The sequence below is a fragment of the Mirounga leonina genome, unplaced genomic scaffold (genome assembly GCF_011800145.1).
Source record: "Mirounga leonina isolate KUSES-001 unplaced genomic scaffold, KU_Mleo_1.0 Mir_172, whole genome shotgun sequence".
Classification (NCBI taxonomy): Eukaryota; Metazoa; Chordata; class Mammalia; order Carnivora; family Phocidae; genus Mirounga; species Mirounga leonina.
The window spans coordinates 13,733,566-13,805,275 of NW_023270442.1; the positions used below are offsets into that span (position 1 = coordinate 13,733,566).

Sequence of the window (71,710 nt, forward strand, 5' to 3'; positions counted from 1 at the left end):
AATTAACACCAGATGTTTCTCCCTCGGGATTTAATAGGCTGTTACTTCAGATTGTCTAAAAGTAGCCCCAAACTTTTATAAACTTTAAACAGAATCAAAATGAGAGTGTGAGGACAGGTGAGTGCAGGAAAAATTGGGATTAATTCATAAGACTGGCAGAGGTTATTTCATATGAGGTAATTAAATCTAAAATGGAACAGTGAGGGGCCCCTGGGTGGCTCAGGCATTAGCGTCTGCCTTCGGCTCAGGTTATGATCCCAGGGTCCTGGGATCGAGCCCCACATCGGGCTCCCTGCTCGGCGGGAAGCCTGCTTCTCCCTCTCCCACTCCCCCTGCTTGTGTTCCCTCTCTCACTGTGTCTCTCTCTGTCAAATAAATAAATCTTTAAAAAAATAAAATGTAACAATGAAGTTGACGTTATGATCGAAAAGCGTTATGATCGTGGAAAATGTTGAGAACCTGAGTTCAATGTCAAACATCTGGGTGGGGTTCTTGCTCAAGTAGCAAATGTTACATGGCTTGATAACATCAATCTCTCCCTCTTTAACCTTGCTACTCCACTATGCTGACACACATCAAAATTTATATAATGGAAAAATTTAGCCTCTGTTTTTTCACACTGGCACCACCACAAGGAATACAAGAATCTCAGAAACTGTGTAATGAAACAGGATGCTCTGGTAATACTGGTCTATATACAAACACCAAAAGACAGATTCAACAGCTATTGAACCTGTGTAACAGGGAAAGCTTTCTATTAAGAGAATCCCACGTATTCTTTTTTTTTTTTTATTTGAGAGAGAGAGAATGAGAGACAGAGCATGAGAGGCAGGAGGGTCAGAGGGAGAAGCAGACTCCCTGCCGAGCAGGGAGCCCGATGCGGGACTCGATTCCGGGACTCCAGGATCATGACCTGAGCCGAAGGCAGTCGCTTAACCAACTGAGCCACCCAGGCGCCCTTTTTTAAAGATTTTATTTATTTTAGAGAGACAGAGAACGCACGAGCAGGGAGAAGCAGAGGGGGAAGGAGAGGGAGAAAGAATCTAAAGCCAATGCCACAGAGCATGAAGCCTGACGTGGGGCTCGATCCCAGGACCCTGAAATCATGACCTGAGCCAAAACCAAGAGTCAGATGTTTAACCGACTGCGCCACCCAGGCGACCCCCACAACGTATTTTTAAATGATAATGAAGGGCTCCATCTTTTCTTATAATGTCTGTAAGTGTGGATACAAACATTCCCCCCACCCCTTTTTAAGTGAGTAAACAGGAAAATTAAGTGATTTGCTCACAGGTACAAAATAAATTCATGGCAGAATCAAGAATGGAGAAAACAGCCACTACTTCAGTCGGTCTTCCGGCACGCCCTTCACTAGCCGTCATACCAGCATTTTACACGTCTGAGTAGAATGTATTTCTCTTTACGTCACAAAGATAAACTGTTTCTGTGACGGGGTCCACTTGAATAACTGAAAATGAACAACAAGCCAATTTTTATGGTTCATTTTCTCCAACTGATCTCACAATATTAGGATGTGTGAAAAACAGTATTTATTGCAACACGTGATGAGAGAGCGGCCACCAGTAATGAGCCTTACAAGTTGCTGGAAGCAAAACAAAGTTTACTGACATTTGGAGGGAAACACAACAACAGAGGAAGAAGTAATTAAACAAGAAGGTGTCTAGACAAAGGCACAGTGTTCCACAATCGCTTCATACCCTGTGCACGGTAAACCCGCTCAGAGAGCAGAGAGGGTAAAGCAAGATAAGGCTTGCATTAGAAGCTACATATTTATACCATTGCTATTATTCTGTCTTACAACAAAAGGTGCTATAAAATCCCTCTGGAGGAGAAAAGTGCAACACAAAGCCTGTATAACAAAGGAAAGCAAAAGTAGCAACAAGGACCCAACCATCCCTTTGACGTCTCCTCTCGCAGGAATACACATGGTGCACGGTGTTTCAAACTCAGCAAAAGAAGGTTTCGACTGGAATTATGGACTTTCGGGTTAAAGACATATTCTGCAGGAAGAGTCCACCCAAAGTTTGAGAGCTAGTGCAAAGAGACATTTGCGGTTGGTAACTAAGTGGAGATAACGCCTAATTTTTCACTAGGTCATAATAATTCCCTTTGGGAAGAAGTGCTTTATCTTGAAACTAATTATTCCAGTTTTTGCTATATGGTTCATGCTCTTACACTGCAGCTGTCTCACACTCGCTTGATGCTGAACTTTGTAGCGTCAGAGAAGAGCAGCCCGCCCAGAGAGCCCCACTGGACAGACCGTTGGGAGCTGTTTTTACCCGAAGCTGCTGAGCTGTCGCACAGCCTTTTCACACTGACCACATAAAACTGAGCGCACCTGATCACGCATTACCCCTTCTCAAAGTCACGTTAGAGAAACTGTTTTTAAAAGAGGCTTTCAAACTAGTCCTTCAGGCATTTAAAAAATCTTCATATAAAAGTCCATTTCTTTAATACATAAGAACAAACATTTTTCCTTTTAAAAAATCTCATTTTTAAGCCAAAATAAATTACAACTTGCTGAAATACCCTTGTTAATGGCTCAGTGCTTATTTCAGATGCATGGAGCTAAATTTTTTTTTTTTTTTTTGCACATCTTCAGAAATTAAAGATACTAAAACTAAAGATACTAAAAACAAAACTCTAAGATGACATGAAGATACAACCCTGGCTCAGGGAACAGATCAAGCTTTAAGTCTTTAGGAATAAAAAACTGATACTCATCATCCCATCTATATAGTTTTGTATATGTACATATTAACAATCTATTCAATGATTTTTAAAAAGGACAGAAACTTCATAAAACTATTTCAAAACTCAGAGCATAAAAGTGTCAAGAAACAAAACACTTAATGTACAATCTATCCCATTTGGCAATGTGTAAATTATGTTGAAAGAAAAACTTATCTACAAATATAACAAAACAAAAGGAAATGTGATCTAAGAAGTGCTTTCAGGTCCACAGCTCTTCAGTTCTTCCGAATTTGTAGATCAGAGTGCTAAAAGATATGAAAATAAATCATGAGGAAACAATGCATGGGAATAAGCAACAAAGAATTCATTTTCTAAATATGCTTTGACAGGTACCTCCCTGGTTCCTTTGTATCAATTTCTAAACAAAAAGACCGCAGTGGTGCTGGTCTGAATGTGCTTGTTTTGTACAGCAATTTGTTGACCTTGATGGCTAAACTTGATTAAACACGCTTTCTTAAAGCCTGGAAAGTTATTAGATAGGAAACTTGTAAGGAATAGGGGAATTTCTCATAGTGGCAGCATTAGGGCTCCTTTTAACTCTGGGTTTCTACAGCAACTGAAGAATCTTAAAAACAGACCATGCTGCAATTCTTCGTACATTTTCCATGTAATTACTGTACCAGGAGGCCTGGCAAGGCCGCAGGCTCTTAGCAAAGTGCTAGGAATGTAGGAGTCAAAACAAGGCCAATGGTGCTCACGAATAGAGCTGAGAGCCTGAGGGAGACAAATTCCAACAGCTAAAAAAAATGCTGTCAAGGCGATGCACCTGGTGCCGAGGGAGTGAAATAGAAGGATCCGCCGAGTTTAGAGAAGTCAAGAAGGTCTTCCAGAGAAAATGGCTGAACTGAGATCTAAAAGAAGAGTGGGAATGATCTCAGCGAAGTACGGCGGCGGGGAAAGTGGGAGAGGAGCAGAGAGGTGGGACACGCAAGGACCAGAAACTGAGCTGCAGGCATGTTGGATGTGCTGGATTTGAAATGTCAGCCACTCAAGATAAATAGGACACTGGACACACGGTTCAGACGTGGAGATAGACGTCTGTGACTCATCGGCATATATGCAATAATCGAAGTCCTGAGCATAAAGGAGCTCACTTAGAAGGAAAAGAGGCCCCGACTGGAGCCTTAAGAAACTGCAGAAGTGGAGGGCCAGTGGGTGGGAGGGCCAGCTGCAAAGGAAGCAGAGGCAGAGTGGCTGCACTCCGGTACTGAGAGGAGGCGCCCAGCTGGCTGCTTAACTTGCCAGGCTCTGAGCAGAGCGCACAGCTGATCACGCATTACCAGCCAGTGTAGCAGCCAGTCCCCATGAGCGCAGGCCTTTCTCCATGCAAGGTTTCTGTTCGTCCAACTGTCAATTACGTGGTCTCATCTACCCCCACCAAGGGCTGAATCTGAATCTCAATTTGATCTCTGAACAGTGCCTGTGGCTCCTGGGTGACTCAGTCAGGTAAGCATCTGCCTTCGGCCCAGGTCATGATCCCAGGGTCCTGGGATCAAGCCCCGCACTGGGCTCCCTGCTCGGCAGGAAATCTGCTTCTCCCTCTCCCTCTGCTGCTCCCCCTGTTTGTGCTCTCTCTCTGTGTCAAATAAATAAATAAATAAAAATCTTTTTAAAAAATAAACAGTGCCTAAGATGTCTTCAGGAAAACTTAACTGTATCCCCCAGAAGGTTGTTGGTCACATGCCAAGAAACACGATCACAAGACAGCAGAAACTGTCAAACATCTTTCAAAGCCACGAGTGTCCAGGCCATGGCGCAGTAAGAGGGCAGAGCACAGCGGTCTCCCTGAACTGGGGGAATGGAGCTGAGAGTTCAGAGAGGCCAAAGGGGCTGGAATTTGGGAGGGAGAGTACAGACAGCTAGAGAGGGAGCACAGGAGATGCGCAGGAGGCTCCCCTTGAGTCTTCTGCCGAGTACTGATCAGCAGATGAATGCGAAGAAACTACCCAAGGAAAGGGAAGGAGCCACTCCCAGAGCTGTCACAGGGCCGGGAAGACTTCACAGTCTCCTAAGCGGAGTTGGGACGCCTCAGAATACACGGCACATGAAGGGCACCGCCTTGGTAAGGGGGCGCATCAGTCCTAGCCTCGAGCTGCTCTAGTCCTGCCCTCCAAAGCTTACAAGCAAGACTCAAAAGGCTCGAACTGTTTCCAAGCGACCCAAGTGCACCCAGAACAAAGCTCAAAAATGTTTAAAGGAATGCCAAAAAATCCAGCCCCCCACCAGCTGCATGCAAAGAAGCAAATGGGAGGAAAAAGACCCAAAATGAAGACAAAGTAGCAATAACAGGAACAGACTCAGAACTGACACAATTCAAGGGACCCTGAAATGGTTATAAACATACATCATATGTTCAAGAAGGTGGAGGAGAGCGTGAGCATGCTAAGAAATATGGAAAATCAAGCAAACGGAGATGAAATGCACATGTCTGAACTGACAGGTACACTGGATGGGAATGACTGTGGACACCGCAGAAGAGACTAGTGACCTTAAAGATATAACAGTAGCAAGTATCCCAAATGAAACACAGACAGAAAACAAAAACAAAAACAGAACAAAGCACTCATGGGTGTGGGATGACTCAAGCAGCCCGGTATACATGTAACTGGACTCCGAGGACAGTGGGATGGACAGAAAAAAAATCTTTGAAGAAGTAATGGCAAAAAGATTCCAAATCTGATGAAAACTAAACATACAGATCCAAGAAACTCAATGAACCCCCAAAAGAATAAATATGCAGAAAATTACATCACAGCACATCATAATCAGATTGATCAATATATGTGCTGCCAAAGGGAACACCATAATCAGATTGCTTAAAAACAGTGACGAAAACAAAGTTCTTCAAGGCTTATATTCTAATGATTTTGTGAGGTTGGGGGGGTATAAATTTATAAATGGATGCCTAAAATACTTATCTTTACACTAAAAGACATTCATTCTGAAAAGCATAGGATATGAGCTTAAAATTTTTTTATTAGTAGGCTCCAATGTAGGGCTCAAAATCATGACCCTGAGATCGAGACTGGAGCTGAGATCAAGAGCCAAATGCTTAACTGACTAACCCACGCAGGCACCCCACGAGCTTCATTTTAGGGTTTTTTGGGTTTTTTTTCAGAAGACTACCCCTATAAAATACTTCTAATATTGTTTTATTTTTATTTTTACTTTTAGTTTTCTTAAAAACTTAACAAAAAAATCCAATTTCCTAACCAGGTTTTGTATACGGCATGCATAATATGTATTAATTCTGATTTCTTTCTGTTTTTCTTTTTTTAATAAAGGTACCTGATACGGTTTTTTTTTTTTTTTAAAGATTTTATTTATTCATTTGAGAGAGAATGAGATAGAGAGAGCATGAGGGGGGGAGCGTCAGAGGGAGAAGCAGACTCCCTGCCGAGCAGGGAGCCCGATGCGGGGACTCGATCCTGGCACTCCAGGATCATGACCTGAGCCGAAGGCAGTCGCTTAACCAACTGAGCCACCCAGGCGCCCCCTGATACGGTTTTTTAACAGGCTATGGAAGTAGTCTGAGTTCAAGTCCCAACTCTGCAATTACTTGTCATTAAGTAGGCTCTGAGCCTTATTTCCTCATCTATAAAACGGGAACACCACCTGGTTGGTAAGTAGTAAGTATTTAAGACAATTACATGGGAATTGAAAAGGTGACATATATAAATCATCCAGCTGAGCTCTCAGCTCATAGCAGGACCCCAGTTAAATAGTTTATGTATGCCCTTATACAATAGTGGAATTTTCACCTTTTCAAAGAAGTTCTAAACACTGTAACTAATTCAAGGGATTTATACATTCTGTATGCTGCTCTTATAATGAAGTAACATTTCTGTAAATGTTTCAGGTGTGGTTAAGAAATTAGGCAACTGGCAGCAGCTCTTTCTGCCCACGGGTCCTGTCCCCGTGCTTTAATAAAACCACCATTTTGCACCAAAAAAAAAAAAAAAAAAATTAGGCAACTTACCTAAAAAATATAAGTGCGTTTTGAAAAAACACAGCCAGTCCTGGATAAACATCGGTATCTGCACAAAGTGAAATGGATCAGAAGATTACACAAGGCAAATGGCAGTGACAAAGTATTTGTGCCACTCATAATGACATGCTCTAGATGTTATAAAATACGGCTATTATTCATTAACGCTAAGAAATCTATAATGAAATTGAAGGAAGAAAATGTCAATCTCGTTCTCCCAAAACAAAGGACTGTTCTCACTCTGGATAAAAGACGGTGAACTTCATAGGTTTTTTTGTCTACAGTAATCGCTATGCTTGTAGCTGAGCCAGAACTGCTGAGGAAGCAGCAGCTCCTCCCTTTACTTTCAATGGTCAATACAGCGCTCTCCCCTTTATCTGCGGTTTCGCCTCCCGAGGTTTCACTTATGCATGGTCAACCACCATGCAGAAGCAGACGATCGTCCTTCTGATTTCTCATCATCATCAGGTCAACAGTAACCTAAGCCTACGTCACATGCCTACGTCACTCACCTCCCTCCATTTCATCACCCAGACGTGTTACCATCTCACATCATCACCGGAACAAGAAGGGTGAGTACAGTACAAGATATTTTGAACTTATTATAGTACACTATTATAATTGTTCCATTTTATTATTAGTCATGTGGTTAATCTCGTCTTGTGCCTAATTTACAACTTAAACTTTATCATGGGTCCTTATGTATGGGGAAATCATAGTATAGTTAGGAATCAGTACCATCCACGGTTTCAGACGTCCATGGGGGTCTTGGTACATAACAGTCGCGGATAAGATGGGGGGGAAACTACTATATAGAAATATGAAATGTTAGAAAGGTACACATTAAATTCTTGATGATTTAATAGTCTGTACACTTATTTTCTTTCATGAATTCAGGAGTTTTATTGTGCAAATCTTACAGATACAGAAAGGATCATTTTAATTCTTCATCATGTTCTTTCACTGAATCTCCCCTGAAAGAAAGTTACTATCTTCAAAGGAAGAGAAAAAAAACTGGAAACTATTTAAATTTTTGTGGATTTTTAACTTTTATAAAACTATGAACTGTCAATTAAAAATACTAGACCTGATGAAAAAAACCTTCACTTTTTAGCTTTCGATACCATAGCAAACAATACAACAGCATGGTCAAGAGCTCCAAGTCTGAGACAGATCCCCGGATGTGAATCCTAACTCTACCAAGTGACTAAATGTATGACCATGGGCAAATTATTTAACCTTATTATGCCCTTAAGTTTCCTCACCTGTAAAGTGGGCACTATAACAGCACCTACCCCATAGACAGAGAGTGAGGAATGTATGACCACATAGAGTGCTTAGAACAGTACTTGGCCCATAAAGTGCTGTATAAATGTTAGCTGCTATTATGATTAGTAATAGGTCAAGAAAATCTGTACAGCAAAAGATCTGAACTATGTGTTAGAAATGCTCTCTGAAGTAAAAGCATATTCAGTTTATAAACAGAAAAGTATATATAATGAGTATTGCTGTAGGAATACAAAGATGAAATCCATAATTGAGAAATTTCTCAATGTGTACTAGTTCTTTAAAAATTAAAATACAACCAATGAGTGCACAACATTTACAAACGTTAATACTTCCCTACGCACCTTCCAGAAATGATAATTTATACCCATTTTCATAATAGAAACCAGAAAGTTTCACCTGTTGCTTGAAGTAACTAAGCAGACTTTCCAAGGAAATCAGTAATAGCACTTAAGAGTCAGGATAGAGTGAGATTAAGACACACTTCCCTATATGATTCCATTTATATGAAATAGGCAAATCTACAAAGACAGAAAGTAGCTTAGTGGTTGCCTAGGCCTGATGGAGAAAGGTAATGGGAAGTGACTGCTAATGGGTAAGGGGTTTCTTTTTAGGGTGATAAAATGTTCTAAAAATAGATTGTGTGAGGCGCCTCAGTGGCTCAGTTGGTTAAGCGTCTGACTTTGGCTCAGATCATGATCTCAAGGTCCTGGGATCAAGCCCCATATAGGGCTCCATGCTCAGCGGGGAGCCTGCTTGTCCCTCTGCCCCTTCCCCCACTCTTACTCTCTCTCTCTTAAATAAAATCTTTAAAAAAATAAAATTGGATTGTGTGATGGTAGCATAACTCTAAATATACTAAAAGCACTGAAATATATACTTTAAATGGAAATTACATCTCAGTAAAGCTGTTTTTAAAAAAGCACTTTCGGGCGCCTGGGTGGCTCAGTTGTTAAGCGTCTGCCTTCGGCTCAGGTCATGATCCCAGGGTCCTGGGATTGAGTCCCACATCGGGCTCCCTGCTCGGCGGGAAGCCTGCTTCTCCCTCTCCCACTCCCCCTGCTTGTGTTCCTGCTCTCACTATCTCTCTCTCTGTCAAATAAATAAATAAAATCTTTAAAAAAAAATTTTTTTTTTAAATTAAAATAAAAAAGCACTTTCAGGGACACCTGGGTGGCTCAGTCAGTTAAGCGTCTGCCTTCGGCTCAGGTTATGATCCTGGAGTCCTGGGATCGAGTCCCGCATTGGGCTCCCTGCTCAGCGGGGAGCTTGCTTCTCCCTCTCCCTCTGCCTGCCCCTCCCCCTGCTTGTGCTCTCTCTGTCTGTCAAATAAATAAATAAAATCTTTAAAAAAAAAAAAAGCACTTTCCTTCACATGAGCTTCATACTAGAACTGTGTACTCCGTTAGTATTTTTAATAATTAAAATAACACTTTATTTTTAAGTAATCTTTACACCCAATTGGGGTCTCAAACTCACAACCCTGAGGTCAACAGTTGCACACCCTCCCGACTGAGCCAGCCAAGCACCCCTAAAATAACACATTTTAGATACATTTGATGAGCAGTATTATTTAAACAGTAGCCAACCACTTGTACTAACTTATTTTGTGCCAAGTGAAAAACAAAGTTTCCAAAGATTGAACTAGGAACTGAAGGGGTCCTATAACAGTATTAAAAGGTCAGCTGTGGGTAAGAACAAGGAGATGTGACAGTTAAGCAGAGTGACAAAGATTCTGGGGGTAGAGGGGTCAGAAGATGAGTAAGTGGTGTTACGTGTTATCTGAAACAGACTCCTGTCTTCGGAGTGAAGAGAGAGAAAGGGGTTCTTCTGGGACTGGGTCCTGCCTCTCCACCCACCCTGGAGGAAAGCTATGGTGCCTGGAGCAGCTGCTCAGAACGGTGCACTGAGAGCTCACGCCACTGAGTGGAGTGAGCATCAAGTTTCTGCATGAAGGCTACACACACATATTCAGTCTTACCCCTAAAAGCCTCCCCTGCACCTATGCCTGAAAAATTCCAGGCTGGGTTGGAGAGAGGAGGTATCAGTGGAAAGATATCGGGGTTCACACCCGTGAGCAGAAATCCTTGAGGCAAGGTATGTTTTGGAATTCAAAAATTTGCACATTTAAGAATGGTTAACACAGGGCATAAATATTACAGAGCACCCCAGCTCTGTTTGGACCAGCATCCACAATCAAATACAACCACATTCTAGCAAGAAAATACATGAATACTTATTCAATGGAATAAAGACCATAAGGAGCCCCGTCAACTTAGGTCAGGTTTTGCTGCCAAGCTGATTATAAAAAACCTGACTTTCAGCACTTTGTGGATTTTAGAATTACGTATAAGGTACTGCAGATCTGTACAGGCTTCTCACTTTACCACTTACAACCCTCAGTAAAAGGACCTCTGGTATAGAGCCTGGCTGTCCAGGGTAAGGAAGGAAATCAGACACTCTAGAGATGTCCAGTTACCTGGTCTTGTCAGTGGCTTAGATTCCACAACCAGGCTATCCCACTGCAATCAAGGACCCCACTGAGAAGTTTTATTAAACAACTTATGTATCTTCAAGCTAAGTGAATAGTTAGACTAAATTTTACTCCAGGTGGGGTTGACGACTAAGCTAAATGTAAAAGACATATCTAAGTCTCTATGAAAAAAAACAGGAATAAATACTTACTTTGGGTAACATATGCACCAAAAAGAATCCACATGGAAGCAATAAGTGACCCAAACATCAACATGAAACCAATGAAGAGCCAAACTCGAGCACCTGCATGAAGAATAGGCTTTACGATTTCGCTCATTTCTACAGCTGTCTGAAGAATGCATTAACACTGGAAACACTACTATTCTAACACATGGTATGCATATCAAAGACAGTCACATATTTGCATACACCTGCTATAACAATGAACTGAATGAAGATTTAAAAGATGAACAATTAAAGGGGTTAAGCCATACTTGGGAAGAGAAAAAAGGAGAATCACCTTTCTGTGGGCTAGAGAAACCCTGGCAAACTAAGCTAGGGGAGCTTCTAAGTAATTCCATGACTAAATTGAGTAATTGATTAATTAAATCCTAAAGTCATCATTAGCTTTGCAGGAGGAGTAACCTGGAATCCAAGAGCCATTGATTTTAAATAGTAACATTTTACTTATAGACTATGAGCAGTAAAACATGACTAAAGTAGTACTTCTGGCGGTGACTTTAACTTCATTAAGGATTTAAATAACACCAAAACTTTTTTTCAAAGTTAATAAAAAAAATTTTACGTAATCCTAACTAGTCCTATATAAAGAGACTTTTTTCTCCTGCCTTCAAATCCCTGTCTGCCAGTGCACTTAAAACTCAAAAGTGCCTTTACCTGTTCTTCCCAAACAGCCGCTTTCATAGCTGTCCCCCCTCACTTGAGCGTTGGACACAGCATTTATCCTGGAACAACACAAGATCATCTCATAAGCTCGCATGCTGCTAAACCAATCGCAGATATTTACATAACATTTAAAGAGAAACATTTCCGAATTAAAGTCAGTCTGAAAAACAAACTGAGGGTTCTAGAGGGGAGGGGGGTGGGGGGATGGGTTAGCCTGGTGATGGGTATTAAAGAGGGCACGTTCTGCATGGAGCACTGGGTGTTACATGCAAATAATGAATCATGGATCACTACATCAAAAACTAATGATGTAATGTATGGTGATTAACATAACACAATAAAAAAAAGATTAAAAAAAAGTCAGTCTGAATAACTGAACATATCTTTTAACTTAACAGATATCCTAGTGGATAGAAATGTTACTCTCTACCTAAACTACACCCAGAAAACATAGTTAATTTTAAGAAATTACTATCACTTGTCTCCAGAGATTATGGAAGAGGGGTCAATTTTCTGATTTCTTTGCCTATTTTACATTTATACACAAATGACTCAGGGTGAGTCATATTTTAAGGTTCTCATTATAATCAAGAGTTAAGTTCCTCTCTGTGTTAAAAGTCAAGTGATTTTCTCTGATCCATTTCTCAAAGTCACACATTTGATCTCTATATAATAAACAGGCTCATTTTACTCAGCCTCTCTTGCCATTTTTGTTAGAGCAAGATGCATTTACAGTAGAAATGTAGCCTCTTCTCAGCATCCTTAATGGATGTAAGTAGTTCCATCTTCTACAATTTAACTTTTTTTGAAATATCTTGTTTTTAGAGAGAGAGAGAGAGAGAATGCACGAGCAGGGTGGGGAGGGATGGGGGGAAGGAGAGAGAACCTTAAGCAGGCTCCGCATTCACCGTGGAGCCCAACGGGGACTCAATTTCACGACCCTGAGATCATGACCCGAGCCAAAATCAAGAGTCAGACACTTAACAGACTAAGCCACCCAGGCACCTGCACAATTTAACTTTTATAACTCTTAACAGTATAAGGAGATTACATAATCTTAATATTTTAACATAGTCCTTAAAATTAATAAAAGATATCCACAGAAAGTTTCCAAACTCTTTTATGAAATGAAATTTAACAGATAAACCCAAAAATGATTTAATAAAAAAGAAGAGTCATAGACCAATCTCATTAGAGGCCAATCCTGCCCTCCCCCCAGCTACTAGCAAACACATTCAAACAACACATTAAAAAAAAAAATTATACTCCATGCTAAAAGTTCTATGTGTTACAATACTCAGGGAATGATTCACTACTAAAAAGGAATCTAGAAATGTAACATATTTCGTTAAATCTAAGATACCACTGATTTTTTAAGATGCATGAATATTTTTTTTACCAAGAAAGAAAAAAATATCAACTGGGGGGCACCTGGGTGGTTCAGTCGGTTGAGCATCAACTCTGTCTCAAGCAGTCTCCCGGCTGAGCACAGAGCCCAACACAGGGCCTGATCTCACGACTCTGAGATCATGACCTGAGCCGAAATCAAGAGTTGGATGCTTAACTGACTGAGCCACCCAGGCGTCCCTCTCTCAAATAAATCTTTAAAAAAAAAAAAAAAAAAAAGTTCTCTCTCTCCCTCTCCCTCCTCAAAAAAAAAATTACATATATATATAAAATCAATTGTAATTATAAGGTAATACTGGCTATAAGCAGCACCCACATTGGGGCGCCTGGGTGGCTCAGTTGGTTGAGCATCTGCCTTCAGCTCAGGTCATGATCCCAGGGTCCTGGGATCGAGCCCTGCGTCGGGCTCCCTGCTCAGTGGGGAGCCTGCTTCTCCCTTTCCCTCTCCCTCTGTTGCTCCCCCTGCTTGTGCTCTCTCTCTCTCTGTCAAATAAATAAAATCTTAAAAAAAAAAAAGAAGCACCCTCATATTCAGAGATATTCAAATACAAAAAATAATGTCAGGACTGATAAAATACAGTAACTGACCAGCTTAACAACAGTTTAAGAAGAAAAATCACGTGATAATCTTTACAGATGCTAAAAAGATATGTGACTAAATTCAACACTCATTCTTTTTTTTTTTTTTTTAAGATTTTATTTATTTATTCATGAGAGACAGAGAGAAACAGAGGGAGAAGCAGGCTCCCAAGGAGTGGGAAGCCCGATGTGGGACTCGATCCCAGGACCCTGGGATCATGACCTGAGCCAAAGGCAGACACTTAACCATCTGAGCCACCCAGGCGCCCAACACTCAGTCTTGATTTAAAAAACTTAATATAATGGGGAAAAAATATATATATTTATCATGTTAAAGAAGAACCCATCAATTAAATTAAAAGTTACTTGAAATAGCATTAAACTATAAGGAAAACATGTTTGTCGGAAAACGATCTTGAATTAAGAATCACCTTCATACTTACATGAAGAAAGCCAATGTGGAGAACACGCCACACGTGTGAAAGGCATGGTTCAACTGCTCTGGCTTAGGGTACACCACGGCAGCGTCAATCATTATCCACCAACCTGTAAAAAACTGGCACAAGAGCCCAAGTCATTAAAATAACACTAACAATGGGCTCAGCATGAAGTTACTTGCTCTTTAATATTCCTATATTTCTACAGACCATATAAATGAAACATATTTCTAGTCTGAGTTCTGGATGTGGAAATATAACAAAATAAGAATCCCTTGTTTACTTACTCTTGATAGCATTTGAGGTGAACTTACCTAATCAAATCTGTGTAACATTCTGAAGTTCTGCTCTCAATGCAAGATAAAAAATTTGTTATCTAGAACAAATTATCTGCTTCTTTTGCCCACCATAATTACATGCACTGAAGCTCTCTCTTTTTTAAAAGATTTTATTTATTTGAGAGAGAGAGAGAGAAGGCACGTGCCCAAGAGCGGGGGGAGGGGCAGAGGGAGAGAGAGAATCTCAAGCCGACTCCTGGCTGAGCACAGAGCCCAACACAGGGCCTGATCTCATGACCCTGAGATCATGACCTGAGCCGAAATCAAGAGTTGGATGCTTAACCGACTGAGCCAGTCAGGCGCCCCTGAAGCTCTCTTAACTAACCTCCAGCTAACCAGCTCCTGATTACCTGATGTGTTTCATTCTCTCCAGAGAACATTCCTTCTTAATACACCCAAGCTCTTCTGCATCCACAAATGAGTTGTATGCTTACCAAGGGTTAGCTGTCATGTCTCCAAAACTATTTAAGCCTGCCATAGTTTTGGTTTTTTTTTTTTTAAAGATTTTATTTATTCATTTGAGACACAGAGATACAGAGAGAGAGAGCATGAGCAGGGAGAGAGGCAGAGGGAGAAGGAGAAGCAGGCTCCCTGCTGAGCCAGGAGCCCGATGTGGGGCTCGATCCCAGGACCCTGGAATCATGACCTGAGCCGAAGGCAGATGCTTAACATCTGAGCCACCCAGGCGCCAAGCCTGCCATAGTTTTAATCGATTATGTAGTTTGATTAAATAATGTGTAACTGACTGAACATGAGTTTGTAAAATGTCATGTTTCTCTATAAACTAAACTGAAAAGATTTTGAGAAGCTGCTAAAGAATTTCAAGGACAAATTAAGTGCAGGTGAAATGACCACAAAGAATAAAAAAAAAAAGTAGAAGCTTCACAATTATCTTTAATTCCTGCTCTGGGTTATTTTTTTTTTCCTACTGGACTTCAAGTACAGAACTGTATACTGAAAGAGATACGTTTTTTTTAAATGTAATCGATACTGAAATTTGCTTCAGAAACAGGATGATGGACCGCTAACGCAAGACTGGTCGTGATTTGTTTTGAAGCTGGGTTATACGAACATGGGATGAGCAGGGCTCCTTACACTATTCTATTTTTGTTGACTGCATATGCTCCACATGTTTTATAATAAAAAGCTGAAAAAGAAAAAAATGTCCAGAAGAAGATGAAGCAAGAGTTTCCTCCACAGAGTTCTTGGTCTCACTCCCCCTCAGAGCTGCCTCTGGGGATAGGGGGCTGGCATCCCTTCCCTGGAGCACCGCAGGGTTTCAGTTCCAATGCAGCCTTGGGTCCCTACTGCTGTCTACACATCCTGAATCTCGCTGAGTCACAACACTATTGGTTTTCAAGTTCTGAGCCTCTGATGAGCTTACGGGACTTAGACATATTGTATCATTAGCTTAAAAATGCTACTGCTTATGATAATTGTATTATCACTTGAACTGAAGAAAAGATATTAAGCTCAACAAATTTACAAAGTCAAACGAACCCAGGGCCTACCATGTTTTGTTCAGTCATATCTAGAATTCTAATTGTTCATACAAGGTAACATTGAAATAAACAGTTCTGAAAGGGTATTCATGGTCCAAAGGAATCGACATTAATTTTCAGGGCAAAGCATGAGGCAGCAAGGTCACCGACCAGGCTTTTTCCCTTACCAATATGCCTGCCACCACAGAAGCCACGGCATTTCTTCTCTCACTCCAGTCAATACATTCGCATTCTGGCCAACGGAAATTATCGAGGAAGCCTGCCATTTTCACCCTGTAAGCATGGATTTTTCATTAAACTCTGTATTCTACAAATAAAAAGACAAAAAATAATCACTCTGAGGAAATGTTTTTAAGAAGTGAAATATCTCTTCCTTTCTTAAGGTCTTAAACAGAAATTTGCTTTGGGTCCAAACCTAGAGTTAAGGAGAAAAATTAAATACTTCGATGAATACCTATTGACAGGTACGTAGGACTGTGTTGGGACACAAGGGGGAGCTCATTTACCAAATGAGCCTGCTGCTTTTAAAACACGTCTGCAAATTCCTTGGCACTTCCACTTCACTGAGAAATCAATCTATATCCCTCCCCTTGAATTTAGGCCAACAATAAAAACTGGCTGAGCAATAGTAGAGGAAGGGATGCTATGTAACTTCGGCCATACAACTTCTAGGACTAGATAGTAAAACGCAATGCAGCTTGTAGCTGGTTCTCTGGAACACTGGTACCAGAGTTCTGAGTTGCCATGTAAGAAATCCAAGGTCACAATGCTGTGAGGAGACTGGCCCCCAGTTCCCAGCCAACAGCTAGCCTCCCGTGCCAGAGGTGTGAGTAGCCATTTCTAGGTGACTGGCGTGCCAGCTACCGCACCCTGTCTGGTACCCAGACTTCCGGCTTTACCCAACGAAGCCCCAGATATATGGAGCAGAGACACCATCCCAGCTGTCTGTGTCCTTTACCAATTCCTGACCCACAGTAAACCATAGGCATAATAAAATGGCTGTTTTAACTACTAAGTTTTGGAGTTATCAGGAATGCACCAATCGGTAACTAGAAGGAGAAAAATCATGTGCATAAAGAACTATAAGGGTACAACATGTGAGAATTTTCAAAAAAAGTACATTCAGATGAGGTGATCCAGGAACACCTTAAATTCCAAAAAAACTATTTGAAAGCACTGAAGAGTGCTGAAAAGCAGGCAGAAACTGGAGGGAATTTACCCTTGAAAGAAAACACAATGAGTAAGACCCACTTTTATACAGCTTTTTCCACTGAAGAACCCCCTAGCCTCCCACTCCCAGCCCAGTTGAGTCTCTGTGGTGCATCGTGGCTAAAACTTGAAAAAAATACCATAGTCTTTTTGGTTTGAGGTATAAGAGGATGGAGTTCAGGATTATTAGAGCAGCCGGGAACTGAGAGAGGAAATCTTGGAAAGGGGTGAGTTACAGGAAGGAGCCCCAAACACTTCAATATAAACTCTCTTTAAATTATCTGACTAACCCCCCAAACAGAACACCCATGGAGGAAACTCCAAGAAACTCAGCAGGGAAAAAAAAAGATAGCTGGAAGGCTAAAAGAACTAAGAGTTCCCCTGTGCCCACCGCAAGATATTTTAGAGCTTGAGTTCCACTAAGTCAGAGATCAGTAAACACCGTGGCATTATCCTAATAAGGTGTAAAACCAAGTGTCTATAATTTCAAGGTGATCAGCCAGCATTTCATCCACCTGTTAGAACAAAAACTGACACCCTTCAGATGAAGATAACTGAATTGAGAGTGTCTATAACGTATCATCCACAATGTCTAATATGTAGTAAAAAATTATTAGGCATTCACAGAAGCAGGAACAATGTGATCTATTTTCAAGGAATAAAGAAAAAGAAGTCAATAGAAATAGACCCCAAAATGACTCAGATATTGAAATTAGCAGACAAGGACTTTAAAGCTACCAATATAAACCATTCAAAGACTTAAAGGAATATGGTCCAAATAACTAAACTGATGGAGGATCTCAGTGGACAGATAATTTTTAATGTAAATTTTAAAACTGAAAATTATAATCTTTGAAATTTTAAATTAACTAAATGGCTTTAATAGGAGATTAGAGACAGGAGTAGAAAAGGGTAGTAAACTTGAAGAAAGATCAAAGGAAATTATCCAGTCTAAAGAACAGGGTTTTTTTTTTTTTTTAAGGGATATTTTTTTCTGAGGAATAAAAATGAACAGAGCCTTGGTGAACTAAGGATCACTAGTAACTGATCCAATATATGTTTAACTGGGTCCCAGAAAAAGACAGAATGAGGAAAAAAAAATATTTGAAGAAATAAGGGCCAATAATTTCCCAAGTTTGGTGATAAATATTAATTTACAAATCCAGGAAGCTCAGCAAATTCCAAAGAGGTTAAACAGAGAAAACATCATAATCAAATTGCTGAAAATCAGAAATAAAAGAAACACTTGACATAGTTTTAGGGGGAAAAAATCAACTTATCATAATGACTGACTTCTCAACAGAGGCCAGGATAGTGAGAAGAATTTCTTTAAGTGCCTTTTTTTTTTTTTTAAAGTAATCAATCCCAGTATCCAGTGAAAATATTCTTCGGAAGAGAGCATGATAGGGGCGCCTGGGTGGCTCAGTCAGTTAAGCATCCAACTCTTGATTTCAACTCAGGTCATGATCTCAGAGTCGTGAGATCAGGCCCCTGAGCTGAGCATGGAGCCTGCTTAAGATTCTCTCCCTCTGCTCCTCCCCCGACAGCTAGTGCACTCTCTCTTTCTCTCTCAAAATAAATATTTTTTAAAAGGGAACATGACAGTCATTCTACTACCTATCTACCCAAGAGAAATAAAAAGACACACGTACACAAAAACTTGAACACAGGTGTTGACAGCAACATTAGTCACACTAGCCAAGAAGTATAGCAATCCAACATATATCAACTGATGAACGGATACATAAAATGTGACATATCATACAATGGAATACAGATTCAGTGATAAAAGGGAATGAAGTACTGACACATGCCACAACAGAGAGGAATCTCAGACACATTATGCTAAGTGAAAGACATGAGACCACATCTTGTATGATTCCATTTATGTGAAATGTCCAGATGAGGCAAATTTATAGACAGAAAATAAATGTGTGGTTGCCTAGTGACAGTGGGGGAGAGTGGAATAGGGAGTCACTGCTAATGGGTACAAGGTTCTAAAATTAGACTGTGGTCAGACCATCATAGGGGAAGGGAAGAGAGAGAGAGATCAAGAAATAGACTCTTAACTACAGAGAACAAACTGATGGTCACCAGAGGAGAGGTGGGTGGGGGGAAAGGTGAACTAAGTGATGGGGATTACAGAGGGCACTTGTCTTGATGAGCACTGGATGTTGTATGGAAGTGCTGAATCACTAAATTGTACACCTGAAACTAATAGTACACTGTATGTTAAAGAAAGAATATAAATAAAAACTTAAAAAAAGAAAATAAGATTGTGGTGATGATTGCACAACCCTAAATATACTAAGAAAACATTGAATTGTACACTTAAAATAGGTGAATGTTATCATCTGTACATCTCAATAAAGTTTTTTTTATAAAAATGAGGATAAAATAAAAATATTTTCAGGTAAACAAAACTGAGATAATTCATCACTAGATCTGCACTAAAAATAATGCTAAAGGAAATTCTTCAGGCTGAAGGGAAATGACACCAGACGAATCTCAGATCTGCAGGGAGAAATGCAGAAAACCAGAAATGATCAATATGTGGGTAAACAGACAATCTTTTCTTCTTTTACTTAAAAGATAACTATGTAAAGCAAAAATTAGAACTGTATAGCATGTCCACAAAGATGAACTTATTTCTAAACAGTATATCTTCAAATAATATGCTTAAATATGGATTCAGGTGAAATACCTCTAAATTTAATGTGTCCAATTATTCTGAAAAATAAATACAATTTATTACAATAAATTATACATTATAATTTATTATAAATACAATATATTATAGAAGGTCCAAACACTGGAAACATAGGCTGGGAGACGATATTTGCAAAACAAATATCTGACAAAGGATTTGGATCTATAATATAGAAAGAACTAAACATTAGTAATAACAAGATAAAATATAGGCAATAAAAAGTACGTAAGACTTGGGCGCCTGGGTGGCTCAGTTGGTTAAGCGACTGCCTTCAGCTCAGGTCATGATCCCGGGGTCCTGGGATCGAGTTCCTCATCGGGCTCCCCTTGCTCTGCGGGGAGCCTGCTTCTCCCTCTGCCTCTGCCTGCCACTCCCCCTGCTGTGAGCTCGCTCTCTCTTTCCGTCAAATAAATAAAATCTTATAAAAAAAAGTACAGAAGACTTGAGCAAACTTGAAATAGGCAAAAGACCTAAAAAGACAATGACAAGAAGCACATAAAAAGGTATTCAACATTGTCAGGCATCAGGGAAGTGCAAATTAATGAAATATAACATCTCACATCCACTAGAACAGCTAAAATTTAAAAGATTGACAACTCTAAATGTGGGTGAGGTTGTAGAACAAGTGGAAATCTCATATATTCCTGGTGGCAGTTTCTTATAAAGTTAAAAATAAACCTCCCTATAACCCAGCAATTCTATTCCTAGGTATTTGCCAAGGGAAGTAAAAACACATATCCATGCACAAAAATGACTTAGAGAAGAAAGTTTTTAGCAGTTTTATTCATAATAGCCCCAAACTGAAACAATCTAAATGCTCATCAACAGATGGATGGATAAACAAGTTATGATCGAGGGGTGCCTGGGTGGCTCAGTTGGTTAAGCATCTGCCTTCAGCTCAGGTCATGATCTCGGGATCCTGGAATCAAGCCCTGCATCAGGCTCCCTATTCAGCGGGAAGCCTGCTTCTCCTCTCCCTCTGCTCCACCCCCACCCCTGCTTATGCTCTCTATCTCTTGCTCTCTCTCAAATAAATAAAATCTTTAAAAACAAAAAACAAGTTATGATTGATTCATACAATGGAATACTGTTCCGCAAGAGAAAAGGATGAACTGATATATACAACACAGAAAAAAAAAAGTAAGCCCTCAAAGACATGATTTAAGTGAAAGAAGGCGGACACAAAAGAGTACATGCTGGGGGCACCTGGGTGCTCAGTTAAGCATCTGCCTTCAGCTCAGGTCATGATCCCAGGATCCTGGGATCAAGCTCCGTATGGGGCTCCCTGCTCAGCAGAAGCCTGCTTCTCCCTCTCCCACTCCCCCTGTGTGCGTGCGTGTGTGTGTGTCACTCTCCCTGTCAAAAATAAATAAATAAAATCTTAAAAAAAAAAAGAGTGTATGCTGTATAATTCCATTTAAATGCAGCTTAAGAAGAAGTAAAATTAGTCGACAGTCTCAGAAATCAGAACAGTGCTTGCCTACAGGGGGTAAGGACTGACTACAAGGGAAGGGAACTTTTGGGGGGGGGCAGTGACGGAAATGTTCTATATCTTAATTGGGATAATGGTTATACAGGTACATACATTATCAAAAGTCACTGAAGTGTACACTTGAGACCTGTGTATTTTACAGTATGTAAATTTTACTTACAAAATGTTTTTAGAAGTTTATCATTCAGATATGCTTTAGCTACACTGAAGTCCTGCACATTTTATCACTATTCTGCAGATATAATAATGAATTATCATCAAAGATTAAATATTAACTAGTTAATAGGAAGGGAAGGTCACCATGAATTTAAGACAATGTCTGAAGTTAAGTCTTATTTCCAATTATAAAATTCATTTCCCATATATTAACCTAATTATAAATAGTTCTAAAGTAGAAAATATATAGCTATTTGCATACAATGATTTCTGAAATGTCATGATCTCCTCTCTTCTGGGGCTTAAACTGGAGGGTCAGGGATGGAGTGAGGCAGAGAAACATCGAAGTAATACAAATAATTACTATGGAGGAAACGTGCAGGATCCTAACAGGGAATAAAGGGGAGACCTGTTTTAGAAAGGGTGATTGGGGGGCGCCTGGGTGGCTCAGATGGTTAAGCGTCTGCCTTTGGTTTGGGTCGTGATCCCCACATCGGGCTCCTGGCTCTGCAGGGAGCCTGCTTCTCCCTCTGCCTCTCCCTCCTGCTCGTGCTCTCTCTATATCTCTGTGTCTCGAATGAATAAAAATCTTTAAAAAAAAAAAAAAGGTGATTGGGGAAAGCCTCTATGAAGAGGTAACTTACACTTGCTAAAATCTTAAAACATACTAAAATTTAAAAGCTGAGTAAAGTTAATTAGATTAAGAAGCAACAAAAGAGATTGAGGAGGGCAAGGGAAAATTATATACAAAGCCCCTAGGTCCCTTTGGTACCAGCAAGGAAGAATTAGCTGGTACCAAAGAGATTCAGGACACAGTAAGTTAGTGGAGCAGGTTGGCTTGGAATAAGTTTGGAGAGCGACAGATAAGGCTGGATCACAGATTAACCCTGACCTCGTGAAGGATTTGGGTTTCACAGCCCTAACAGGAAACCAGACGAAGAGCTTTAAGGTGAAAAGGAGCCAAGGCCACCAGGAGCCCAGTCGCTATGGTAAACATTTAGGAGAGGAAAGGGAGAGAGAAGGCTAGTCTATTAAGAACGAACCCTCTCAACTGGGAAGAATGCCTTTCACAGGAGTTTTATTGTTGATAGTCACCAAAAGATAAGCATATTTTATCATGACACCATGTTGATTTAACATAAACTGACAATACTCCGAACACTGGCTCCCTGGCTTAAAGTGGAAACAAGTACACAATACTTAATACAAGATAACAAGCCTTTGGAGACTCAATGAAGGCAAAGACTACTCGGAGAAAACCTAAATGTTCAATGATAGAATAAATAGTTCAGTAAAATAGTTTACTTAATGCAAACATTAAAAATCTATTTCTGAAAAACATTTAATGGCACAAGTAAATGGTAATGGTTAATACTACGTGAAAAAAGTAGGTTATTAAAACTGTATGTATAGCATTATTTCCTTTTTCGAAAAAAGAACTACCAATCTACATATAAAAACACATACATAAGTAGAAATACCAGAAGAACAAACACCAATACTTTTATAATATTATTATATATATGGGTGATAGGATCACGTGTTTGTTTTGTTTTTTGTCTATTTTCAAAGTTTGCAACTCTTAGCATGAATTACTTTTTAAATACCAAAATTTCGAAAGTTTCAAAAGTTATTATAATTAACATAATGAAGTGCTGATTCTTCTTGCCTGTTGAGAAACTTCTTTGTACAATGTAATAGGTCTGTAACTGCTTTTAATAAACTCAGGACTTTTTTGAGGTCAAGCAAATTATTGGTAGGTTCTCCCACAAAACTGACTCTCGTACCAAGTGAAAACAAAACAAAACATAATTAGTGAACTGAACTAATGGATTACTGGTCCAACCCACAAGTCTTGTAATATATTAGATAGCAATTATTCCCATTACTAAGAGAGGCAACTCTTTATAAAAGGGAATAGGAATCCTTTTCAGAGGGCATTTTAAATGATTCAACTGTCAAAATTTCATTTCCAAAAACTCAGTTTAGGAAACCCAAGGACACTTGCAAAAGCAAGAGGAGAAAACAACTACACACTTCAACATACAAACACAGTCTGAGAAATTTCTGTATGCATCAAAGTCCCAAATAACATCTAATTCAGAAATGTTCCCATTAATCAAATTTCTGCACTACCATCTATCTGTTCTGCCATCTCTCCACTAGTTGTTAAATGCTACTAGTGTGAGGCACTGAGTATATAAAAACGATTAAGGCAATCAATGTAGAGAATAGTCTAGTTAGGAACATTGTCAGAACATTGTAATTGCATTGCAATATGGGCCATAACACACATACATTATGAGCTATAGTGTAAAAGTGCTACAACAGAAATGTGAAATAAAGTGTCAAAGGACAGTATTTGCCAGGAAGAGCTGAGGGAAGTTTGACAGAGGAAGAGCAAACTTAGCTGGGTTTTGAAGCATGAATAAGAGTTTGGCAGATGAAAAAGAAGGAAGAAAATTCTGGGCTTGTAAGTAGGGAAATGACAAGATCATCTCTGTAATTTAGGAAGATAATGCTGGCAGCAACTGTGTGGAGGAGGGACTGAAGAGAAATGTTAGCCACCTGCACTCATTCCAGACAGGGGGGGAATAAGGATGCACACGGAAGCCACACCGGTACAAGCCAAAGAAAGGGTTTTTATTTGAGGACTACCAAGGGGCATTATCAATAGGAAGGGAGAAGCTAAGAATGACAATGGCTGGATGCCTGGTGCATGGTGAGACACCATTAGCCAAAACAGGAAAGGGAGAATGGAAGAGGAGAATCTGAGCATAAGGTATTTGAAAGGACTAAAGAATATTCAGGTAGAAAATACCCAAGACAGATGTACAGGAACCACTGAAAGAGTGGCTTAAGACAGAAATACAGATTAGAAGCTCACAGTAATTCAGTGGTAACTGAAGTCACAGGGCAGTTAAGGTATCTCAGGAGAAGATGTGGAGGAGGACTGAAGACTGATTCAGTGTTCGTCTCTGACTGCTGTCCTTTCTGCCTTGAATTACTGTATGCAGGCACTAGAGCAGACCTATGGATATGATGGCACTGAATCAGCCCAAAACTCTAGAGCATGTACTGAATATTTACAGAACACCTCCTACGAGCAAGGCAGGGTGGGGAAAATAAAGATGAATAAAACAGCCCTCATCATCAGATTTATAAACTAGCAATCAATTAACATTTTGTTACATTAAATTATAATTTGTATCATTAAAAAATCCATTACAGGGCGCCTGGGTGGCTCAGTTGGTTAAGCGACTGCCTTCGGCTCAAGTCATGATCCTGGAGTCCCTGGATCGAGTCCCGCATCGGGCTCCCTGCTCGGCAGGGAGTCTGCTTCTCCCTCTGACCCTCCCCCCTCTCATGTGCTCTCTCTCATTCTCTCTCAAATAAGTAAATAAAATCTTTAAAAAAAAAAAAATCCATTACAAAAAAAACAGATGAACAAAATAAAAAACAAAATATAAATACCATTCAAGATCCTATGTCTACATAGCCAGAGCAGAACAAGTTGACTTAAATGAAACAAAAATAAAAGCTCTGTCTTCCCCACTCTTAGCAGTACTACTATTAGTTACAGGATGTGTACGGGTGTTACGCGCTTTACAGACCACTCCAGTCCATCCTCAGAAAAACCCTGTTCACGGGACTATTGCCTTCAATCCTCACAAATGCTCTAAGGCAGTCCCTGATATTATCTCCTATTACTGAAAAGGTTTAGAGAATGGTTAACACCGCTAGCAAGGAGGAAAGCTGGGATCGCCAGTGAAGTTCCTTCAGATCTATTCCAAAAGTCTGTGCTTATGACCATTACAACACTATACTGCCACCCATCATCAGAGACGTTCACAGTATTTACCCCACTTCAGGTTTCATAAAGAGAAAATTATTGTTCTGCTGCCTGTGGTGAGGAGACCAAGAAGAACAAGATAGAAGAGGAACAGACTGAATTTAGAGGAACTCTGTGATCATCTGGAAATAGAAGAAAGCAGTCCGATGAGGTCTACAATGATTGTGGTGATAGCTGCTGATTCAAATCTTGCCAAAGGAGTATGAGGAATAGCTTCTCTTCTTGGTTTGCTATAAACCTGGTTTCTAGACACTCACAGTGTGAATATTTTATAGGCCTTAAAATCCAACAGCATGAATTATTCAGAGATGTAAGTACTTCTGGAAAAGACGTTTTACATACTTTATCTCAGGGAAGGCTTATTTGCCTTCTGACCTATAAATCACATATAACAAGAATAAAATGTAGTAAGTACAACCAACTGTGGTAAAAGACTTAAATCTAAAACCAAAGTAAAGGACAGGGAGCATAGATTTTTTTCAAGAGACTTTAATTTTGTAACTATATAATCTCCCCCAGTAATATCCTTGTTAACAACTTTTAATTATTCAAAATGTGGGTTATTGGCAAATCCTCCCCTCCACTACTTCTCTATACAGTTGATTCGCAGACTGAAATAGCAATCCCAGATCCATACATCCAATTACCTGCAACACATCCCCTGGCTGTCTCAAAGTCACCTCAAAAATCAACATATTGGGACCTGAGTTCATGATCTCCTCCTCCAAACCTAATCCCCTTCTGGGATTCCCTACAATGAATGAATCATCATTCATCCAGCTTTACAAGCCAGAAACCCAGGTGTCATCCCTGCTTTTTCTTTCTTCCCTCTCACATCCAATGCATCACCTGAATATGCCTCCTAACTTTGCTCCACCTCCACCACCACCTGACCCGAGTACTGTCCAACTACCACCACCTCCCAACTGATATAGCCACATCCACTCCTGCCCCCATCAATACGTCCTCCAAACTGCAGCTGGAATGACTTTTGTTAAAAAGGCACAAATTTGGTATTTCCCTCCTGCTTAAAACTTTAAAAATTTCCCTCCCATTTCTTTTAAGATAAAGACAAAAGTCTATAGTACAGCCCAGTCCTTACTGGCCCCAGCTTCCTCTTATAACACTCTGTCTCTTTCCTACAGGTATCCTGGTTTCTCTTTAGTACCTCATACCTGCTCATCACCTCATCTAGAACCTGCACACCTCTGTCTGATACCTCTCCATTCCCAGCTCACCTCGTTAACGTCTACTCACACTACAGAGGTCAGCTTAGCTATCACTTTTTCACTCAAATATCAGCTTTCCCTTCCTCAGTGAATGTTTATTTACAATGTCTATAACATACCAGGTACTGGACACATCAATGAACAGATAAAAAGTACTGTCTATATGGAGCTTGGTGGGGGAGGGAACAATAAACATAATTTTTTAAGTAAATGATATACCATGTTAGAAAGTAATTAAGTGTCATGGGGAAAAAAAACAAGCAGAGTAAGGAACATTAGGAGTACAGGCGACAGTGGGGCCAGCTGAAATGTCAAATTGGTGGTCAAGAGAGGCTCCACTGAGCAGGTACTAGCTGAGTGAAGACTTGAAGGTAGGGAGAGAGTTGGCCCTCTGGATATCTGTCAGAGAGAACAACAGCAGGGCGAAGCCCTGAAGGCAGTGTCTGGGTATTACCCAGTGTGGCTGACGCAGAGTGAGTGAGAAGGGAAAGTAGGAGAAAACAAGATCAGAGAGGTAACAGAGGCAAGGAAGGATACTTACAGAGCCTCGGAGGCCACTGTGAGAACTCTGGTTTTTACTGATTGAAATAGAGAGCCATAAGAGAGTGCTTCGCAGAGTGACGTACATTTAAAAGGATCCCTTAGGCTTCTATGGAAGAACAGACTCTAAGGGCTAAGAATGGAAAGAGAGAGACCAGTTCATAGGCTACCAGTTCACAGGCTACTGAAATATCCAAGTGAGAGATGATACTGACTTTCCTGACTTCCTAATTCCCCTAGTATTACATTATTATTCTCATTTTTTGATAAATATTTACCTCCCCTGTAGAGGGTAAGCTCCATGAAGGACAGTCTAAGTCCACTTTCACTCACTGTGGCATTCCCAGAGCCTAGAACAGTGCCTCATGCACACTAGGCTAGGCACTCAAATACTTGCTGAATGACTGACTCTACATAGCTTTCAAAATGTGAAATGCATACATGTTTCATTATCCTGTCATAAAATGAGAGTCAACTTTATACCTAGGTTTATTGAAACTGATAATCTGGGGGCACCTGGGTCGCTCAGGTGGTTAAGCGTCTGCCTTCAGCTCAGGTCATGATCCCAGGGTCCTGGAATCGAGCCTCGCATCAGGCTCCCTGCTCAGCGGGGAGCCTGCCTCTCCCTCTCCCTCTGCCTATCGCTCCCCCTGCTTGTGCTCTCTCTCTTCCCCGTCAAATAAATAAGTAAAATCTTAAGAGGAAAAAAAAAAAGAAATGAAACTGATAATCTGTAAAAGCTGGTAATAAAAAACGTCATTTGGGTGAGGAAAATAAGTTCTGCTGTGACAGTATATTCAAACATATTATTTCTTAAATCATCTTCCTTGCCTTCCCAAGTCCATATTCTGCCAGAATTTTCTCTCTAAAACTCAGACCATTCACTCGTGCCATTCACTCACAAACTTCCAACAGTTAGTGAGATAAATTCCGAAATGTACAGGCTACTTGAAATCTTTCCATAACACAGCCTTCTTATCTCCTGCTATCTTGACATTATACCTAAAGCCACACAGAGACGGAAGGGGGAAGGCAGCCAACACTTGTTAAATACCTCCTGTGGGGCAAGCTGCTAAACTGTATATAGCTGTATTTATATTTCATATGTTTATATTTATGTATCTAATTTAGACAAATATATTCAGATATTTCACATATCTAATATAGATGTGTATTACTATATTAGATACCTAATATATAATATGGTCATATATACTATATATCTGATATAATAAACATCTATATTAGATATATGAATTTAATATATATCTATAATATATTTTTTAAAGATTTTATTTTTATTTATTTGACAGAGAGAGACACAGCGAGAGAGGGAACACAAGCAGGGGGAGTGGGAGAGGGAGAAGCAGGCTTCCTGCCGAGCAGGGAGCCTAAAGCGGGGCTCGATCCCAGGACTCTGGGATCGTGACCTGAGCCGAAGGCAGACGCTTAACGACTGAGCCACCCAGGTGCCCCATATACCTATAATATTAAACACACACATACACACACACACACACACACCCTTGGAATGCCCCTTTCATCTACTGTCTACAGGCAAACTTCCAATTCAACCTTCAGGACACACATCAAACATTTCCCTCTCTAGGCGGAATTAGCATAAATGCTTTCATGAGTTTTTGTTTTGCTTTAATAATAGCACATCATGTTGCAGAGCAATTACTTTGTGTGTATGCTTAACAAATGGTATTCAAATAATGTCTAAAAAAAGGGGGAAAAAACCACGAGGAGCCCTGCTTCTAGTACTGGCTCTGACATTCTTTAAGTTGTGACACTGGCCCATGAGACAGGTGGACTAAATCAGCAGTTCCCAAACACAGGTCTGTGGAACAGTGCCAAGATAACCTCATAGTAACTTGGGAGTTAAAAAAAAAAAAGGTAATTGGGACCCCTCCCCCAAAGATCATAAAGTCAAGAGTAATGCCAAGTTACCTATTTTTTAAAAATTCCCAGGTTAAAAAAAAAAACAAAACACCAAACTTCCCACGTAAACCATAGGAATCACTACACCAAATTCACTCAAGGTTCCCTTCCACTGCTAAGATTCTAAGCAGCACCATCTAGACTGTAATGAAACAGTCTCCAAGAGCAATATGAGCCAGAAACTTCATAGGATTTCAACTATGTCAAATCCATTGATAATTAATTTCAACTATGTCAAAACATACAATTAACAAACCAAATGAAATGTACAAACCTTCGCTGATTCTAATTTCAAAAAAAAATTTTTTAAGGCAGTCTGGGCCACATGGGGAAATTTGAATACAGGTCAGACATTAAAAGACATTACAGAATTATTTTCTTGGGTATGATAATGGTAGAATTGTGGTTATGTAAGAGAATGATCTTGTTTTTAGAAGACAAATGCTTACATATTTAGGGGCTAAGTGTCAATGTCAGCAACATACTATCACATGATTAAGCAAAGAAAAAAAATAAAGCAAACAGGGCAAAATGTTGAATGCACTGTTTAACTTTGCTATATATTTACAATTTTCTGTAATAAAAAAGTTGAAAAAAAAACAGGAAGGCTTACTATCATGAATTGCAACCTAAACTCAGATAACAGCTACATAAAACAAGAGCTGCTCCAGCCATAGCAATATTCCACTCACTCTCTGAGACCATGTTTACCGAGGCTCTCCAGCAGAGCCCTACTGAGGCACCTTTACATCCTCTGGGATTGCTCAGTAAATGCCCTCCTCCCCAGTTCAGAGAAACTGGCTCCAGGGTCACAGCTCCCAACCCACACAGATGAAAGGGAACCCTCTTTGCAAGCATTGCTGGGAAAGCAAAGGTATTTCAATGAGTTCAGAAAAGATCTACAGTAAGAATATTCCTAAAAGGCTCAAAGGACGTGGACACCTTGAAGTACCAATTACCATCTTTCAGCATTAACCACACAGAGGCAGCAAAAAGGACGGGCTTTGAGGGCACTTGGCTAACTCAGGTGGTAAAGCGGGCAACTCTGGATCTCAGGGTTGTGAGTTCAAGCCCCACATTGGGCACAGAGCTTACTTTAAATAAATAAGTAAGAAGAAAAAAAGAAAAGTACAGGCTTTGGAAGTGAGCACTGGCTTGGGCCCATTCCCACATCCAGCCTCTTCCCAGCTGTGCCTACTTGGCCAGGTTCATGTATCCATTCTACTCTTCAGGGAACAGTTGCTGTGTACCAGCACTATGAGTTTTAAATTTCCCTAGGCTATGGTTTTCTCGTATGTAAACTGGAGTGATGACAGCACCCCTCTCAGAAAGTGAGAATTTTTTTAAAGAGTCTATTTCGTTATTTGATAGATAGCACAGGTGCGCATGAGCACAAGCAGGGGGAGTAGCGGAGGGAGAGGGAGAAGCAGGGAGTAGCAGAAGGAGAGGGAGAAGCAGGCTCCCCACTGAGCAGGGAGCCCGACGCAGGGCTCAATTCCAGGACTCTGGGATCATGACATGAGCCAAAGGCAGACGTTTAACTGAATGAGCCACCCAGGCACCCCAGAAAGTGAGAATTAATAATAATAGCTGTGTCCAGCATGTATGACCATTCTATACCACAAGCATTCCCTACCAAAAAGAAGGTGCACATACATATGACTGCTTTGTGGCGAACACTCTGTTCCTGGCAATACTGCTACGACTCATCCGTCCAGAAAAACTTATTGCTTGAGGTGGTGATAGCAGATTGCACATAAGCATCTCATTTTGCTCCGCCCTGAAGCTTCACTAAAACTACAATAAAGGGAGTTTTTTTTTTTTTTAAGATTTTATTTATTTATTTGAGAGAGAGAGAATGAGAGAGAGCACATGAGAGGGGGGAGGGTCAGAGGGAGAAGCAGACCCCCCACCGAGCAGGGAGCCCGATGCGGGACTCGATCCCGGGACTCCAGGATCATGACCTGAGCCGAAGGCAGTCGCTTAACCAACTGAGCCACCCAGGCGCCCCAAGGGAGTTTTTAAAAAGTCATAAAGTCCTAATGATATGGAGAACAGAAGAGGAGACAAGAGCGATGAAATTCTGAAAGCTGGAAAGCAGATGGGCAGTGGTGACTGAGTTAGCACAGCCAAGAAAGCTGAATTCCCAAGCCAGCAGTAGGGAGAGCTGAAAACCAACCCAGGAAAGACCTGGGGGAAGCAGTTATAAAGTTAAATCCCAGGGTGACTGGGTGGCGCAGTCGGTTAAGCGTCTGACTCTTGATTTCAGCTCAGGGACATGATCTCAGGGTTGTGAGATGGAGCAAAGAGTTGGGCTCCATGCTGGGCCTGGAGCCTGCTTAAGATTCTCTCTGCCCCTCCCCCTCCCTCTCTAAAAAAAAAAATACTGGAAGGAGATAACAATGGAGCACTAACTTCAAAATTCTGAAGGAAAATTATTTTCAACTGAAATTCTATTACCAGAAAAAGTATCAATGAAGTATGAGTATTAAGAGTCAAGACATATTCAGACAGGCAAGGTCTCCAAAAAATGTAACTCTTCTTGTCAAGAAGCTACTAGAGTTTGAGCACCACTCGAGAGAATAAATCAATAAAAGAGAATACAGGATACGAACTTCCAGTTATAAAATAAATAAGTTGGGAGATGACAAGTACAGCATAGGGAATAGAGTTGATAATATGTTGTATGGTGATGGATGGTTGCTACACTTATTGTGGCAAGCACTGAGTAATGTACAGAATTGTCAGACCACTCTATTGTGCACCTGAAACTAATGTAACCTTGTATGTCCTACACTTCAATAATAAAAATATTTCTTAAAAGGGAGAGAATCCAGGATACAGGAAAGATCGGACACAGGAGAACTAAAGAGAATCCAGCTGCGCCCCAGACAAGGAGGATAACCAGGCCAGACTGAAGTAGTTGGATTAACTCGAGACAGACATGTCCCAGCTGCTATGCCAGCTTTTTTTTTTTTTTTTAAGATTTTATTTATTTATTCAACAGAGAGAGACACAGCGAGAGAGGGAACACAAGCAGGGGGAGGGGGAGAGGGAGAAGCAGGCTTCCCGCGGAGCAGGCAGCCCGATGCAGGGCTCCATCGCTCCCAGAACCCTGGGATCATGACCTGAGCCGAAGGCAGACGCTTAACGACTGAGCCACCCAGGCGCCCCTGCTATACCAGCTTTTTAACCTGACGACTGAATGCCCCGAAACCTGGCCCAGATTCCTATCTGTACTCAGCTGGGCTTGGCTTGATCTTGATCATATGATGATACAGTTCTTGCTCCCCTTCCAAGCCCTGCAGCTGCATCAGCACAGGCCACTCGCTTCCTCCACAGAAAGGTTCTGCTTTGACTGACCCTGGTAACTGCAGGCAGGCCACGTGAGCTAAAAAAGCAGAAAATACAGAGTAGCTCACTCTCTCATTTCTGCTGTCCTTCCAGTACAGGCAGATCTCAGAGATATTATAGATTCGGTTACAGACCGCAGCAATCAAGTGAATATCCTCGTAAAATTAGTCGAATGAATTTTTTTTTGTTTCCCAAGTGCTTATGAAAGCTATGTTTACACGATATTGTGGCCTGTTAAGTATGCAAGAGCACTATGTCTAAGAAAACAATGCACATACTTTAATTTAAAAACACTTCACTGCTAAAAATTATGTGAAGCATCATATGAGTTTTCAGCAAGTCATGCAGATCACACCATAACAAATATAATAATAAACAAGTTTGAAATATTGCAAGAATTACCAAAATGTGACACAGAGACATGAAGTGAGCAAATGCTGTTGGAAAAAAGGTGCTGACAGGCTTGCTCCATGCAGGGCTGCCACACACCTTCATTTTATTAAATAAATAAATAAATAGATAGATAGATAGATAAATAAATAGATAAATAGATAGATAAATAAATAGATAAATAGATAGATAGATAAATAAATAAATAAATAAATAAATAAATAAATAAATAAGGCAGTATCTGCAAAGCACAATAAAACAAGGTGCCTGTATGTGATCCACACTCGAGCCTTCCAGAAGCCTTTACTGTGGTGAACCCCACTTCCTAGGACTCACTCATAACACTACCCACTAACTTCCTCAGAAAGGCCTCCTATAAACAGCCAAGGAAGGGGAAGCCATTCTGTTCTGTTCATCTTTTCCTGGAAATCTTCATCTAATAGTAACAATAACGTGCTTTCCTTACGTGGTCAGGTCTGGGCTTACAATTATGAAATAAAATTTTAATCTCAAATTTAGAAAGCTCTAGTATTTTCTAATAAGCCTGTTTGGAATTCATCTGCACTCTGGGGAAAATAATTAATAATAAAATTAATAATAACTGTGGCGCCTGGGTGGCTCAGTTGTTAGGCGTCTGCCTTCGGCTCGGGTCATGATCTCAGGGTCTTGGGATCGAGCCCCGCATCGGGCTCCCTGCTCCGCGGGAAGCCTGCTTCTCCCTCTCCCCCTCCCCCTGTTTGTGTTCCCTCTCTCGCTGTGTCTCTCTCTGTCAAATAAATAAATAAAATCTTAAAAAAATAATAATAACTGTAATTAATAATAATTATTTAATGAAAAACCCACTGTTAATAAAGACACAGTTTATAGTCCTGTAAGGTTTAGTTTAACTGGAGAAATTAATAAGGTGTTATGATTTTTCTAGCCTGGTAGAAAAGAATAATCCCAAAGGCATGATGATTTTGTTGCTGTGTGGAGTATTAACCAATTATATCTAACTCGGCAATTTTGTTCAGATATTCCTTTCCCTGGGGACTATATATATATATATTCCTTAAATTCTCTTAAAACCAGCTTTTCGTGGCACTCTCTATAACAGTTAAATAAAACTCTGAAACATGTTCATTACCTATTTGCGTCATCTTAACACTATTCATTCAAAACCAAATATATTGGTTAGGATGTGTGTCTGTTGTGTGTGTGCATTTATGTATATGTGTAAATATATATGTATATGTGTATATTTATGTATATATGTGTAAAGCTTATTTTAAAAAGCAAAAGAAAGATTAACAAATCAGAATAGAGGCTACCTCTGGAAGAAAGATGCAAATGTTTTATTTCTTAATCTGATGGTAGATACAATGATTATAGCAATCATATTCTTTAAATATATATATATCATATATGTATATATAAAATCACGTATTATCATATATATGCAAATATATATATACACACACACACACGTATGTTTGTATGTTCTACACACTTTTTTTTTGCACCTGGGATACATTTCACAATAAAAGAAACATTTAAAAAAGGGAACAAGAATTTGTTATGACTGGATATTCAAGGTGCTTACCACAGGACAAAGTACACAAAATACGTCTGTTCACAAATCTCTTTCTGAAGGCCTTCTCTATTTATTCCTGCCAAGCCAATCAAATGAATGAATATAACCTTAAAGTCCACACCACTAAGTGGAAACAAGGTTTAAAAATTCACCATTATTTAACCAGGTCCTCGAAATTTTCTTGATCCAATCTCTAAATATAAAAGGACACACAGATTCTAAGACATGCACTTAAACAAATTTGCTACTGCCTCTAAATTATAAAATCTTCTAAGTTATAAAAACGATTCCTGGTGAAAAGGGCACTCACATTATACTGAAGTACAATAATCTGTTTAAATTATCTACCTGAAACTTATCCTACAGTGGCAAAAGGATTTTCATGCAACAAGGCTTTTAACAGCTAAAATCCAGAAACATCCAAAATGTCCATCAGTACAGGACCAATAAAACATATTAAAGTACACCTAAATAAAGGCATACTATGCAGCATTTTAAAAATGAGGTAGGTCCACACATACACATATGGAAATGTGTCCTGATATTATTATAAGTCAACTGCCCAACAGTTATGGGATGATCTCTTCCTAGGGACTGGAACTGAAGATCTAGAGGATGAAAAGTGAACAAGGAATTCCCACTTTTTACTTGATACACTTTCGTGCTGTTTGAACTTTTCACTTGATACTCTTCTGTAACGTTAAATTTTTTTTTACAACCTAGATATATTATTGTTATCACTTAAAAGCAGCAAATAAGGATAAACTAATCAGATAAATGTTCTACCTTGGACTCCATAAGTGAATTCATTAAGACCGGCCAGTTAGAGCTGCGGTAATCCTAGTGGCAGAGGATGGGGTTGGGTGGGGACGGGAGGGCGTGTCTCCGGAGGAGGAAAACGACATCCTCAGGCTGCTCTCATTACACCTGCTTTTCCTGCAGCATCAGTATTCAAGATAACTTTTGGTTTTCATTTTAAGAGCGAAGACTCTTGCAACACTATAATCGGTAAAAATGTTTAACGTGTGTTCTGCGTTTGAAACCTAAGCGGATTTGAAACACGAGAGGACAAGTAAGGGACTGAAGATGATGGGGAAAGAAGAGTGACAAGCCCGGGAGTAAGAGCCTTGAGAACTGTTAAGAGAAGGGATTCACGGTACAGGTAGACGAAGAGTGTGAGGGGAGAAGAGAAACTGTCTTTGAGAGGCACCATGGTGATGACACATTTACTCCAATCGGAGGCGTGACTCCCGCCCCCACAGACAGACAGACATAGACACACACACACGCACACGCTCACCGGGCACTAACAGCAAGAAGGGAGCGAGCACAGTGATCTCACCGCTGCTTTGGCTTTAAAAAGGTCATATTTCCATCTGAGATTAAGCACCTTCAGTGATTAACTCGGAACCCAATTTATTGGTTAAAAACCAAAATGGTTTTCCCCAGCTCAACTACCACTGCCACAGTGGCAATTCTCTGCTGCTGCTTACCTAAAAGGACCCTCCACACTTTACGAGTAATTACCAAAAGAACGCTGCGCCTCGAACATTTCCTCCTCCCACCTCTGTAGCTGACTCTCCTAAGGGCAGGGTCGGCAAAGTCCACAGAACACTGACAGTATTCACAGGAATGGTCCGGAGCACACGAGAGGGGCGACGAAGTACCTGAGTCGCCCCAGACTCCCCGTGCGAGCCGTCCACCGCCTGTCCCCCCTGCCCGTCGCCCTGGGAAGCCGAGAGGCTCGAGATGGGAAGCTTCCAGACCTCCCCAGACCAGCAATGGACGGCCGGGTAACGCGGCGGTGCGGGCGGCCCGGGTCGAGCGCGGATCCCCGCGCGTCACGGCCACAGTCGGCCCGAGGGGACGCGGGCCGGGCCGGAGCGAGCGTCGGAGGTCTCCGGTCCGCAGGCTGGCCCGGCGCTCCGCGGGCCCGTTCCGCCGGGCGGCGCCGGGCGCGGGAGAGGCCGGGCTGGGCGCCGCCGCACCGCGCAGGCCGGGCCGGCCGGGGGCGCCTCTCTGCGCGTGGACGGCGGGCGCGAGCCCCCCGCGCGCCGCGAGACCGGCCGACCGCACTCACCTGGCCTCCCCGACACCCACGCCGACCCCGAGCGCGCGCTCAGAGGAGGTGGCGGCTGCGCCCCGACCCGGCCGGCGTCCACCGCTCCACCGCAGGCCCGGGGAGCCGGGAGCTGACGGCCGGCGCTCGGCTAGAGGGGCCGGCGGGGCGCGGCGCCGTGCGCACCGCAGCGACCAATCGGCACGCAGCAAGTGGCCGAAGGGGCGGGGCGGGGCTCGAGGGGCGGGGCGGGGCGCCAGGGGGCGGGGCTCGAGCACCGCGACTCTGCGGCTCCGGGAGCTGTCGGCTGACTGCTGCGCCTTGGAGTGCGCGGCCGCGTGCACCTGACCGGTAGTGCTGTCTTCCAGACGGCGACTGGGGCCGGGTGCCCACCGCTGCGTTTCTGCTAGCGGACTTCGAGTGCAGCATCCGTGAGCTCACGCGCGCGGGGAGCCCAAGACCAGATGGCAGGGACTTCTTTGCCTATAGGCCCAGCGGCGTTGGCCGCGCGAGCTGCCCACAGTAGGGCACTTGCTCCAGAGAAGGGTTCTGAGGAACTGAAGGTCTGTAGGGATGCCCTTTTCTAATCCCCGCCACTTAGCAATGGAAGCCTGGAAAAGTGAAGTTTCTCATCCAGGGCTACCAACTAGTACTGTTACCCGAGGTAACCAGCACGGTACAACTAGTCTTCTAATTCTGCCTGATGCTTTTTCAGGGATCCACCCAGACTTTTGGCTTCCTTATAGTCAGGTCTCTTCCAGCTGTCTCCTTTCTTTCTTTTTCTTTTTTTATAATTTATTCTTTTAATTTAAATTCAATTAGCCAACACCAACTGTCTCCTTTAAAGACTACATCTTGTGGTGCCGGGCTGGCTCTTTAGGTAAAGCATGCAACTCTTGGGGTCATGAGTTCAAACCCCACCTTGGATGTAGAACTTACTTAATAAATAAGTAAATAGGGGCGCCTGGGAGGCTCAGTCGTTAGGCGTCTGCCTTCGGCTCAGCTCATGATCCCCAGGGGCTCAGGTCATGATCCCAGGACCCCTGGATTACGACCTGAGCAGAAGGCATACGCCTAGCGAGTGAACCACCCAGGTGCCCCTGTAAGATGCCATTTAGTTGTTTGGAGGAAAAGACACTAAATCCAGATACTAGCAATGGGAATCTTAAGAAGTTTTTTACTTGTGGTATGATGATAAAAAAGGTTTTGTGTCCAAACTTATCACAAAATGCCATCCTCTTCTATTCCTGTTACTCCTATAGATTTTATGCATGTCAGAGGAACAATCCCTGCTTTGTGTTATTTTCCCACTATCCCTAAGTTCCCATATTCATGGATACTATTTTTCTATCTTTTATATTTGTCACTTGGCAAGTAATGCATTTATAGTTACATTATCCATCATTCTGATACATGTGCTAGGATCTAGTGCTCAATAAATATTTATTGAATAATTTGCTTTTGAATTACGTGCAACTTTAAAACTAGTCAAATTGTATAATCTTCCTCTTTCTTAATAGGTTTGAACCAACTGGACTGGATCCTACCTTTTTGCTTCTTTTTTGATTATTGTATTAGGATTAGGTTTGGCTGCAAGTAGCATGGGAAGACAACCAAAAAATAACAGTGGCTTAAACAAAAATTGGTATTTCCCTCTTATGTTTAAAAAGTCCAAAGTTAGTCTAGAGCTGGTCTGACGCTTCATGGAGACAGATCCAGCCTCATTATTCCACCAAGAGAGTCATACATGTATTTATTTATGCTTTCAAATATATGGGCATTTGGAAGATATCCAGTTCCATTCCCAGTATCACCTCGTGATGTAAGAGAGCTGCTGTAGCTCCAGCCATTATGCTTGCATTCCAACCATCAGAAGAGAAGACAACTGGCAGAAGAGAAGAAGGAAACACCCCCTCTCTTTAAAAACCTTTCCCCAAAGCTGCATATACATATCATTTCTGCTTTTATCCTGCTAGCAAAAAAACTTAGTCACTTAGCTACACTAAATGTCAAGAAAGGCTGGAAAACAGGGCGTTAGTACTGAGAAAGAATGGATACTGGGGAACAGGTAGGAGTTTCTATCATGGTCTTAAATCTCACTTTTTAAGGATTAAGTATTTTAAGATTTCCCAAGATTTTTAAGATTTTAAAAGCTTTTTTTTTATAGAAGAATATCTGTAAGAAAATGCTTACCTCCATGTTTGAAAGAAGATGTTACTGTTGACCTGCCCTGAGGATGTACATGCTTTCAGTTGCTTTTCCAGAAATGAGTGGGGACTCACATTAATGCAGCTAGCTTCGCTCATTCTGTAAACCTCTACTTTACAAAGAAAGTGATATATATATATATATATATATATATATATATATATATATGTAATTATACTTTCAAAAATATGGGCATTTGGAATGTATTGGGATTAAGTCACTGATGTCAGCATTTCAATGTTGGCATTTCAAATGTACTGATTTGAGTCTTTAGTAAAATTGCAAATCAGCTTAAACAAAACTTCACGCCTGCCCTGATTTGACTGGTATTCCATCATGTAGCTACCTAAGCATATGTTTTCTTAAATTCCTATTCCCTAAGAACCTCAGAGAGGCCCTCCTAGAATCTGGGGTCTTTGTGACTTCAGGACCTTTTCAGGCTTGGGCCAGGACCATTCTAAAAGACTGCTTCACCTAAAACTAGACAGGTAGGATCCAGTCCAGTCAGTTCAAACCTATTAAGAAAGAAGAAGAAGGGCGCCTGGGTGGCTCAGTTGGTTAAGTGACTGCCTTCGGCTCAGGTCATGATCCTGGAGTCCCAAGATCGAGTCCCGCATCGGGCTCCCTGCTCAGCAGGGAGTCTGCTTCTCCCTCTGACCCTCCCCCCTTTCATGCTCTCTATCTCATTCTCTCTCTCAAATAAATAAATAAAATCTTAAAAAAAAAAAAAAAAAGAAAGAGGAAGAATCCAAACTGTCCTTCACACTTGGTCCCATGGGTTCTGGTTTGTTCTTATTTTCTCAAGGCTGCTTCATAAACATACTCTAATGCAGTGACATTCACTTCCCACCCAATGTGTAATGCAGAAACTGAAAGACTAAAGCATAATGTGTAAACATGTACTTCTGAAAACATTGTCTCTTCCTCCATAAACTTAGGGGTGTGTAACAAAAAGACTTCACATAAGTCAGTAGAACTGTTGTATTTGGATAAAGGTATCTTGAGACTAAGATCACATTCCTGTGGATCTGAAATGACCCTCTCCTGAAAGGATGGATATTCAGTGTCATTCATTTGGGAGAAAGACTGGTCTTTAGATGGGAAATGATACCAAAGCTTGGAGGATCATATGATACAGGAAGAAAAGAGGCCATTTCTTTCTGCAGTCTAGACTCTTAATGACAGCAGGTACATTTATCAGTTGGCTCCTTCAGTTGCAAGTAACAGGAAAAATAATCTCAAACTGGCTTTTTAGAATAGTAAAAAACAAAACCAAAAATACCCTAGGGTTTTTTTTTTTTTTTTTTAAGATTTTATTTATTTATTTAAGAGGGAGAAGGAGAGAGTGAGCACAAGCTGGGGGAGGGGCAGAGGGAGAAAGAGACTCCCCGCTGAGCTGGGAGCCACAAGGGGCTCTATCCCAGGACCTTAAGATTATGACCTGAACGGAAATCAAGAGTCAGACGCTTAACCAACTGAGCCACCCAGGCGCCCCATAAACCCTAGGGTGGTTTTTTTTTTTTTTAAGATTTATTTATTTGAGTGAGAGAGAGAGAGAGAGCACCTGGTGGGGAGGTGCAGAGGGAGGAGGAGAGAGGGAATCCAGCAGACTCCCTGCTGAGTGCGGAGCCCCACACAGGGCTCGATCCCACGACCCTAATACCATGATCTGAGCTGAAGTCATGAGTTGGACTGAGCCACCCAGGCGCCCCAAAATCCTCATGTTAAAACAAACAAAAAAAAAAAAAAAAAAAGGAGACATAACCTCAGTAGAAATAGAGACACATATGGAGAAGATGAGAAGTATGATACTCTCACAAATGGGTCCGGCGGTTTTCTAAGTGTCGTGTTAAAATAATCACCTATGGGGTGCCTAGATGGCAGTCGGTTAAGTGTCTGACTCTTGATCTCAGCTCAGGTCTTGATCTCAGGGTTGTTCAAGCCCTGCACTGAGCTCCACAGCTAGCGTGGAGCTTAAAAAAAAAAAAAAGTAAATTAAAAAAAAATAATCACCTATGTTATGATCCAGGAAAAGGTGGCGGTGAAATACCACAATTACTCTATGGCAGGGATATCTTCAGACACCAATGTTTAAAAGATTGATATGAAGATAAAATCTTCGATGGGAAACAGGGATCAGAAGATGGGTCAGAAGAAGCTCAGTTGTACACGAAGCCAAGGGGAAGTTAGGTAGAAGGCTGCTAAGGATAGAATATGATAAGGCAGAAACACAAGAGGTGACCCCCCAATTTTTTTTTTTTTAAAGATTTTATTTATTTATTTGACAGAGAGAGGCAGCCAGAGAGGGAACACAAGCAGGGGGAGTGGGAGAGGGAAAAGCAGGCCTCCTGCTGAGCAGGGAGCCCGATGTGGGACTCGATCCCAGGACCCTGGGATCATGACCTGAGCCGAAGGCAGACGCTTAACGACTGAGCCACCCAGGCGCCCGGTGACCCCCAAATTAATAAATCATTTCAACATGTACTTTTTGCAGTAGAGATTGACTTTCTTTGTACTAGAAGGGTAGCATATATGAAATATTTTTAAAACAATGCTTGTTAATGAAATTAATGAGACTACAGAGTTTCATGTAGGTCTACTCTATTAATTATCTATTACTATGTAGCAAATTATCCTCAAACGTAGTGACTTAAAACATCAAACATTTATTTATTATTTTACATAATGTCTAAGGATCAGGAATCTGGAAGCAACTTAGCTAAGTGGTTCCAGCTCAGGATTCCTCATGAGCTTATAGTTAAACTGTCAGCAGGGGCTGCAGATCTCTGAAGGCTAGACAGAGGCCCTGCTTCCAATAATGCTCACTCACATGGTTATTGGCTGGAGACTTCAGTTCCTGGACATATGTGCCTCTCCACAAGGTTGCATCAAGTGATGGCAACTGGTTTCACCCAGAGTGAGTGATCTAGCAGAAAGGGAGAGTCAGGAAGCTTCCAGCCTCAGAACTGACATGCTGTCACTTCTGTTATACTCTATTGGTCACACAGACCAAATCTGATACGATATTGGAGGGCACTACATAAAAATGTAAATATCAGAAAGTAGGGATCTTTGGGACACCCGGCTGGCTTAGTTGGTGGAGCATGCGAATCTTGATCTCAGGGTCGTGAGTTCAAGCCCCATGCTGGGTGTAGAGATTACTTAAAAATGAAATCTTAGGGACGCCTGGGTGGCTCAGTTGTTAAGTGTCTGCCTTCGGCTCAGGTCATGATCCCAGGGTCCTGGGATCGAGCCCCGCATGGGGCCCCCTGCTCGGCGGGAAGCCTGCTTCTCCCTCTCCCACTCCCCCTGCTTGTGTTCCCTCTCTCGCTGTGTCTCTCTCTGTCAAATAAATGAATAAAATCTTTAAAAAAAGGGGCGCCTGGGTGGCTCAGTCGTTAAGCGTCTGCCTTCGGCTCAGGTCATGGTCCCAGGGTCCTGGGATTGAGCCCCGCATCGGGCTCCCTGCTCAGCGGGAAGCCTGCTTCTCCCTCTCCCACTCCCGCTGCTTGTGTTCCCTCTCTCGCTGTATCTCTCTCTGTCAAATAAATAAAAAAATCTTTAATAAAAAAAAATAAATAAAAAAAAATAAAATCTTAAAAAAAAAATTTTTAGAAAAAATGAAATCTTAAAAAAAGGGGGGGGGGAGATGGCAAAGTCAATTGAGTGTCAGACTCTTGGTTTCAGCTGGGGTCATGATCTCAGGGTTGTGAGATGTTGGGCTCCATGCTCAGCCCAGAGTCTCTCTCCCTCTCCCTCCACCCCTCCTGATTGTGCTCTCTCTAAAATAAATAAATAAATCTTAAAAAAAAAAAAAAGGAAAGAAAAGAAAGTGGGGATCTTTGAGGGTCATCTTGGATACTGGCTACAAGATCCACTAATGTGGTAATAGTCGGCTCCTAATTAAAAGCCAGTCTCCTCTGGTACATATTTGCATTCCACATTAAAAGCAAACTGCAATAGACATGTAGTACTGGTAATTCAAATGCCATCAGCCATGGCGCCTTCACTAATGATTTTTTGAAATGGGGTACAACTCTTGGTAAAATTCCCCCCAAAATAAGTACAATTTGTACAGTATTTGCATTTGTGAAAAAAAATAGTGTATTTTAAATCATGCCCAAAAAGTATGTTGTGTTTCTATGTAAAATATGATTCTGTTCCAGGTTTAGATTTTTATAAACAGATTTTTTTCACCCATGTGAATATCTGGTGAGGTGTTTGAATGTTGGGCAAGACATGGAACAATTCCTCTTTTTGGTTACCTGCACTGCAAACACTAGGCATCCCTGGCTCCACCTCCTAAATGTTTGTGGTCCATGATGATGTTTGAAATATTTCTTTTTTTAAATTTTTAAAAAATTTTTTATTTTTAAAGATTTTATTTATTTACTTGAGAGAGAGAGACAGACAGATAGTGACAGAGATAGCGAGAGCGAGCACAAGCAGGGGGAGAGGCAGAGGGAGAGGGAGAAGCTGAGCAGGGAGCCTGATGTGGGGCTCCATCCCAGGACCCTGGGATCATGACCTGAGCTGAAGGCAGACGCTTAACCAACTGAGCCACCCAGGGGCCCCTGAAATATTTCACAATTAGGATTGCATGGACTTATCAACCAATCAGAACACATGCCAGCCAGCACAACGTACTGGTCCAGATGGGCAAAACAGAATTTCTTCCAGTAGTGTCCCTCCAACCATTTTGTTGTCTGCAGATTCCTACACAAATTTCCAAAATGTCCTCTGGGGGCAGTAACGTCTCCACTGAGAACCACTGAGTTCCTAGTAAGGACTTCACCCTGCACCCAGCATTTCATATTCATCATCTCTAAGGATTACAACTACTCCTGCAAGTTAGGTCTGATTACAGTTGACCCTTGAACAGTGCGGAGGTTAGGAGTGCCAACCCCCTCACGTGGTCAGAAATCCCCGCAAAACTTCTGACTCCCCAAAAACTTCACTGCTGATAGCCTACGGTTGATCTGAAGCCTTACCGATAACATAAGTAACCAATTAACACATACATCATGTGTTATATATATTATATACTGTATTCTTACAATTTAGTTAGAGAAAAGCAAATGTTATTAAGAAAATCGTAAGGAAGGGACGCCTGGGTGGCTCAGTTGGTTAAGCGTCTGCTTCGGCTCAGGTCATGATCCCGGGGTCCTGGGACGGAGCCTCATGTCAGGGAGCCTGACAGGGGGAGCCTGCTTCTCCCTCTTCTGCTTCCCCTCCTTGTGCTCTCTCTCTCTCTCTGTCAAATAAATAAATAAAATCTTTAAAAAAATCATAAGGAAGAGAAAGTACATTTACAGTACTGCATATAAGTGGTCCCACAGAGTTCAAACCCCTGCTGTTCAAGGGTCAACTGTATACTCATTGGACAGATGAGGAGACAGAAGCTCAAGAAGGTCACATAGCTAGTGAGTGGCAAAACTTGGATCTGACTTCTAGTCTCCCTAGCCACTCCCATTCCTTTACCACTGCATCATGCTGCCTCTTGCTCATGGTATGAGGGGCAATCAGGGAGGCAGGAACCTTGAAGGAAGTAAGGGACAAGAATGACAGTCCAAGGATAAAATCCACAGCCCCAGGAACCTCAGTGTCCTGACTCTTCATTGCAGAAGCTGCCACTAATGTGATCTGCTCCAATATCCTCTCTACCGATACCATAGTATAGTGTGTGGGTAAGAGTAGGGATCTGGAGGGACGCCTGGGTGGCTCAATTAAACATCTGCCTTCAGCTCAGGTCATGATCCCAGGGTCCTGAGATCGAGTCCCGCATCGGGCTCCTTGCTCAGCGGGGAGCCTGCTTCTCCCTCTGTCTGCCACTCCCTTGCTTGTGTGTGCTCTCTCTGACAGATAGATAGATGATAGATAGATAGATAGATAGATAGATAGATAGATAGATAGATAGATAATAGATAGATAGATAGATAGATAGATAGATAGATAGATAGATAGATCGATCGATCTTTAAAAGAATAGGGATCTGGAAGCAGAGCAACCACAGACAATCTGTGTTCAAATCCCAATGCTTGACACTTTCTAGCTGTGTGACCCAAGGCAAGTTACTTAACATCTCTGCCTCATTAGTTTCCTCATCTCTTGAAAAAAGTTAATAATAGTTCCTATGTCATAGGATTGTTGCGAAGATTAGTTAGTGCAAGGAAAGCATCCAACATGAGTAAGCTATTGTCAGCCTCTCTGTACCTCATACATTATGATGCACTATTATGCGGTATCTCACTCCTGACTCATGATCACTTCAGCTTGCGGCGGCTGTCTTTATGCTTCAAGGTCTCTTTTTGCGTAACCTTGCACTGCTATTTATTTCATCTGCTCAGTATCGATTAGTTCTTATTTCCATGAGAACATAAAACAGTCTCATGCAGGCTTAACAGATAATGAAATAGAGCTGGATGTGTTGATTTGGAAAGATCTTGAAGATATATTAATAGACCCGTGAAGAAAAAGATAAGAAGAGCACATAGAGTGTGTTCACATTTGTGTGTTTTTGAGAGAGCGATGGAGAGACAGTGTGTGCATGTAAATTATATACCTAAACTTTTGGAAGGATATAGTGGTAGTGGGACAATGGCTCCCCCAAATATGTCCTAAATTCGCAGAATCTGTGAATATGTTACTTAACAAAAGGAAATTAAGGTTGCTAATCGACTGACCTTAAAACAGGGAGATTATGGGGTGCGTGGGTGGCTCAGTCGGTTAAGCGTCTGCCTTCGGCGCGGGTCATGATCCTGGGGTCCTGGGATCGAGGCCCGCTTCGGGCTCCCTGCTCAGTGGGGAGCCTGCTTCTCCCTCTCCCTCTGCTGCTCCCCCTGCTTGTGCTTTCTCTTGCTCTCTCTCCTGCTCTCTGTCAAATAAATAAATAAAATCTTAAAAACAGGGAGATTATGCTGGATGATCTGGGTGGGACCGACGTAACCCCAAGGGTCCTGTAAGTGGAAGAGGGAGGCAGGAGAGTCAGAGTCGTGTGACACAGGGAGGACTTACTTGCTGTCACTGGCTCAGAAGATAGAGGAAGGGGCCACAAACCAAAAATGCAGGTGGCCTCTAGAAACTGGAAAAGGCGAGGAATCAGATTCTCCCCTAGAGCCTCTAGAAGGAATGAAGTCTCACCAGTACCTTGATTTTTGCCCAGTAAGATCCACTTTGGACTTCTGACCTCCAGAATTGTAAGACAACAAATTTGAGTTCTTTCAGCCACTAATTTTGTAGTCATTTGTTTAAAAAAAACAAAACAAAAAAAACTAGTATACATGTGCCAAGAAGTTGTTGATGGTGATTAGATCTGGGAAGTAGGGTTGAGAGGTCTGGGTCTGGGATAAAGGGGAACTCATTTGTTCATTGTCTGTCCTTTTGCATTGATTGAATTATTTTGCTATATACATGTGAATTTTCAAAAAAAAAATTCTTTTCAAAATAAAGAGCCTTGGGGTGTCTCAGTGGCTCAGTTGGTTAAGTGTCTGTCTTTGGCTCAGGTCATGATCCCGGGGTCCTGGGATCGAGCCTGGTGTCGGGCTCCCTGTTCAGCGGAAAGTCTGCTGCTCCCTTTCCTTCTGCCCTCCCTCCCTGCTTGTGCTGGCTTTCTCTCAAATAAATAAATAAAATACTTAAAATAAAATAAGATAAAAAAAAAGAACCTTATGTTGGCGTACTATGTAACACTTCACCAGCCAGTTGATGTATTCCTTGCTCTTGGGCAGGTGACCTTGGCTCCTGTGGGCAGGATGGAACCATAAGTGATAAGCTTAAAGCAGGCCTGTCCCAAACCTCTCAAGATAGTCATGTCCGTAAGAGTGGGACCCAAAGGCATGCACGGGTATTCTTCCTCACTCTGCCAGATCCCTGACACTCATGTCTGGAAGGTTATGGAATTGTGATGTCTCAGGGCCACTTTTTCTTGGGTGTTGGAGAGAAGAAAGAGAAGAGAGGAAAGGCAGGTTCTTTACGCCTCTCCTTCCCCACATGCTCTGGGTAACATGATGTGTAATGGGAAATAGCGGGGATTGCCATCTTCCCCACTGCCTAATCACCTGCGGAGTTTTAGAATAAAAAGTTTTTATATGTGGGGCGCCTGGGTGGCTCAGTTGGTTAAGCGTCTGCCTTCTGCTCAAGTCATGATACCAGGGTCTTGGGATTGAGCCCTGTGGGGGGCTCTGTACTCAATGAGGGGTCGGCTTCTCCCTCTCTCTCTGCCTTTGTCCCTCCCCCACTCTTGCTCTCTCTGCCTCTCTCTCAAAGAAATAAAATCTTCTACAAAAATTTTTTGTATGTAATTAAAGACCACGTTCTAGGGTGCCCAGGGTGGCTCAGTCGGTTGGGCGTCTGCCTTCGGCTCAGGTCATGATCCTAAGGTCCTGGGATCAAGTCCCGCATCGGGCTCCCTGCTCGGCAGGGAGCCTGCTTCTCCTCCTGCTCTTGTGCTCTCTCTCTCAAATAAATAAATAAAATCTAAAAAAATAAAAATAAAAAAAGATACAGACCATGTTCTTTCAATCATTTTTACAAAATATGTGTTTGTTTTTGTCTATTTTCTCCACTTGGTGGATTCTTGTTTATGTAAAGGCCACCACTCAGTTTGGTAAGAGTAGCTATTTGTTGTAAGAAAGACAGAGTGGGGCGCCCGACTGGCTCAGTCAGTAGAGCATGCCACTCTTGATCTTGGGGATGTGAGTTCAAGCCCCATGTTGGGTGTAGAGATTACTTAAAAAAAAAAAAGTTAAAAAAAAAAAAAAGAAGAAGCACAGTGGCAAATGCCTGGGAATACTAACAGTTTCGTGGGGTTTTGCAGAAATGTGTACACATTAATCAACATTTGCTATAGATGTGAAAGCATCTAAATTGAAATTCTTAAAACACTGGCTGTCATTTTAATGCTTAATTTAAAACAGTTCTCTCACTCTTTATGCTTCTGAGGACATTTCTTGCCTATAGAAAAGTAGCAAGCAACCTACCAAATGCAGAACCACTCTATATTTTCTCTTACTTTTTAATTTAAAAAAAAAAATAGCTTTCACATACCATAAAATTCATTCATTTAGAGTGCACAATTCGGTGGTTCTTAGTATGTTCACAGAGTTGTGCAACCATTACCACAATCAATTCTAGAACATTTTTATCACCTCAAAAGAAAACCCGTAAACATTAGCAGTCACTCCCCATTTCCTCCCAAACTCTATAGCCCTAGGCAAGCACTACTCTACTTTCTGTCTCTAGAGATTTGCCTGTCCTGGACCTTTCATATAAATGGAATGATACAATATGTGGTCTTTCTTGACTGGCTTCTACATTTCATTTAATGCCTCCTGCTAGCTGAAGGCATGTCAGAGAACAGTCTCAGTAAATTCAGGAAATTGACTGGAACTAGCAAGATCAGCTTTGAAATCAATACTCCCCCAAGAGAAGAACTATGGAACATTTTTAAAAGAGATTTTATTTATTTATTTGCAAGAGAGAGAGAGAACACGGAGCGGGGGGAGGGGAAGGGGGAGATGAAGAGAGAGAGAATCTCAAGCAGACTCCGTGCTGAGCTCGGAGCCTGACGCAGGGCTCTATCCCATGACCCATGAGATCATGACCTGAGCCGAAATCAAGAGTTGGACACTCAGCTGACTGAGCCACCCAGTCGCCCCTATGGAACATTTTTTAAACAAACCTTAAAAATAATAAAAGCCTCTCTTTATTATTTTATTAGCACAACAACGGTACATCATTTAATGCTTGGAGTGCTCATCCTGTGTCAGTAACCATGCAGGATCCCTTACATATAATATCTCAATGAATCCTCACAATAAGTGATCATTTTGAGTGTTTACACCTGAGTAATCTGTAAGTCAGTGAGGTTTGGTATTTTGTTCAAGATCACACACCTGCGGGGCGCCTGGGTGGCTCAGTTGGTTAAGCGTCTACCTTTGGCTCAGGTCATGATCTCAGGGTCTGGGATCGAGCCCCACATCGGGCTCCCTGCTCGGCGGGAAGCCTGCTTCTCCCTCTCCCACTCCCCCTGCTTGTGTTCCCTCTCTTGCTATGTCTCTATCTTTCAAATAAATAAATAAAATCTTTAAAAAAAATTTAAAAAATTAAAAAAAAAAAAGATCACACACCTACAAAGTGACAGAGCTGAGAGTTTGATGAGAGTCCACACACCCCCTGCACCACAATCAAGCATATCGTTGCCGTGTATGCCCAAACCATGAGATTCTCATGACCTCATCTGGATCCGTCACAGTGCTTAGCTGAAAATGGCAGCCCCTCCTCCAGCTGGATTAAGCAGAAAAAGGACTTTTTTTTTTTTTTTTAAGATTTTATTTGACAGAGAGCTCGAGAGAGCACAAGCACAGGGAGCAGTAGAAGGAGAGGGAGAAGCAGGCTCCCCGCCGAGCAGGGAGCCCTTCGCAGTGCTCAGTCCCAGGACGCTGGGATCACGACCTGAACCGAAGGCGGACGCCTAACCATCTGAGCCACCCAGGCGCCCCACTTCCACACAGAGCCAGCCTATTTCCTCCTGTGCTTCATTCTGAATCATGTCTCCCAAGGACAGGTCTTGGCAGAGCCTAGGTCACATGCCCATTTTCGAGCAGATTTAAGAAAATGAGGGCTCTTCTCTCCTGTCAAGAGCAGCTTCGAAGGTCTGACTTCCTGTGCTAGGAACCACATCCTCCCTAGATGAACGACATATACCACCATTAATACAGGCATTTCAAAGAGGAGAGGCAGAGCCAAAGTACAACAGCCGTCGACCACATCTTTAAACTAATCTGAGAAGCTTGGGGCTCAACTGGGCAAATCATGGTGTAAACTGTGGCTAAGTGGAAAAGTGGAGAGGACAAGGCCATGGAACCGGGTTCACCCACAGAGGTGAAACCACACTGAGCAGAAAGGCCCAGCTCAAAATTCTAAAGCTGAGTCACCATTGGACCGCATGCTCCTTGCTAGAAGGTCCTCAAGGTACACCAGGAAGGACCCGCCCCACAACTACAAGTAGGTCTCTCTCTTTTTTCTGAAATTTTATTTATTTGAAAGAGAGAGCGTGAGCGGCAGAGGGAGAGGGACAAGCAGACTCCCTGCTGAGCACAGAGTCCAACACGGGTTGGATCCCAGGACCCTGAGAGCATGACCTGTGCCAAAGGCAGACACTTAACTGACTGAGCCACCCTAGGTGTCCCCTCCCCCATCTTTTTAAAGACTTTATCTCTTGGGACACCTGGGTGGCTTAGTTGGTTAAGCGGCTGCCTTCCGCCTGGGTCATGATCCCAGGGTCCTGGGATCAAGTCCCACATCGGGCTCCTTGCTCAGCAGGGAGCCTGCTTCCCCCTCTCTCTCCCTCTGCTTGTGCTCTCTCTGTCAAATAAATAAAATCTGAAAAAAAAAAAAAAAACTTTATTTCTCTTTTTGGAGTAGGTCTCTCTTATAACAATGTTAAGCCTCTTTGATATATCTGTCCTGTTGAGACTCTCAGATAGGACCTGTCATATAGGGGGCCTGGGGGATAGGGCCATACATCAATCATCTAGGGAAAACGTGGGTCCTCAAAGAGGAAGCCAGACCTCTGAAGTTGGTCTCAGCAGGAAAGAAAATTCCTTAGTCTTTAGTTTCCTAAATCTAGATTTGGGGGAGTGGAGGCATACTGAGTGCACCTGAGGATTCTCTCAAAGGTGGGAGGGTGGTGGGCTCTGCCATTCTACAGCAGGCTGGGGACTGGGCTCAGAAACAAACTGGGGAGGGCCACAGGCCAGGTTCTCCTGTCCCAGGGACTGTCTTCCCTTTGCTTATGTCATCCCAAGCCTTGAGGCAAGTTGTAATTTGAAGTTCCAGTCTGGTCTCAGCTGGGCAAGAAGTATTATGCCACATTTGTGGGTCTGCCCTTAGGCCAGGGGAGGAGAGGGAGGCCAGTGCCCCCTGCCCGGGAAGCAGGGTGGTGGTGGCAGCAATAATGTCAAGCAAAATGAGTATCTGGGGGTTACATTTGGGGCTGAGGGGTCCATTTGCGGCCCCCCCCCCCCCCCCCAGTTACTGATTTCTGATCATCCAGATGGTGGAACGGAGCTTCCCTTTCAGGACCTGGATAAATGTATGTCGAATGAACAGAACATTATCGAAAAGGAAAGGCAATACTTCTAGGAACAAGCAAACCAGCGTGAGGGGTGTCTGAGAGGTACCAAGTATGTCCCAAACAATGGCTGGGTCCCAGTGATGGCAGTCCCAGGCAGTTGGCAGCAGGGACGTATGTCAGGAAGTAGCAGGTCCTGGTCATAGAGATAAGGTCACAAGGGACTCCCATCTCTGGGAGGCTCCCCACCCCCAAGAGCAGAGCTCTGTCCTGGTAGCTCGATGAAGAAAAGGAATAATACTGGGCGCCTGGGTGGCTCAGTTGGTTAAGCGACTGCCTTCGGCTCAGGTCATGATCCTGGAGTCCCGGGATCGAGTCCTGCATCGGGCTCCCTGCTCGGCAGAGAGTCTGCTTCGTCCTCTGACCCTATCCCCTCTCATGTGTTTTCTCTCTCTTATTCTCTCTCTCAAATAAATAAATAAAATCTTAAAAAAAAAAAAAAGAAAAGAAAAGGAATAATACTGCAACGGTTCTATCAAGGAACAGAAAACTAGAGCCCGGAGGTACCAAACCAGACTCAGGTACACAGAACAAGGGCAAAAACCATTTCATACAGCTGGGAGCCAAAAGCCACAGGGATTTTGAGATTCTGTCTTCAGGGTGTTGGACCAGGGTCCTGGTCCTAGAACCTGAAGAAAGGAGCCCTGAAATCCAAGGCTGGGAATCAGGCAGAGTTTGATGCATGCCTAGTAATGAGTTCAGACCCTACTACTACACCTGAAAATCCAGGTGGCAAAGTTAGAAGGTGAAACACTAACAGAAAAAGGTCAAGGCTGCCTCAGAGGAGAGAGGAGCGTCAGATCACCATTCAACAAACGCTGACCAACCGGCCAAAATCTTTTCTCTGGCCTGAAACTTAGTTCCTTCAATTAGTGAATCTGTTTTTCCATAAGTGAAATTGCCTTCTTCACAGGAATAATCTCTGTTCACAGTTTTTATATCATCAATCAAAAAGAGAAAAAGTATTTATTCAGGTGATCAGCCAAAAATACGGTTATTATTCTTAGTAGTTGTTTATATAACAAGGGACCGTTGTATAATCATTCAAATGAACTTTATTCACCTTATTAATATAGACAACATTTACAAACATAAAGCATGCTGTGCTGAAATTAAGGATTTACTAGTGCTTTCTGGTAACTTTACCTTCCCGTTATCCAATATTGAAAATGGTTTCCTTTGATTTTTTTTTTAAAGATTTATTTAATTATTTGACAGGGAGAGAGAGAGAGAGAGCACAAGCAGGGGGAGTGGGAGGGGGAGAAGCAGGCTCCCCACTGAGCAGAGAGCCCAATGCGGGGCTCAATCCCAGGACCCCAGGATCATGACCTGAGCTGAAGGCAGATGCCCAACTGACTGAGCCACCCAGGAGCCCCAAAATGGTTTCCTTTGTATTATGTTGCTGCAATGCAAATAGGTGTCATACATCTAATTCCCATTCTTTTTTTTTTTAAGATTTTGTTTATTCTATTTGAGAGAGATAGAGTGCGCGCACACACAAGCAGGGGGAGGAACAGAGGGAGAAGGAGAAGCAGGCTCCCCGCCGAGCAGGGAGCCCGATGTGGGGCTCCATCCCAGGACCCTGGGATCATGACCTGAGCTGAAGGCAGACGCTTAACCAACTGAACCACCCAGGCGCACCTCTAATTCCCCACTCTTAACAAGATTCACAGAATCCGGGCGCCTGGGTGGCTCAGTTGGTTGAGCGACTGCCTTCGGCTCAGGTCATGATCCTGGAGTCCCTGGATCGAGTCCCGCATCGGGCTCCCTGCTCGGCAGGGAGTCTGCTTCTCCCTCTGACCCTCCCCCCTCTCATGTGCTCTCTCTCTCAAATAAATAAATAAAATCTTAAAAAAAAAAAAAAAAAAAGATTCACAGAATCCTAGCCTTCTAAAATGTTTTATAACTATAGTTCTTATTATGTAGCTATATTACCTACTGTTCACAATTTTGTTTAGAATAATGCCGTAATTGGAGAAGGCACATAACTCATTCAGTAAAACAATGACATATTATACCAATTAATTACCCCATCATCTAAGCAGAAAGTCCTGACATTTCCTTTGAAGACGTAGTTTTACTTAACCATCATGCACTTTACAAAATAACTTGTTCTTTCAAAATCAGAGTGGCAAGTGCCCCTTCTGAACCACATCCATAATCCAGAACTCTGAGTTCAATAAGGAAACAGATCCGCTCCCTTTGACCACTCTCTATATTCTTCTAGTTGCCCAATTCTGTGGCTAACGCAATTACGCAAACCTAAAAAAGTTATTTTCTGAAAGTGGACAGAACGCAACAATCTCATGAATATCAATCTCTTGTCATTTGCCAAAAGTGCAAACTGGCGCAAAATTCAGACATCTTTTCATTTATGAAAGGGTTCCTCAGATCAGAAATTGGATCCCTACACTGAGATTTTCAGATGGAAAAAGCCTCTGGGGAATCTGAAACATGACACAGAGAGGCTTCAGGTAAACTTAGAGACGAAGCCAGAAGTGAAACCTTAAGTTTCCACTGAGCCCAAGGAGTTTTTTTTTTCTTTTACCTCCAAAAGGGCAGAGAATACACCCAAACTCTTTTAAAAGTGGCCACTGGAGTCTATTTCTAGAACAGCTATATCAACTAGCTTGGCTGATGGATTTCTTTTTTTTTTTTTTTAAAGATTTTATTTATTTATTTTTTAGAGAGCGAGCGAGAGAGAAACAGCATGAGAGGGGAGAGGGTCAGAGGGAGAAGCAGGCTCCCCGCTGAGCTGGGAGCCCGATGTGGGACTCGATCCCAGGACCCTGGGATCATGACCTGAGCCAAAGGCAGACGCTTAACCATCTGAGCCACCCAGGCGCCCTCTTTTTTTTTTTATTAAAGATTTTATTTATTTATTTGAGAGAGAGAGAGAGAGAGCATGAAGGGGGGAGGGTCAGAGGGAGAAGCAGACTCCCCGCCGAGCAGGGAGCCTGATGTGGGACTCGATCCTGGGACTCCAGGATCATGACCTGAACCGAAGGCAGTCGCTTAACCAACTGAGCCACCCAGGCGTCCGGCTGATGGATTTCTACAGCCAAGATAATGAAGTTAGGCAGGAAAAAGTACAACCCAGGTATTTCGTGCTTTTTGGTTTTGTTTTGTTTTTATTCAGTACCCACAGAGAAGGTCTATGAAAAAGGAAGAGTGCATTAACTCCATTGGGCTAATTTCCTGATTGTAACATTTCCACCCACATAGAGTGTCCTAAAAGTCTTAGAACAGTTGTAAGCTTTAATAACCTTAGGTGTATAAATGCAGCAACCTTGCAAGAAACATTCATCATGTGAAGGTTTGCTTGCCTACAGTCTATACTTCTTTAGTTTTGTGAACTTTGATAATACTTTTTAAGGTTTTTTGTTGTGCTTTGTTTCAGTAACTATGTTTGAAGATGGCATCAGCAACTGTTTTTGAGGTATTAGAGCTGAAAACTGCACTAAGACTTTTCGGAATATCCTTTATATGATCCCGTCTGAGTCCTTGTCCTACCTCATTTTACCCATGACTGACATTTAAACTCCAGAATGGGTTAAATTGTTTTCCTAGGAGTTCTCTTCTTTTCTTGCAACACCCTCAGAGCAAAGCTGGTTCAATGTTTCTCAGGCTCAGTTTCTTACAGCTTTCTCACTCACACATCACTGGAGAGGTGATTAGTTTTGTAAAAAGTACAGAGACTCACAGTTCTCAGACTCTTGTGTTACAGCAATAAATCTCAGCTTCTAAGTGTGATGTCAGTACAACTGAAAATGGTTTGAGGCAGTACTGTGAATATTTAAGTGGTCATATTTTAATAAATTTCCACACATTCATCCAGTTAAAAAAACTTGTCTTGACTTCAGGTGTTTTCTCCCCTTCTCCCTCATCAGTGTTGGCTGGGTTTTTATCTGTGACTTCTTCTGTTTTTATAAGGCTTTCATACACTTCCTGGGCTCTGGCAATTTCTTTCCGTGCATCAAAATGGACTTTTTGCCTGGACAGGAGGGGAACGATTAAATTAAAATCATTAATTCGCTTGTTTAGTTTTCTGATGTTTTCTTGAAACTGCTCACAAACTTGGCTCCACTGTTTCTGTTCAGTTGGTGTCATTGGATTCCCAAGTTTTTTCCTTGACACTAAAATCGCCTCTCTGAGTTGATCAATGGTATCCTTTATTCCCTTTTGCATTAGGATCCATTCTGGTTGGTATCCATTATCTATCAATATTCTGTTAAGGTTGTGAGTCATGGGATCAATATATGAACAGCCAGAAAATTTTTTTAGAGGTTTTCCCTTCCCACTGAGATTGTCAAAGTCTCCTCTGGCCATTGATTCCTGAATGAGATCCTCTACTAAACGCTCTATAGCTTGAGTTATCTTTTGTTCTTTACTCTGTCTTACATCTTTAACAATCAAACTATCGACGAAATACTGGCTTTGTAGTTTCTGCTTCTGATATTCCATCACTTGCTCAGTTGCACGGTCTGCTCTAAACTGCCTATATTGCTTCTCTCGTTGACTTGGAGTTCCAAAACCAATACCTTCAAAACTTAAATAATGCCGGTGTTGGGGTGTTTTATATTTGAATTTGTCTTCTTCTTCCTCTGCTTCTTCAACTTTATTCGGTCGGGCATTTGTTTGTTCTAGCACGTGAGAAAGCACCTTCCTATAAGCTTCTTCGATCCTTATAAATGTTGCAGAATCCGCAGTACTAGAGCCACCGTCTGGATGGTATTGCTTGGCAAGCTTATGAAAAGATTCCCTGACATCATCTGCAGAGCACCCTTCATCCAGACTTAGCAGCCTATAATATTCTCTCATCTCCTTTTTGGATTTATGAGTTGACATCATTCTATTTCTAATGACACCAAGATATGGGAGCATTTTCACTCTATTAGATATCGTTGAAACATTTATCAGATGAGATCTTAAGATTTGAGCCATTGTCACATACATTGTGTTCATAATTGTACCCAGGTATCTTCCTAGAGATGGTCTACAAACAGACAACAAATATAGAGTGAAGAAAGCTGTATTATCGGCAAATCTCGTATTTTCAGCAATAAGGAAATTACAGGTACAATAAGGGGCAGTTCTTTCTAATGCTGCTGCCAAATGCTTATAGCTATACTTCACTTTTGTTAGCAGAAAAATGGAAGTCGATGATGCTTAGTATTAACATATTGTGATATAATCTGGATTCTACTCCTCACTAACCAACCACAGAATTTCACAGCTGGTAGGTTCTTAGAGATTTAATCCAATCTTATCATTTTAAGACAAAATGTCGGCCCAGAAGGTTAAGCAACATAACCCAGTCACACAGCAAGGTGTAAGGAAAATGGTCAGGTTTAGGGCACAATAAGGTCTTGCTTAATTCTCTGTATCCCTAGCAGATTATAAACTTCATCACCTCCACTCCATCTTAGTGTAATACTGTCTTCATCGTCTCAAGGAGTCTTCTCATGAGACTTATCACACATGAAACAGAGAACACGAGCAAGTATGTACCTACTCTGACACTACATTGAATAGAATCAAGGGTCCAAAAGACTTGAGGTTCCCCACCTTATCAAGAAGGAGCTGTTTGCTACGTGCTAGAAAACCAAGATGAAAGGGGGGCCCTCCCGACACGTTATTAAAAAAAAATAAAATAAAACGCATGGTTTAGCAGAAGAGGACAACTTACACCGAGATAATGGCGATGAAATGCCAGAAGTGGTTTAAGTGCAAGTGGGACTTTGATGTACAAACGCTAAAACTGAGCTCCTGGGGACCCCAATTTTCTGGACAGTTGGGGTCAACGGCTTTAGACTTGGGATGGTGGTGGCTGAGCGCACGGTGGCCATTGCGCGGCAGCGGTCAGTCCCGACGCGGGACACGCCTCGCCCCGTCCCCTACTCACCTCCACAGCCTTGGGGAAGGCGCTTAGCGGCTCCCGCCCCCATGCTGCGCCTCTGCGCATGCGTGCGCGGTCTGCCCTTCGCTCTCTGCCATCTCGCTGCGGCCCAGGGGGAGTGTCTCCGCTGGACTAAACCATCGGTCGGCTAGCCCTGAGGGGACCACAGTGGGGACGGAGGACAGAATCGGACCTAATCGGGACAGAAGTCCTACTTTAACAGGAAACCCAAGAACCTCGCCTAAAACGAACTCTACCCTGGGGACACAGGCAGGACAATTCGGAAGGCTCCGCCCCGCCTCGGGGCGATCCGCTCCGCCCCCGCTCCCACCTGCCCCGAGGGGGTGGTCCGGCCGATTGGGATTGTGGGAGGTGTAGTTCGCAGGGAAGTGCGGCGCGCTGAGGCCTTCGCAGTGCGCGTGCGCCTTCCCGGAAGGAGGCGGGGGCGGTGGAAATGTGGCAGTGGCCTGCAACGGGGCAGGCAGAGTCCATTGCAGAGTGTGGTGAGTGCAGGTTGGGACCGTTGAAGTCGCAGTGGCTCGGGGGCGACGGCCCTCGGTAACCTGCTTTTGAGAAGGGACGACGAGGTCGTTTCCCCGAACAGGTCTGAACAGCCTCTTCCGGGTCTGCAGATGGGGCACCAGCGAAGAGACTTGAAAGTTCTACCCAACCCAGAAAGATCTAGCTAACCCAGGCTAGAATTAATTCGTTAATTCAGCAAGTACTTACTGAGCAGCTCGCTTAGCCAGGCGTTGGTAGGTACGGGGTGAGGACAGTTGAGCTCCAGATCAAAACAGGGGTCTCCTGGCTTTTAAGCTCAGCCGCGGTCATGGGGATTTCCTGTTTCCCCCTCTTGAACGGGGAGGTAATTTTTTAAAAAAGAAAAATAGAAAAAGGCAGAAAATTGATTTTCTCTGTGTCTATCAGTAAAATAAGGGTACCAGTAAATGGTAAATGTATATTTAGCACTTTTTGCCCGCTACTGTGCTAAGTGCTTTATGTATAGACTCTTAATCCTTACAACAGCCCTATGAAATAAAGTATAGTTATCTTCCTCATTTACATATGATGAAATAACAATTGCATGAAATGCACTGAATTTTTGTGAGAATTACACAAGATATGTAAGCCACTTCACACAATGCCTGGAGCATTAAGCAGTGTATTTTGACTATGCCTCCTTTAAAGGAGCCAGAAATAGGTACTGGCTTTCCTAAGCTTCTGAATTATAGACAGTGTAACAGTTTGCTACCTCCTATGTAGTTGTACAGAGAAAGACCTAAATACTGATGCAGAGGGATTTCCTTATAAGCCAGCAATGAACATAAAGAGTTCTGTGTGCAACAAAATAGTGTTTCTACAGTGTTAACTTTTCTGGCCAACATCTTAAACACAGCATAAAAGTGGGGAAAAAAGCATAAACTCAGCTTTAAAAACTTCTCGTATTTGTATAGCACTTTGCGTTTTACAAAGCACTCATCACAAATCTCATTCTGATTTTTGCACTTTAGAAGTTACTGTACTTAAGCACCATGTAGTTAAGTGCCTTTTGTTAAGTTACTAGAACTCTAAGTCCGTTTCTCTCTTTCAGAGTGTCAGTTTTATAGCGTGATTCTTCACTTGTAGAAGGTGAATTGGAGTTGGCTGAATAATCCATTAGCAACAGTTGCAGCTGCAAAATGCAAACTAGCTAACCGATTCAGGGAATTATTTTTCTCACGTGTAAGAAATGTGGAGGTAGCCAGTTTCTGGGTATTGTATTGGTTCATCTACCAAGAGTTGCCACATTTGCTTTACTATTCTCTCCCTTTCTCTATATATGTGCTTTTTTTTTTTTTTTTAGATTTTATTTATTGGAGCGCCTAGGTGGCTCAGTCGTTAAGCGTTTGCCTGCGGCTCAGGTCATGATCCCAGGGTCCTGGGATTAAGTCCCGCATCCGGCTCCTTGACCGCGGGATGCCTGCTTCTCCCTCTCCCACTCCCCCTGCTTATGTTCCCTCTTGCTGTGTCTCTCTCTGTCAAATAAATAAATAAAAATCTTTAAAATATTTTTATTTATTTATTTGATAGAGCACAAATAGGCAGAGTTGCAGGCGGAGGGAGAAGGAGAAGGAGGCTCCCAGCGGAGCAAAGGGCCCCATGCAGGGCTTGATCCCAGGACCCTGGGATCATGAACTGAGCTGAAGGCAGACGCTTAACTGACTGAGCCACCCAGGCATCCCTTTTTTTTCTTTTTAAGATTTTATTTTTCAGTAATCGCTACATCCAGCTTGGGGCTCAAACTGACAACCCTGAGATCAAGAGTCGCAGGCCCCACCGACTGAGCCAGCCAGGCGCCCCAAGGGCTCTGTTTTAATCCATGTCTTTTTTTTCCTTCTTTTGTTTGCTTGTTCTGTGATAACTGCAAAGAAGTTGATTTTTTTCCAATAAGTTACCATAGTAACCAAAAATCACACTTCCTGAAGCTTGACTTATGGTTCAGTCTGCATCCTAAAACCACATACTGTCCAATGACGCTTGCTAATGGTAACTTCTGGAGCTACAGTTCCTAGAACTACCATGAATATGCTTTCCTTTCTGGGTGTCATCTTTTTTAAAATTATTTTTTATTTTTATTTTTTATTTTAAGTAGGCTCCACACCCAGTGTGGGGCTTGAACTCACGACCCTTAGATTAAGAGTTGCATGCTGAGCCCGCCGGGTGCCCCTCTGGGTGGCATCTTCATTCATTTTTAAACTATTTGCTGAAGAAAGAGTTTGATGCTGGGGTGTCTTGGTGGCTCAGTCGGTTAAGAGTCTGCCTTGAGCTCATGATCCTGGGGTCCTGGGATCGAGCCCCACATGGGGTTCCCTGCCTGCCTCTCCCTCTGCCTGCTGCCTCTCCCCTACCCCCTGCTTGTGCTCTCTCTGTCTCAAATAAAATCTTTAAAAAAAAAAGTTTGATGTAGAGTATCAGCTTTTAAAGAAAGAAGGCAGTGGGTTAATTTACATAACACGACAATACTCTAGGGGGATTAGGGAACGGTATGGTGGAAAAGAGAAGATTCACATTCATTTGGATATTTTCTCCCTGTCCCTTTTCCCAACTAGGTAAAACAGTTATCAAACCCTCCTGTATGGGCCACATACGGGGTCTGTGGGACTTTACCAGCGGTAAACCCCGCCCATGACATTTGAGTTTTACCTTTGGCATGGAATTAATGTGATGATTTTAAGTGTCACTTGAGCCTGAATTGTTTGCAGTTGACTGGTGCTGATCTACAGCACTTTCTGTTACTTGAAATTGTGAATAATGTATATACCTCCCTCTAACTGCAGGCCACTGGGGGGAAAACAAATGCGCACTATCTGTGTGGGAACCAAGATTTGAATTGTTTCTAACCCATGTTACATTTACTCACCATGTTTATTGAAATCACTGCTTTACAGCACAGCTACTCTCTGCTTTTCTCACCCTTCAAAATTTGTTTCCAGCTTTATTGAGGTCTAATTGACAAAAACTGTATATATTTGAGGTATACAATTTGATAATTTGATATATGTATATATTGTGAAATCACCACAATCAAACTAATTATCAAGCTAATTAACATATTCATCACCTCACATGGTTACTTTTTCTTTTTTCGGGGGGGTGGGTAAAAACACATAAGATCTAGTCCCCTAGCAAATTTTTTTTTTTTTTTTAAGATTTTTATTTATTTATTTGACAGAGACACAGCGAGAGAGGGAACACAAGCAGGGGGAGTGAGAGAAGGAGAAGCAGGCTTCCCACAGAGGAAAGGGCCTGATGCGGGGCTCGATACCAGGACCCTGGGATCATGACCTGAGCTGAAGGTAGACGCTTAAGGACTGAGCCACCCAGGTGCCCCTCCCCTAGCAAATTTCAAGTATACAATACAGACTTGTTAATTACAGTCAGTCTGGATGTTTGATAAGTTAAAAAGACCAGTATATGGGCGGCGCCTGGGTGACTCAGTTGGGCGTCTGCCTTTGGCTCAGGTCATGATCCCAGGGTCCCGGGATCAAGCCCTGCATTGGGTTCTCTGCTCAGCAGACAGCCTGCTTCTCCCTCTGCCTCTCACCCCGATTGTGCTCTTTCTCTCAAGTAAATAAATAAAATCTTTTTTTTTTAAAGACCAGTATATGGAGGGTTTGCCTCCTTTCACTGCTTACCAGTTGTCAAAGATTTGAGCAACAAAACTCTAAACATATTAAAACTGTCACATTAACATTATTTGCTAGAGAATCGTCCAAGATGCTTTATAGAGAGAATAGATTTTAAAGCAAATCTAATTCCAAAACAGCTTTGTAATATGTGAGGCTTCTTCTGCTCAAAAAGCTCACTCTCTAGGAATGCCCCCTGAATGCCCTTTTTGTCTTAGGGCTCATTCAGAGACATCTCAGCGCTGGTGAGGTGATACTGGATCACTTGGTCCATGCTATTCTCAATGGAAGAGCACAGGAAATGAGTATATAAATCCAGTTTGTTACCCAAACTCCTTTTGAAGGTGCAATAAATAACATGTCTTGTATTAAATGAAATTAAAGAATCACATAATTTCTGTTCTTTACTTGACAGCGAGGTTTAATTATCTACTCTGGGAGATATCCACAGTGAGTGAGTGAGTGTGTCTTTGTTCTTAGGAAATACATATTGAAATATTTATGGAGAAAGGGATGTGATGTCTGCAAATTACTCTCCAATGATTTAGAAATAAATGTATATACAGAGCAAGGGAGAAAGAGAGCAAACAATAAACCAGATGGAGTGAAATGTTAATTGGAAAATCTGGATAAAGATTATTTGGAAGGTTTTTGTATTCTTGCAACTGTTCTGTGTAGGCACTTTTTAATTTTTTTTTAAAAGAATTTATTCATAATTGCCAAAAATTGGAAGGAACCAAGATGCTCTTCAGTAAATGAATAAACTATGGTTCATACATACAATAAAATATTATTCAGTGATAAAAAGTAATTGAGCTATCAAGCCTTGAAAAGACAAGGAAGAACCTTAAATGCATATTGCTAAGTGGAAGAAACCAATCTGAAAAGGCTCCATATATGATTCCAACTATATAAAACTATAAAAATAGTTTTAAAAAATCAGTGGATTAAAATAGGCAAAAGGACTTGAATAGACATCTCTCCAAAGAAGATAGACAAATGGCCACAAGTATACGCAGAGAAGCTCAGCATCACTGATCATTAGGGAAATGCAAATCAAAACCACAGTGAGAGAGCACCTTACACCCATTGGCTGCTCTCAGACAAAACAAAATAACAAGCAATGGCCAGGATGTGGAGAAGCTAGAACCCTTATGAGAACAGAAAATGGAAACACTTTTGATGGTCACAGTTGCCCAAGTCCACACAGTTTGTGGCAGATTTTGCCTTCTTTTTTTTTTTTTTTAAGATTTTATTATTCATCTGTCAGAGCACAAGCAGGGATAGCGGCATGCAGAGGGAGAAGCAGCCTCCTCGCTGAACAAGGAACCCGATGTGGGACGCGATCCCAGGACCCTGGGATCATGACCTGAGCCGAAGGCAGAAGCTCAACCAACTGAGCCACCCAGGCGTCCCAGTGGCAGATTTTTCTGCCGGTCTAAATCTGCAGATTTAATCTGCACAGTTAGTGCAAGATTTTTCCTATAACCCTCCCTGTCCAGAGGGTAAACATGATTACATTTGCATATTGGTTTGGCATATAGCTTTCTAAAATAACAATCTCAGTTCCGAAAGGAATTTGTTTCAGAATGTAGTTAGTAGTACCAGACTTTTGTTAAGTCACTTACTAGATTTCTAAATGTATTATTTGTGTCCAAATCATCAGCTGATAAAAGTGCTAAGAACAAGAAATCATCTCCCAGCAACACTCTTTGGAGGCTCTGTTCCTGTGTCGTGCAGTCCCCGGGCAGGCCTGGGCCCTTTTCTTCATTTTATAAAGTAATCAGTGAAAAATGGACATTTCAGGGGCACTGGGGCAGCTCAGTCGATTGTGTCTGCCTTTGGCTCAGGTCATGATCCTGGGGTCCTGGGATTAGGCCCTGCTCAGCGGGGCGTCTGCTTCTCCCTGTCCCTCTGCCCCTCCCCCCCTTGCTTGTGCTCTCTCTCTTGCTCTCAAATAAATAAAATCTTTTTAAAAAATGGATATTTCATTGAAGATTTTTTAGAGGACACAGAAGGGAGGGTTCCATTCAAAGCCACCAAGCAAAACTTCCTAAAAGGTGCTAGTAGATATCTGTCCTGTTCCCAGGCCCAGTCAGGTGCCTTATACCTCTCATCTCCTTCCTTCTCCTTGCCTTGTCTTCTCTAAAATGCACTCCAAGTTTCAGCACTTCATGCAGAAAACAGAAGCACTGAAGTTTGCCACTTCACGCAGCCTTTCAAGGATCATTTATTATCTTCAACTGGGTACCTTGCAAGCATGTGTGTATGTGTTGGGGGAGATGGTGGTGTCTGTCTTATTCCTGATGCCAAGTGGTTTATCAAAAATACAAAACACTTCCTTTCTCTTCTCTAGGTCCAGAAGTATAATTCTGCTAGTAAGAAAAATAAGATCATTTTCTCCAAACCATTAACATAATAAAAATACATAAAGTAACAATGACAGAATGTTCTTAATCAATAAATTGGCCATCTAAAGGGCCATGCTCAGCGTAAGAATGTTTCGCACAAACTTTAGGATCTTGATTACCTCTGAAAATCTTAGGAGACAGAGTCCAAATTTTTCATTTGAATCACTATAATAGCAAACAAAATTTTAAACAAATCTAAGGGGGGGGATCAAATAACTACAGGAGATTGGAAACATAAATTATGAAACATCCCTCGCTCAGCAGCCTGTAAAAAGAATGAGCTCAATCTCTAGGTACAGCCATGGAAAAGTGGCCAGTGTATTTTCTGAATAAAGAAATTTTGCTAAATTATATTTGGAAAAGGATGACTCAATTTTCACTCCAGCCTATCTGGGAATACCTGTTACTCCACATCCTTGATAACAGAATGGTTTAGTAATCAGAATGACAGACAATAGCAAGTGTTGGTGAGGAGAAATCAAAACCCTCACATATTGCTAGTGAGAATGTAAAATGGAACAACCCCTTTAGAAAACAGTTTGCAGTTACTCAAAAAGTTAAACATGGAGTTGTCACGTGACTCAGCAATTTCCCCTCCTGGGTATATATGCAAGGGAACTGGAAATATACTTCCACACAAAAGCATGTATACAACTATTCATAGCAGCATTATTTATGATGGCCAAAAAGTAGATACAACTCAGGTGTCCCATCAACTGAAGAATGGATAAACAAAATGTGCTATGTGCATACAACAGATATTACTCCATCATAAAAAAGTGTAAAGTACTGATAACACATTACAACATGGATGGACCTTGAAAACATGCTACGTGGAGAAGCCAGATACTAAAGATGAGTGATTGCTAGTAGACAGGGTTCTCCCTTTGGAGTCATGAAAATGTTCTGGAATTAGGTAGTGGTTATTATTGTACAACCTTGTTAATATTGTAGAAATCACTGTATTTCAACAGTTGAATTTTATAGTATGAATTCTATCTCAATGAAAAATCAAAAGTGTTAATATTTTTATGTTAAGAAAATGGAATACAGTTGGTATTTTGTTTATATTTAATATTTAATAAAGTTTAATATTTAGAAATCCATACATAATATAATCTTATGGCAGTCATAAATTATAATTGAAAATGTGTAACCGAGTAATTTAGACTTTGATTTAAAATTGAAATCTTGGGGCGCCTGGGTGGCTCAGTTGGTTAAGCCACTGCCTTCGGCTCAGGTCATGATCCTGGAGTCCCAGGATCGAGTCCCACATCAGGCTCCCTGCTCAGCAGGGAGTCTCCTTCTCCCTCTGACCCTCCTCCCTCTCATGCTCTCTGTCTCTCATTCTCTCTCTCGCAAATAAATAAAATCTTAAAAATAAATAAATAAAATAAAATTGAAATCTTCCTGAGGCACCTGGGTGGCTCAGTGGGCTAAGCGTCTGCCTTCGACTCAGGTCATGATCATGGAGTCCTGGGATCGAGCCCGGCATCGGGCTCCCTGCTCAATGGAAAGCCTGCTTCTCCCTCTGCCCCTCACCCTGCTCATGTGAGCGTGCTCTCTCTCTCTCTCAAATAAAATCTTCTAAAAAAATTGAAATCTTCTTACATTTACATATATTGTCAGCATATCTAAGAGAATTTTAGCCATCAGCTTACAAGTTTTTAAGGTATCAAAGTAATTCTCAGAGAATTCTTAAGTCTTAAGTCAGATAATAAAAGTATTGCAGAAGGAAAACAAACATAGAAAACTTAAAATTCAGCCTCGAGTGTTTTCCTGTGTCGATGGAGTTAAGTATTAACCAAAGTCCCTTTAACAATAATGGTTAATGTTTACTAAGAAATAGGGTTGCCTGGCTGGCTCAGTAGGTGGAGCATGCGGCTCTTGATCTTGGGGTTGTGATTTCGAGCCCCACGTTGGGCGTAGAGATTACTTAAAAAATAAATAAAATTTAAAAAATAAAAAAATAAGATATGTAAGCTGAGTTTTGAATGTGTAACTTTAATAAATTGAATATTAGTTTTTAAAAAGCAAAATACGCCTGAAAAATCTCCCCTCTCATCCCTGCCCCCGTCCTTTACTGAGGCAATGGCAGCAGGTGCTGTGTGCCCTTGTGGAGATAATCAACACATAAGCCCTTGGGAGGGCACCTGGGGGACTCAGTCGGTTAGGTGTCTGTCTTTGGGGCTCAGGTCATGATCCCAGAGTCCTGGGATTGAGCCCCATGTTGGACTTCCTGCTCAGTGTGGAGTTGCTTCTCCCCTTCCCTATGCTCCCCCCTCAACTCGTGCTCACTCTCTCCCTCTCTCTCAAATAAATGAATAAAATCTTAAAAAAAAAAAAAAAGGAATGCCCTTGGGACGCCTGGGTGGTGCATTTGGTTAAGCATCTGACTCTTGATCTTGGGGTTGTGAGATCAAGCCCCACGTCGTCGGACTCTGTGCTCAGTGGGGAGTCTGCTCGAGAGTCTCTCTCTGACCCTGCCCCGTCCCCTCCCTCCCTTTCTCTAACTCTCCCCACTTCTCTACCTTTCAAAAAAAAAAAAAGCCCTTTTACTCCCATTTCCCTTTAATATATAAATAGAAGCATAGTATGCCTACATACTTTCCTTTACCCTTTTCACTTAACAATATATATCGATCTAGAAAAATCCCACCAGGACTCCCACAGAGTTTACTCTCACCTATTCAACATGATCTCTAGCAACAGCCAAGCCTGGATGGCGGTCGGGCTGGCTCGTCTAGTGGCCAGAAGATGCCACTGCAGTCGTGGCTCTCTGTCCCAGAAGGGCCACCTGAAAACTGGCACAAATTTTGGGAGAAGGTAATAGATGTTAGGGGCTCAATTGTTTTTTTCCCCTCCCCAAATTTGTATGTTGAACTCCTAGCTCCCCAGTACCTCAGAATGTAGGAAATAGGAAATCGGGCCGTTAAAGGAGCGATTAAGTTAACATAAGGCCATTGGGGTGCCCCCTTATCCAATCTGACTGGTGTCCTTATAAGAGGAGGAAATCTGGACACACAAAGGGACACTGGGAATGCATGTGCACAAAGGAAAGGCTAGGTGAGGACGCAGTGAGAAGGTGGCCTCAGAAACATTGATCTTGAACGTCCAGCCTCCAGAACGGCGAGAGAATAATTTCTGGGTAAGCCCCGGTCTGTGGTGTTTTGGTACAGCAGTCTGAGCAGACAAATACCCCGGTTGTGTGATCCTCATACGTTCGTTCAGGGGACTCCAGGAATCTGTATCATCCAAACGGTGGCCTCCCAGATGGAAAACTTTTAGGCTTCTAGCGTTCTCCTTTTCCTCTGGCTGGACGCACCTGTCCCGCAGATGTAGCTTCTGGCGGAAGCTGCCTCCTCCTCGCTTCCTCCAGGGCTATTATGGATGTTTGCATTCTGGCCAGCACACCTGGGGCTCCAGAGCCTCCCGTGCAATGGGGATGGATGTAAGATGCTGGGCTTTCTGGCTTGCTGAAAGGTGCGTGATGGGCTGGCCTCTAGAACCAGAAGCTCATTCCCTGTTCCTTGAGACACCCTTCTCCTAGCTTCGGTGGCTCCCAACTGCACTGTTGGTTCATTCTCAGGCTCCTTTGAAGACCTTTCTCTCACTTGATTGCTCAGAGTCCTAGTGCTGCGGAGCTCTGTGAGCTGTGCATGCGGATTACCTAAATCATCTACACTCTCCTTCCCGCTCAGTTGCAGCGCCCAAGCTCCGGCTCTAAGCTAATGAGCTAGGTGTGGTCAGGGTAGTCTGTCACGAATCCCTGAAGGTTCAAAGCAGTCCCACCTCCCTCTGAACAATATTCCATCATTTTGCAAAAGAAAGGCACACCTTGCACCCATCCTGAATCTCACTAGGGTGCTGTGAACACCCTCGGGGCACCAAACAAAGGCACAATTGAAAAGGCCGATTTGCTGTGCATGCTGAGAAAGCAAAATAAATCCTTTATAAAACTGGAAGGTTTTCAATACTTGGCTTTCAACAAAGTGAAGGACGACCTAATAGATTTGTCAGCTGAATATTTAATTTAAAATGATTTTTGGTGATAGATCTTGTTTTGTTTTTGCACATAACGGAAGCAGTCAAGGGACTGAGTGATACTGCTATAACAAAACAATTTTTTTCCTGTAAAAGTTTGGAGTTTAATGGTGCAGAAAAAATTTTATTTTATTTTTTTTAAAGATTTTATTTATTTATTTGAGAGAGAGAGAATGAGAGAGAACACATGAGAGGGGGGAGGGTCAGAGGGAAAGCAGACTCCCTGGAAGCCAAGCAGGGAGCCCGATGTGGGACTCGATCCAGGGACTCCAGGATCATGACCTGAGCCGAAGGCAGTCGCTTAACCAACTGAGCCACCCAGGTGCCCCGGTTGCAGAAAAAATTTTAAATGCAGTTTGACTCTGAGTGCTCATAAATGCTTCAATGCATGAACCTTTTTTTTAAAATGAAATTTATTGGGAATATGGAAATCTTCATGCTTTTATCGCAATGCTTAGAATACAGGTGGGGCTCAGGAATTAGCATTTGTACCAAAATGATTTTTGGTGATAGATCTTGTTTTGTTTTTGCACATAACGGAAGCAGTCAAGGGACTGAGAATCACCAGGTTAACAGATGGGAGGACTGAGGACTAGGATTGCAGTTCAGATAGACAGATTTTAATAGGATTTCAGTCACAAAGCATGGAGTGACCCAGAGACACAGGCAGGCAGAGTGCGTTTCAGTTGTGGGGACAGGGCAGATGGAGTGCCCCCTGGGTGTGGAGCCAGTGGAGCCTGAGATGGCCTGGCAGCAGTGTCCTTGACAGTCTCCTCCCGGGGCAAGACTTTGGCTGTGGTTCTGCTCCCTTAGCGTAAGAGAGAACAGCCGAGGGAACTGTGTTGAAAAAAATAATGAGGATCTAGCAGCTGTACCAGTTATTAAACTTTATTATGATTAGATACTATGTTGTACTTGAGTTACTTAAGAAGTTTGTATAGCAGTTAGAAAGAGTTAAATAAAAAATCTGAGAAGGAACATCTAGAGACCATGAAGTTTCTCTTAGAAATTACAACAATCCTCTGGAGAACGTTTGGCTTACTTGTTCTGTAACTCACACTTAACTCCTTTGACTTACGAGACCAGTAGAGGTGATTAACAGTTGGACCCCCACCCCCCTCTGCCCAATCTTTCTACAGGAACACAAGGTGTGACCAAGGGCTGATTGGTTTTATTCCTGCGTATATACAAAGCCGTTTATAATAAAAGATAAATGTACAGATTTGTTACAATAAAATATTAACCTTGTCTTCACCTTTCTTGTATTGACTTTTTCGTAACTTAAATGACCTTTTCTCTGAGTATCATTATAAACTAATGGCTGCTCATATACTCATCACATCCAAATAATACTGTTTATCCCAAACTAAGATAGTAGGACACCCCTGAAGCTGATTTCCTTGTTCTTTCAGTATCGTCCCTATTTTCAAATGTTTTTTGGTTTCTGGCAACCAGATAATTCAGACACATTTTGATTCTTCTTATCCCAAGATATGGAATCAATAACCTTACATGGAGTTCACATTCCCTTTGGTGGAACTTAGTATCAGAGTAAGGGCTAAAAAACTGTATTTCTGGGGTGCCTGGGTGGCTCAGTCGGTTGAGCGTCTGCCTTCGGCTCAGGTCATGATCCCAGGATCCTGGGATTGAGCCCCGCATCAGGCTCCCTGCTTGGTGGGAAGCCTGCTTCTCCCTCTCCCACTCCCCCTGCTTGTGTTCCCTCTCTGTGTCTCTCTCTGTCAAATAAATAAATAAAATCTTAAAAAAAAAAAACCAAAAAAACCTGTATTTCTGAAGTCATAAGCTTACATTGATTTTTCTAATTTGCATGCTGGTACTATTAGCCTCTACTTTTTTTTAAGGTTTTATTGTTTAAGACTTTATTTTTAAGTAATCTCTACACCCAACGTGGGGCTCAAACTCAACCGCAAGATCGAGTTGCACACTCTACCGACTCAGTCAGCCAGGAACCCCTATTAGTCTCTACTTTTATTAGTTTGTGATTTTATCCACCAATAACATTTTCCTTTGTATCTTTAACTTTCTGTAAACTTCATAGGACAATGTTTGGCATGTATGTAATAGGTATTTAATGCCGAGTGAACTCTCCAGAACAAATCAATCAGTTGTTTTTACAGCAAAGGGACCTGTGTGAAATGATGCACCTCAACCTCCAATTTGATGGTTGTTGCTGACTATAGTCAGTGTGAGTAAGGGTGACATCATTGGCCAGCTGCCTGGGTCTGGGGAAACCTACCTGCACCAGGGGCAGTGAATTAGGGTCTGTTGGTAGAGGTGCCTCTCTTCTTACCCCCCCTACTCTTTCCTTTTGTAAGGCTAGAATTTGTATCTTCTGTATAAAATGACTGCTTTGCTGTTAGGTCTTGAGTTTAAACTCCCAGGGAGGATTCGAACAGGGCCTCCTGGTTATCCTGCCAATAAGGTACACTCCTGTTGCGCAGGCAGACCTTAGGCCACATCACCCTGAAGGCTGCCCAGTAGTCTAAGGATTGCTGGCTGCCTTTGGGCTGGTTGGTCATTTCCTGTTCACTCCGCTATGGGAGAAATGTGGTACCAAGCTTGGGGTCATGTACATGTGCCTCGTAGGTTGACCTAGACCTCCCAGTTCCAGGATTGCATATCCGGATTGGAAATGAATGGCCAGAGTGGAAAACACATCAGTGCCATTATACTCTTTACTAGTCTGGGGAGACTGCCCTCACTCCTCCCAAACAGCACCTACCACACTTCCAATATTCTATTTATCACCATTCTCAATTTTATGCTCGAGATATACTTGCTGGAATACTGAGTTACAAGAGCTTTCATAACTGGGAAGAGCTATGAAATAAATGCTGACCTTTGAGGGCCTACTCTGTGCCAAGCATGGTTTTTGGCATTTCACACGTATTAATTATCAAAACAACTATGATAGGCATTTGCCTACGTTAGTAGGTGGGGACACAGAGACAGATAGGATGAGTAACATGCCTCAGTCCTATGTTTGATTCTAGAGGCCACCAAAACTCTCCCTTTAACCTTCTAGTATTTATAAAAAGTATGGATGTTGATAACCCATAGAATAACTGTGAAGCTAAAATCTGCGTGGTATAGAAACTGTCAATAATTAGATGTTTAATGATATTTCAAAGCACAAAGTACACTCTCTCTCAGAAATGGGAGCTACACACCAATTTTATGACCCTAAATTATGATCAGGATAATTACGGTAGAGAAGTCTCAATTCAAACCCATACAGATAAATAATATAGGGGAGAGATATTAACTTAGTAGCCTTGTGGGTTAACTCTTCAAATACTAGAGCACATATAACTACAAAAAATGGAGGCAGTATCATTCAGAAGAAGACTAGTTTTGGTATCTTGTCTGGCTGAAAGTGAGAGGAATTCTGAATGACCAACTTGATTACAAACCAGAAGGTCCAGAACAGGTAAACCCTCAAAGACCACTGGAGGTGACACACCTAGGTCTTAGACATGCTGTACCAGTCTTGTTTTTAACGAATCTCTGTTCCTTAAAAAAAACCAGCCAGAGGTGAGGGTGAGGACTTCTTTTTTAGCATCTGTTCTTCTCGGCTGAGTCCATGGTAAAAGTCATCATGCAAATAGCCAGACTTTTTTCAGAACTGGCTCTATTCCCGGGTTGGGAGGCTTCACTCTTCTGTGACCCAACGAATCTTGCCATTTTCTCCAAGCCGTACAGCTCCACGGGCTACCAGCTGGAGGGCTGCAGGAAATATTTTGTGCTCTGCTAATTTCACTCTTTCAGACAGAGTTGCAACAGTGTCATCTCTCTTCACTGGAACAGATTCTTGTAAAATAATTTGTCCAGCATCTACATCTTCCTGGAGAAGGAAGAAGTTTTGAACATTACTTTCTAGCTAGTACAATTTACATATAGACACTAATAATATTTTGGTAGAAATACTCACAGCTACAAAGTGCACAGTACAACCAGTGACTGTGACCCCAGCTTCTAGGGCTTGCTCATGGGCATTTGAACCCTTAAAAGAAGGGAGCAAGGATGGGTGAATGTTGAGCATCTTCCCTGGAAATTAGTAAAAACACAGTGGTCAGAATTTAAAACTCCTATGTACTCTACCAAAGGAATGTATGTTTTTCTGTCTAGAATCAGGGGTCAGGAGGAAAAGGATTTCTCTGGGATGGGTGTTTCTTCGTAAAAGACAGAAATGAAGTAAAGGGAAATAAAGGTTTTCATCCAGGAGGCCCTGGGGGCAGCAAACTCCCGCCTTGTACAACTGAAGAGACGCCTGCAGGGCAGGGAGGTCAACTCTAGATTACAGAGCTCTTGAGGAAAATTCGGCCTGCCGCTAGCACGTACTGTTAGAAAGACAGGAGACTCCTGCATTGCATCTATGTGCTTGACTTCTAAGCATGAAGCGGCATGTCCACCAGCCAGATGCTAGACTGGCTAGTTCTGTGCCTTACGGCACCACGGCTCAGCCAGTTTTCACTACACCACAAGGACTCTGTCTAACCATATTCACTTAAGAAAACAGGAAGTCTTTGGAGAGAGAATCCATTTATTGTCCAAACAGGTGCACAAAAAAGGACAATAGGATGCAGTCAAAACACAAAGACACAGTAACACAAGGCATGTTTTCC

General features: G+C 42.1%; 3 protein-coding genes across 6 annotated transcripts in view; all 3 read right to left on the reverse strand.

Moving 5' to 3' along the window:
• Window positions 1-1,537: 1,537 nt before the first annotated feature.
• On the reverse strand, window positions 1,538-36,368 carry TMEM50B (transmembrane protein 50B). 2 transcript variants are annotated; one of them, XM_035017622.1, is made up of 7 exons: window positions 36,225-36,368; window positions 15,862-15,967; window positions 13,861-13,973; window positions 11,423-11,490; window positions 10,736-10,828; window positions 6,755-6,812; window positions 1,538-3,020 (listed from the first exon to the last, which is right to left on the reverse strand). In XM_035017622.1, the coding sequence occupies exons 2-7, from the start codon at window positions 15,958-15,960 to the stop codon at window positions 2,975-2,977; spliced, it is 477 nt and encodes a 158-aa protein (XP_034873513.1). In that variant the 5' UTR covers window positions 15,961-15,967; window positions 36,225-36,368; the 3' UTR covers window positions 1,538-2,974. The 2 variants fall into 2 exon arrangements, with proteins under 2 accessions (XP_034873513.1, XP_034873514.1); XM_035017623.1 differs by having other exon boundaries at window positions 15,862-16,001.
• Window positions 36,369-53,655: 17,287 nt separating this feature from the next.
• Window positions 53,656-56,761, reverse strand: DNAJC28 (DnaJ heat shock protein family (Hsp40) member C28). Of its 2 annotated transcripts, none has more exons than XM_035017624.1 (2): window positions 56,450-56,761; window positions 53,656-55,540 (listed from the first exon to the last, which is right to left on the reverse strand). In XM_035017624.1, exon 2 carries the CDS (start codon window positions 55,507-55,509, stop codon window positions 54,349-54,351), a length of 1,161 nt encoding a protein of 386 aa, XP_034873515.1. In that variant the 5' UTR covers window positions 55,510-55,540; window positions 56,450-56,761; the 3' UTR covers window positions 53,656-54,348. The 2 variants fall into 2 exon arrangements, with proteins under 2 accessions (XP_034873515.1, XP_034873516.1); XM_035017625.1 differs by lacking the exon at window positions 56,450-56,761 and adding an exon at window positions 56,234-56,443.
• A 13,411-nt stretch (window positions 56,762-70,172) lies between these two features.
• Window positions 70,173-71,710, reverse strand: part of GART (phosphoribosylglycinamide formyltransferase, phosphoribosylglycinamide synthetase, phosphoribosylaminoimidazole synthetase) — a 29,032-nt gene continuing 27,494 nt past the window's right edge. For both annotated transcript variants that reach the window (XM_035017626.1, XM_035017627.1), the window contains exons 21-22: window positions 71,017-71,132; window positions 70,173-70,929 (exon numbers count right to left, since the gene is read on the reverse strand). In XM_035017626.1, the coding sequence (XP_034873517.1) occupies window positions 70,738-70,929; window positions 71,017-71,132 (308 nt within the window). In that variant the 3' untranslated portion in view covers window positions 70,173-70,737. The remainder of the gene's footprint in view (window positions 70,930-71,016; window positions 71,133-71,710) is intronic.

Excerpts from the sequence above, each read along its gene's own strand:
- TMEM50B (XM_035017622.1), bottom strand. The coding sequence starts at position 15,960 with ATGGCAGGCTTCCTCGATAATTTCCGTTGGCCAGAATGCGAATGTATT. Across the intron at positions 11,491-13,860 it reads TCCACATTGGCTTTCTTCAT|GATAAATGCTGTGTCCAACG; the intron begins GTAAGTATGAAG and ends GTGTTGTTCCAG. Across the intron at positions 6,813-10,735 it reads TGGTGCATATGTTACCCAAA|ATACCGATGTTTATCCAGGA; the intron begins GTAAGTATTTAT and ends CACTTTGTGCAG.
- DNAJC28 (XM_035017624.1), bottom strand. The coding sequence starts at position 55,509 with ATGAACACAATGTATGTGACAATGGCTCAAATCTTAAGATCTCATCTG.